The 72,089-nt window shown below is 37.6% G+C and overlaps 2 protein-coding genes across 2 annotated transcripts; one reads left to right on the forward strand and one right to left on the reverse strand.

The window, feature by feature from the left end:
- The first annotated feature begins 6,620 nt into the window (after positions 1-6,620).
- On the forward strand, positions 6,621-56,344 carry LOC113113092 (neuroendocrine convertase 2-like). The gene is made up of 12 exons (XM_026279259.1): positions 6,621-7,228; positions 8,781-8,885; positions 18,966-19,079; positions 19,475-19,583; positions 19,698-19,735; positions 27,097-27,173; positions 33,613-33,701; positions 36,148-36,323; positions 41,727-41,942; positions 46,624-46,724; positions 49,614-49,841; positions 54,773-56,344. Exons 1-12 carry the CDS (start codon positions 7,046-7,048, stop codon positions 55,260-55,262), a joined length of 1,926 nt encoding a protein of 641 aa, XP_026135044.1. The 5' UTR covers positions 6,621-7,045; the 3' UTR covers positions 55,263-56,344.
- A 2,383-nt stretch (positions 56,345-58,727) lies between these two features.
- bfsp1 (beaded filament structural protein 1) lies at positions 58,728-70,871 on the reverse strand. The gene is made up of 8 exons (XM_026279260.1): positions 70,315-70,871; positions 69,173-69,233; positions 68,233-68,328; positions 65,209-65,295; positions 64,040-64,153; positions 63,380-63,600; positions 62,992-63,083; positions 58,728-60,570 (listed from the first exon to the last, which is right to left on the reverse strand). Exons 1-8 carry the CDS (start codon positions 70,701-70,703, stop codon positions 59,660-59,662), a joined length of 1,971 nt encoding a protein of 656 aa, XP_026135045.1. The 5' UTR covers positions 70,704-70,871; the 3' UTR covers positions 58,728-59,659.
- Positions 70,872-72,089: the final 1,218 nt, after the last annotated feature.

Genomic DNA, 72,089 nt, shown 5'->3' on the forward strand with positions numbered 1-72,089 from the left:
CAAAATATGAAAGTGGGTAATTTTTACTGCCACCTATTGATGAACCACTGCAGCAGAAAACACTGATCATTGTTTTTAACATGAAATTTAAAGTTTGTGCAAGTAAAATAAATATATTTCATTTGAAAACATTCCAGAGTAATATTTGTGTTTTGTTAGAAAAAGAATATGTAGGTTTCATAAATCTAGATTTTTCTTGCAGTCATGAGCTCAAAGTGGTTTGATTAAATCCAGTTGATATAATTCTTATATGTTCCGTTTAATGTAAAATACAATTTCTCAATAATATTTGGGAGAAAATAAAATTAATTATAATTTCTTGCATCACAGGGTGATGCTGTAATTTTGCTGTAGTTAGTAAAAGGGTTTGCACTTTATTTTGCAGTACAAGTACTTACATGTACTTATAGTGTACTTACAGTGTATTTATCTAAGAAAGTTCTGGTATAACAAGGTAACTACATGGGGTAGGGTTAGGTTTAGGGGTAGGTTCAGGGGAAGTACCTAGTTATTACATAGTTATTGTAATTACTATAATAAATAAATAGTAGCCTATGTACACAAGGAACATGACTATACAATTAAGTGCTACCATAAAAGCGGTACAGTAATAACATGGTAATAACACTGTAATATCCAAAACGTTTTTGCACAATCATTTATTAATGATAAGTTGTTCATCAGATATAAGATGAGTGTTTTATAAAGATAAAGATGACTCAAAATGCAAGTTGTCTGCTGTTTTTGAATAAAAGAGAAAGTGAGAGACATTAGACCCAAAGAAAGGCAATGACGTGCACACAATCAGCGTGGATGTGATGGCTGCGTGCACACAGAGATCAGTCTGAACCCTCACCTCTCACTCAGTCTACCATTCAGAGTCAAAGAAAGAAGTCGACTCCTCTGAACAAGGGCCTTCTCGCTCCTCTTCTGTCTTTCCAGACGTTAAAGTCCTGCTTGTTTCCCAGGCAACATACAGTGATTATGCTTTCACAAGTTTCTATTTAGATGCTGTTTGGTGATGTTGCTGTACATCTGAAATCGGCCATCTGAGGAAAGATTTATGTGAAACCGCATTCAAAATAAAACAAAGCTACTTAGCTCTGTAGGCTATCAAACGATGGCTGCTCAGTGAAAACATCTGATCAATATGTTGTTATTTTCAAAAGGTCAGAGTGACCAGGTGAATGAATCTGATAAAGAGAAAGGTCAGTGCTCTTCCGCTTCTCTCTCTGTCATACTGCTGGAGGTGTTTTGTGTCATGTGATCATGACTGATTCCTGCAGCCGTCTGCAAGCTTTCCTGCTTCACTTAACTGCCCAAGGGCTTTCTAATGTGAGTTAATAAAAAAATGATGAATGAAAATAAAAAATAAATAAATAAATACAATTTACTTAAATGAGACTACCTGAAGTCTACTTTATGGCGATTAAGAACTTATAATTCCTGGGACCAAGGCATATGCCTTTGTCCTTTGTTCCTCTTACAGGAAAAATAATGTTGCTAGATATATTTCTCATGTCTGTGCGTCAAGTATTCACTGAGATTTGGTTAATTTTTATGCAATGTTCCAATTCAATAAGACAGAGAAAGCAGAAAGCAAATCGAAGAACAACAATTAGTTGACATTGTAAATGTGCACACAAATAAAGGTGGGATCCTTTATAGTTTCAAATGATGTATTACTCTTATCTGTATCAGAAACAATCATGGAACATTTAGTTTCCACTGTTATCAGGGAAAAATACATTTAGTTCCCCCCAAAATTGTATTAAAAAAAGAAAAAAAAAGAAAACAATTTATTGCCTTATAAATGTAAATTATTTTACACACTTCATAATTTTCGTAGCTTCATAATGGTAATAAAATGTACATCAAAGGTGAAGAACCCATAATTATAGACAATTAATCAGAAAACTGAATACTGTCCCTCTACTGCTTTTCTCAGTATATAATAAAATTAACAATAAACAATTAAAAAGATTGTCAGTGATATGACCTGTTGACTAGACAGATTTTTAGCTTGGTGAACTATCCCTTTAAGACATTAACTGATGGACTGGAGTGCTGTGGATTACTTGTGGATTATTGTAATATTTTTATCAGATGTTTAGACTCTCGTTCTGACGGCACCCATTCACTGCCGAACATCCATTGATGAGCAAGTGATGCAATGCTACATTTCTCCAAATCTGATAAAGGAACAAATTCCTCTCGGATGCCCTTAGCATCAACACATTTTCAGCATTTTTATTTTTGTGTAAACTATTCTTTTAATAAATAGTATTCATTATTTATTATTTTATTATTACTAACTAAAGATTAATTTTCTCTTTGAATTCTCATGCTGATGGATTGTTCAACAGAATTCCTGCAAATAGCCCTGATTTTTCAATCTCCTTAAACAAAAACAGAAGAGCCCAAACGGCACAGATGACTGTCTCTCCGCTGTAAATTGCAGGTGTGTGAGTGCAGTCAAACACACTCAATTTTTTTCTTTTATTATAGGTCCGCTAATATTTCCAAGATTTCTTTATGGTGTAATGCTCCACAGGTTAACTGCTGAACACTAGACGCTGCTGCTTGTACCTCTTCTTCCCTGTTAAAAGATGGGGTGATAAAGGCATTGTTCGTTTTTCTGATCTTTTCATTGATAATTATTTTGCTGTTTTCAATGACCTCATGTCCAAAAATAATTTACATACAACAGGCTTGTTCAGGGATTTTCAACTTCATAATTTTGCAAGAACTCATATATCTAGTTTCCCCCAGCTGCCAGAAAAATCATTGCTTGAGAACTCTTTGTTAGCCCCTACAAATGGAAACCTTTGCTCTTCCATCTATTTCATGTTGCTTTCATCTAGAACTTCATCTCTCTCCTGTTTAAAGTCAACATGGGAGAAAGAGTTTGAGGTCAGCTTTTCTGAAAAGCTTTGGTCCGAGGCTCTTATCAGAGTTAATTCTGCCTCTGCATGTGTCCGGATAAGATTGATTCAGTTAAAAGTATCGCACCAAACTCACTTTACTAAAGCTAGACTCCACAAATTGTTCCCAGAAACAGATGATTCTTGTATTAGATGCTCCTTCTCTCTTGCTGACCATGTACTTACATTTTTCAGTAGCCATAAATTCCTTTTTTGACTTTCTTTCAAGGGTTTTACATATTTCTTTCTTTATGTGTCTCTTTTTTCTTCTCTTCTCACTAAACAACATACATTGTTATTGCTTTTGGCTCCCTGGTTGCTAGAAGAAGCATTTTGCTACATTGGAAGTGTCCAACCCCACCCCAGCTACCTCTTGGTTAAAAGATCTTATGTCATGAAAAACTGAAGTACACTTCAACTGATAAATTTGACAAAACTTGGAACCCCATTGTGAATTTCTTTGATTCTCTGACTAGTATGTTCAGTGTGTGAGCATGTTTGTATCTATGCACAGGACAGTATGGTTATTTGTTAGCATGCATGTAGGCATACTTATGTATGCATGGTTATATGTTTTGCATGTATGCACTTTTGTCTATTTTTATTGTTATTGTATGCATTTTAAATATGTATGCATAATATTGTATGCATTTTTTCGTGTAGTTCTTTTCTGAATGAACCTTTTTTTTTTCTCTTTACCTGTACTGTTTTGTTTATCATTCAGAGTCAAATGTGGGGACAATGTGGGTACAAGATAAAAGAATGTGCAGACAATGTTCCCTTCACTGTACTGTCCCATGTTTTTTTTGTCTGTGTAATAAAGCATGAAAAAAAAAAAGATTACAGTCTCCAGAGTGATTTACAATAGCTCTGTTGTTCCTACTGTTATTGTAATACGAGGACACATGCATGATTTACCAACATAATATCTGGAGCAGCGGTGTACGGTAATGAAGCGGAGCTGCATATGGAGTGAGAATGTGAGTGAGATGGGCTCATTAGCAGACAGCCTCCTCGTGCACTAAACAATCAATGAACCACCTTTACAGTCATGCACATCACATGTGTTGAGTTTGAGACTATAAAGTCATTAAAAAGATTGCACTGCTTTGAAACGATTTTCAGTCTTCATGGCATATAAGCACAAGAAGACATTATTTGACATTGTAAGCAAAATGTCTTATTTATTTTCTGTTGGGTCTCCGATTATCGATGTTATAGATCCTCAGGAGAAAGCCTTTAGAAAGGGATTCATCAAATGTAGTAATTGGTCAGAAAATTAGTCATTAATTGCCCAGAATTGTTTTAACAAAATTTTATTTAAAATTTATAACCAGTGAATAGATCATGCAAATATACATACATTAATATTTCCATTAAGCATTGGTGTATTTCTAGTTTTTAGAGAAACTTTTCAATTAAACAATTAGATTGCTAGAAATAATTAAAACACTCAAATATGTATTAGTCTGTCCATACAAATAATTGAAATATAAAGAAGAAACAAAGCTTTGTGTTCTTTCCCTTGAAGACAGTATGATGGTGAGGTTTTGCCAGTACAGTAGTGTTCGGATGAGCAACAGGGGACAGCTCATGTTTGTACATGCTATCCCCTTGACCTTGTGTTTGATTTCTAATTGTTGTTAGTTATGCGTGTTCTGTGAAAAGAAGCCTTCGGCGCTGAATAGATGTCAGTGGAGTCGGTCAGTGAGGATGATGGATGTTTAGCCCTTCATCGCCTTCATGACTCTGAATGAAGCCAAACCAGCATGAAATCTTAAGACATGTTCCTGATTGTTATTCACAATTTATCTGTGCATATTATTCCAAGGCAAACAAATGCTTGTTTTGGAAATCTTTGATCAAAATTGGGCTAATAACTTGCTCCCCTGTCCAATGTACATTTATGAAGACAGTAGACTTATTTTAAGATGCAGTCATATAGCAATATATATGCCACTGCTTGGAAGCATCAATTATTCCTTTTTTATTTTATTATTAAATAGTACTTTTTAAAAATGCAGTTTTAACTGTCTACTTCTAAAGCTTCTGAGTGTGAGAGTAAGGATGCACACTTTAACTCATTACAAAGTGCCTGGTTAAGGCACAGTTATTTAATATATAGTATAGTTTGGATGTAAGGATACACAGTGGTTACACAATAATTCACCTGGCAAGGTAATCAATGTCACACATGACACTCTATTTTGGAAGTATACATGAAAACCACTGACAATCTCAGACATCCCATCCTGCAGAAATGCATTTCCGGGACATGAAATAGATGCACAATCACTCCCCTGCAGTGTAGTGTGACAAAATAATATGAAATCTGAATGCAAGTGGTCACAGGAGACACATTTGAGTTGCATAATAATACCAGATAACAATGATAATGCGTTTTGGCTATTTGTGATCAGATCACAAAAAACACATCTTAATACCAGGTGGAGACAGAGATTCTCACACTCGATTTCTGAGATATTGCATACGATAGTTGGGAGACTCCTGGAATGTCAGGGAGAGGTGGGATTTCTGTTTCCCTCAGATCAAATATGGAATGTTATTAGGAGGCATGTGAGATCCAGTGACATTTGATGTCATAGCTGCAATGTAAGCAATCTAGGCTTTAAAGGCTAAATGACCTGAGAGCTTAAGTGGTGGGCCAGATTTTCAGTGAATAACAATGCATACATATATATATATATATATATATATATATATATATATATTCTCCCCATGTGCTCTTTTTGACCTAGTTTTCCCTTGTTTTTTATTGTGTTTATTGATCTCAGGTGTGTCTCGTTACTTCCCTCATTAAGTTGAGTATTTAGAGTGTGTTTTGCCCCTTTTACCCTGTCTGCTGTTAAATGTCTATTCTAAGTGTTACTGTCATACCATGTCTGATTTATGACAGATAGATTTTTTTTTCTTTTTAATACAAGGTATATCTATTATTTCACAGAAAATACTGATGTGGTGTAAAAATGTGCTTATAGATTGTTAGTTCATTAAAATTAAACTTATGACGTCATAGTGCAATGAAAGACCGCCTCTGCTGAAAATCAACACCTACTTCTACATCACTGCCTCTTTAGCTCCACCCACTTATTATTATTATTATTATTATTATTATTTTTGTCTGTGTGTGAAGCCCCACCTATAAAAACAGAGTGTCAAAAACTAGGGAAAATAGGCTCATTACTTATTAATTATGATGTTTTATGTACACTTGAACATCATTTAAGTTGTATTTTCTAAAATACACATAAACAAGAAAAACGTTATTATTTTGATTATAATTATTATTAACTTGACGGTTTGACTTAATTATGAGAAAAGTAGCAAATTTTTGTAGCTGGGGTAAAGTTAAACTTCGAAAGTTTGGAACTGGTTGACATGTGAAGCTAGATGTCGACCTTATGCAAGTAACTTTAGCGCGATACGTGCAAGGATATTAAAAAGGATTGTTAACATAAAGCAAATAGAGAGAGAGAAAAAAAATACATCGCGAAACTGCAAATTCAAAAGTCTGGATTTTGTAATCACACCCCTAAATGGGCGATTTACAGCTCAGATACACACTTTTCTGCGATGAAATTAGCCAATAAGCACTATAACAAAATTACGAGCTGCATTTGTTTTGAAGCCTCTTTACAAACTGAGGAACGAGAGAAAATTATTTTCCGTGGTAATCAAGCTCATCTGAACTAGTCTGGATCCCTGCGAATCTGAGCAGGGTAAACTAACCGGAGTCGGGTGGAGGAATTCTCCATGGTGCTGAAAGTGCACTACTTCATCCACACTTCTGAGGGAGGGAGAGGGGCCAGCAGCCACACCCGCTTCTGCTTATTGGGCATCTTTCCGAGGAACGTCACATGCAAACGAGCCTCACATTTATGCCGATGAATTATAGATTAAAGGGAGGCTGAAAATGCAGATTCGGTCCAACACACAAACACGGAATCGATCGACGCACGGTCCGAATTCGCGCGCCTCATCCACCGATGACTGAGGAGATGCGTCCTGACGAGCCCTGCTGAAGAGCTCCAGCGTTCACAGTGACCTCCGTTAGACAGCGTTCACTCACAAACAGCACGGCGAAGACAGAAAACAGCACGATGCTTGGATTCTGTAGAGATGGGACAGCGGTGGCTCTCGTCCTGCTCAATGCACTGGTGCTCATAGCTGCTGCAGACGAGGAGGTCATCTTTACCGAGCATTTTCTGGTCCAGTTGCACGAGGGGACGAATGAAGATGCTCATCAACTTGCCCGGGAGCATGGCTTTGGGAGCGCAAGGAAGGTAAGTAGAAGTATGCACAGCAGAACGCCTTCAAAACTGCCACTTTGATGAATGCATGTTTGTTTCAGACTTTTACGATAAAGCAATCACATATATATCAATCATATCAATCTGAGTACAAGGTGTTCTTGTGTACAACTCAAACAAAGCAACTGGAATGAAGTGCCACATTCATTCAGCAAAATAATAGCTCAGAAGTTGGTGAATACAATTGCTCATGTTACCCTATGTCAGTTTACAAAGTCACATTAAATGTTTTTTAAAGGTCAGATAAATCATTAGGCTTTCCATGAGAAAATCTCAAAGGAAAGTGCACATGATTCCTGCTGGGACTGACAAATCCTACAGGGATAAATAAGAGCACTTAATAAATAAATAAATAAATAAATCCTTCTTATTATAATAATACTTGTGAAAACAGGAATGACAGTTTATCCAGTGGGATTTTTGCCCATATTTGACGTGATAAGAATCCATTGGATTGGTTATGATTTCAATAGAAAGCCTGCATCATTTGACTAGTGTGAAACTAGGAGATTGGAGATCTACAGACATTCAGGTAATCATGAAAACAGCATCATCAGTTTGTGGATTTTTAAAAGTCAAATGAATCCCAGATTCTTGTTCGGAGTAAGATAGAAATATTCAATTTAAAAACAAAACCCCCTCAGAATTGCAGAAAATAGCATGGCTTATGCTACTATTATTCTTTTCAGTTGCATAAGTGCTATGAGCAGTAAGAAAATGACTGAGAATGACTGTAGTAAACATATTTTTCATCTGACATCGGCGTATTTATTCATACCATCTCCACGAAGGGCTGTTTATCACCGAACAGAAGACTTGATTAGCCTGACAAATCAGCCTTGTCAAATGTCAAAGCATGGCTGCTCCAGCTCTCGCTGAAGTGGAACAGAGCTGCTTCATGTGTGGCCAACACCTGACTGAATATCATGTGTGTGGCTTATTGACTTTTTATTTTTTTTTATTGTTTTTGGGAGGGATTTTGTTCTCGTAATTCACACACACTTTGTCCGAGCCAGTACATGCTCTCTGTGAATGATGTAATTGTCTGCTTTCTTTACTCAAGAAACCTTAATAAACACTGAACTGAGACGGAGCCTCTGGTAGTTTTCCTGGAGAGTCTGCAGCTCTTCACTTACTTGACTTCAGTTCCTCGATCAGAATTGACTATCAGTGCTTCTTTTTCTTTTCTTGAACATGGCAAGTCTCATAGAACAGGAAATGGCTTTGTCCTCCTGAAGTAGGGGAACGAGTAGAACAAATAAAAATAATTAAAATTCATTACTCCAAAAGGTTAATTAAATATTATATTTAATTAAAACTGCAGAGTTATAGTTTAAACTACAGCAAGACAGAGGTCTTACAGATTTGGAACGACACAAGGGTGAGTAATTAATGACAGAATTTAGGTGAACTAACCCTTCAACATTATCAGTTATATTTGGGGAAAACATTCCATAATCACATTCCACACATTTTAAGAGTCGAACCTCTGCTGCTCTTCTAATCAAGGTGCATTTAATTGCAGCTACCTTTTGGCGAAGGACTATTTCATTTCTACCCAGGGGAAATCCCTAAATCCAGGAGGAAACGCAGCCTTCAGCAGCACCGGCGCCTGGCGAAGGATCACCGGGTAAGACCAGAAACTCACCGTGTGTTTGTTCCCATAGAAACTAGCCCTGGCACTGGAAAACAATGGCCGATCTGATGCCAGAGCCATTGTCTGTAGAAGTTAAAGGCTAACATGTCAGTCACCGGATGACTCTGTTTTGGCTCGTACCTTGCCTTGATGCTTGAGTGGTATTTTATCAGGTATTATGACATTACGCAGTTTGACTGAGGTTACATTGTGAAAAATCTTAGTTGCTGATGGTGCTCTAGGTGCGCTAAAATATAGAATATAGTAACAGAGAGGTATTTGTCTTTATGTTATGATGTGAACAGCTGAACAAAAAGTGTGCAGACTCCATCCAATAAGTGCTGGTTATTTCACATGAAATATTCAGTATTGTGCTAGCTGCACAAAACATCATGGGTTCAATCCCAGGGAACACACATGCTGATAAAAAAGCCTGAATGCACTGTAAGTTGTTCTGGATAAAAGTATTTGATAAATGTAAATGTCACCCACTTAAACACAGTTTTGGTTTCCAATCTGTCTGGAGCTACTGTTTGACTGGAGAGCTATTTGTTCATAAAAATAAATGAACCATGTTTTTTTTTTTTGAGACAGAACATGGGAAGATTTCAGTCTGTAAGATTTAAGGCTAGAATCAACCTCCACTATCCTGTGAGCGGCTACAGCACTGATTTGCACTCACATGAGAGGATCTGTTCACTTTCAGCACTTTTAATAACGAAACAGCTATTAATGTTCAACTGTGGTTTTCAATCGGGCTTGAAGAGTTGAATTATTTATTAGTCTGCTCATCAGGGCTGAGTGTGTTAACTCATCCATTCACATTAAATGGGGGAAAAAAGGCATTATCAAAAGTTTTGGATGAAATCAAGCACCACCTCCAACCACCTGACCAATGGCCTCTCTTAAATATCCACTGATGTCCTGATGGATAAAATCAAGTCTGACCCAGCATTTTCTCCTGATTGATTATCATCTCCCAAAATAAATCACACGATGACAGCGAGATGTCATAAAATCAGTGTTACACAAGAAAGAAAATTGTCTCCACTAACTAATGCCCCTGCATTTATACATGCATTCACTCTAATGCAAAAGAAATCCCATTATTCCATCTATTGCACAGATGATGTCTGATAACTTCCCTAATCTGAGTTTGGATTCAATTAAAGGCTGTTCCAACAACCAGGGTAATAAATTCAGAAGTGACAGACCTATCACATTCAATCCATGCATCATCTTGACAAACGATGCGCGCGTCTCATTAACAGACTGTGATGTGCTTTAGCTCAGCGGTTCTCACTGATGGGCCGAAACCTTAAAATGGATATCAGCTCATGGACAGCAGGAAGATACTTTTGAAAATGCAAATAATAGAACTGTGTGTCCAATCAAACAAACAACAACAAATGACTCAAACACTCAGACATGAACAGACTCAGCCATGAACACAACCACAGAATGTAAAGGAAAATACGACCCAAACTTTTTTCAATATATATTCAAATACAATAGGAATAAACACTTTTGTTGGTTTGTGCATTGACCAAAGAGATGTTCAGAAAGCGAAACAGACAGCTTTGTTTCATTGAGTTTGTATATTGTAGAGCCTATGCATTTAATTGTAAAATAATTACTGACAACATTAAGGACATTTTTGTTTAACTTCGAACAATGCTGGATCGCCACCTAATGACCAATCAGAAATCAGAAACCTGGAGAAGTAGAAACAGTGCTTTAGCCGTCTGTGTTGGGTTTACCTCAACAGGGTGACAGCTTTAGGAGCTCATTCACATTCACACAAAGAGCCTTCGGTTTGACCCTGGAAGGCCCTTCAGTATCAGTGCTTACAGATGAAGGGGAGGTTTCTCCATCACTACAATCATCTCAGCTCAAGTGTTGTCTCAGAGCGCAGTGTATTGATCTGTTTCTTGTTTTTGTGCTCTGCTCATTCACACACTCCTCTCTGGCTCTTTACACTGAGACTCTGCTAATGTTTGCTTTGCTCTTCATTTGGACAGTCTCTCCCTTTCTGTCCAGTTTAGATGTTACATAACAGCGTTCTTCATTATGCTGCTGAATGTCTCTCTGAAGTCAACATGACTGTCTACGATCTCTTTTACTTCTGGATTTCTGAATCAAGTGATGATGAGGATAACGCAGATGTGCACTACTGATCTGTACTGATCTTTAAGACCAGGAATGTGTGTTGAGGGTCATAACATTCACTTTGCCCTCATGTAGAAGTAAGCCATTGGTTTATAGGCAGAGTGTATGTAAAAGGCTGGGCAGGGCTAAGCCTTCTCCTGGCCATGGGGTCTGAAACTAATGGGGGATTTGGACAAAAAATGTCATCAAATTGGACAAATATGACCCTGTACAATTAAACTAAACCTATTAAGGATGAAACTGAAAAGTGTTGATTGCGGGATTACATTTAGATCTGCTAGTGATGCATCAAATTTCTTTTTACTTGTTATTGCAGTGTTGCACATTATAACCAATCACACACATATTTATGTAGCATACACATTAATATTATTATACACTGAAATCCTTTTGTTTTTAATATTTGGCATGTTTGTGTGATGCGCATCCCTGTGTGTAATAAGCAAAGTCAACATGCACTGTGGAGCCACCCAGAGGCACATTTTCTACCAATGCGCTCTTTAAATAAAAATTATTGCGCCATTGACTTTTTGTGACTTTATACTAGGTTTGAGTTGGTCTGTGGCACAGTCTATTTTCAGCTAAACGACTTGGCGCTGGACGGGAAAATGCGAACGGCGCTGGACTGAAACTAGCAAACACACCTGCGCTGCGCCAGTGTATGATAGGGCCCACAAAGTTTTTATTAAATTACGATCATGTTATATACAAATTCATTATTATTAAAAATATTTTATGATTTGACACCCATATCTGGTACTTATGTTAGCCTGTTTCCACCAATGAATAAAAAAAGTAAAAGTGTAGTTGCTTTTTTCCCCTTGCAATTGTGAGTTTACGCCTCACAGTTCTGACTTTCTTTCTCAGAATTTCATGGATGTTCTGACTAATTCTGACTTTTTCTCATAATTGCAAGTATTACAGTCAAAACTATTATAAACTTGCAATTGTAAGATTGTTTTCCCCTCAGGACTGATGGACTGATTAATCATGCTAGTGACATGCTAAACATATTAGAAACATGCTAGTAACTTTACAAATCATGTTAGCAACATGGTAGTAACTTGCTAATCATGCTAACAACATGCTAATAATTTGCTAATCATGCTAGTGATATGCTAATCATGCGAATCGTGCAATCATATTAACAACATGATAGTAGCTTGCCAATCATGCTTGTGACATGCAAGTACAGTAACTTGCTTATCATGCTAAAAACAATGCTAGCAACATGCAAGACATTGTGGACTTACTTTTGCTATCTTGGAAATGCTTGTATTTTCTTTATGGAATGCAAATCTGGTACTTGTTTTTCTATCGTATTTATTTAACTTTTATTATTATTCTTATTTAAATTTGCCTTGGGTGAAACATAACAACATGAAAATCTGGCTGCAAAAGAAAGGGAAGGTACTCATAGTCATGTACATATGAAGAGTAGGGTGCCATTTTGAGAAGCAGCATAATCTGAGTCATGAGTGTGTGAGATGTGAGTATATAAGACGGGCTGTTCTGAGTGCCATCCCACTGGAAACACCAGCACATCCAGAGCACATAGGGTTAACCAGCATATGTCTGAATGTGTCTCTGCTGTTCTGCTCTCTCAATCAAGAAACATCAGAAATCATTGTTAAAATGAGATTTTTTTGGGGGCTCACGGATGGTAAAACACAATGCGACTGATTGCAAAATTGGTAAATGAAAGATAATGTGTACTTCAGTACTGATATACGGTAGTGTAGAAATTGTTCTGCAAAATTGTGAATCTTAATGATAGAGATAACCAACCAATAAACCCATGAAGCCAATTTAATCCAGAGAACAGCACTTGTACCTGTCACTTTCCCTCCTTTCAGCTCAAACTCTTACAACTCAATTATCATGTATTTGAATCCTTGCAGAGCTGGATTTCCTTCTTTTGCACAAAGAAGCACATGCTCTAAATTGGACAGACATTTGCTCAATGACCAAAATCTCATATCACAGTGTGAGTCATTTTTTATCACTGTAATATCATGATATATATTTCTCCAAGATATCTGAGGAAAGCTGGTTTATACCACGGTAATTAAAAATGGTTACTTGAAATATACAACTAAAGCACAAGCGTTAACAATACCTTACAACTGAAGAGTGCAAGACATGAACATAAATACACAGAGAAACAAGGGTAATTAATGATACACCTGAACACCCAACCAATCTGAAACCATGCCAACAAACTCTACTATGAGAACAGTGCAAACTGACCAAACTACTAATACCATGTTGGCAACATGATTTGCAAAATTACTAGCATGTTGTTAGCATGACTAGCAAGCTACTAGCATGTTGCTAGCATGTTTGTAGCATGATTAGCGTGTCACTAGCATGATTAACAAGTCCAATTATGAGGAGAAAAAAAAATACTGTATAACTTGCAATTGAGAGAACAGGTCAGAATTAGTCCGAATTCTGAGAAAAAAGTCAGAACTGTGAGATGTAAACTCACTTTTTTTTTCCATTGGAGGAAAAAGGCTAACATAAGTACCAGATATGGTTATCATGTTACAAAATATTTTTTATATATTAATTAATTTGTATATTATGTGATCATAATTTAATTAAAAAAGCGAGCAAAGAATATTTACATTATCAAAGAACATGAATGACTTCAGTCTAGTGTGAGTTTAAAGGGGAGGACTAAAGTCATTTCATGCATTCTGTATTCAAGTATGGCCTTGTATCACATCATAAAGGCCGAAATTCCTTGTAATAACTAGATTCACAAATCCTAAAGGAAAACAGATCGTAGACAGTCATGTTGACTTCAGAGAGACATTCAGCAGCATAATGAAGAACGCTGTTATGTAACATCTAACCTGGACAGAAAGGGAGAGACTGTCCAAATGAAGAGCAAAGCAAACATCAGCAGAGTCTCAGTGTAAAGAGCCAGAGAGGAGTGTGTGTGTGAGCAGAGCACAAAAACAAGAAACAGATCAATACACTGCGCTCTGAGACAACACTTGAGCTGAGATGATTGTAGTGATGGAGAAACCTCCTGTAACAAACTTTCATAGATTTGGAAGAAGGAGGCAGGAACCAGGCTTAGATGGAGGACGGAAAACTGGGAAAGGAACAAAAAAAGTCCAAGGTGGTGCAGATGGGGAGTAATCTTGAACAGGGAGGGGTAGATGGTTACCCAGTTGCTGGAGGGGGGAGCCATGGAGGAAGAAGACCAGTTGACATCATGGAGACAACGGCAACCTCGGAGATAGAGCCCACTGCGTAGCTGGAGATCTGACGAAGAGGAGAGACATTGAAGACCTAGTGGTTGTGACTGAGCGGCAGTGACGACCCCCTGAGACGGAAGCAGGGATCTGTGGGGGCAGAGGTTGAACTGGAACGACCGAGGGCAGAGTCAGCCGAAGTCGAAGGGGTGGAGGTTCAGGCGAAAGCAGTGCGATGTCGACCCTTGTGGAGCCGAAGTACTGAGTAAGCCCAGAGAGGCTGAATGTCTGATGTTCTCTGATAACATCAAGGGTGGACAAAGAGCAGGCGTAGGAGTCAGGACGAGGGGTCGAGGTGGAAGGGAGCACTCAGAGGCCGAAGGCAGAGCTCAGCAGACCAGAGGTGTTAACACACACTGAGAGGAGGCTGATGGGAGACAGAGATGAGTGCAGGAGGGGTTGAGGGCTGAAGGGGAGACTGAAGGACAATGCCAAAACCATGGTGTTGAGCCCCGTGAAAAATAATGAACAAAACAGTCTGACTGATGGGTGAAGTCAAGGAATTCTTTCAAGTGTTCCTTGAGGGAGCGGTTTTCCCTGCTCAAGGCATATTAGATAAAGTAGGGATGTCCATGATGAAAACAGAGTAAAAAAAAAAAAATATATATATATATATATATATATATATATATATATATATATATATATATATATATATATATATATATATATATATATATATATACATTTAAAAAGTGCTTCAATACCCTCATACTACATGAGGACTCTCACGGTCATGGATTGTGCCGCAGCTCATACACCTGGACACATGGGGTCCCCTCAGGCTGGTGTTAGGCTCAATCCCTTCTCCTGATGTTGGCTCCAACATCGTGGCTGAGGTGCCCTTTCTGCTTGAGGCTCATGCAGTCGCTCCTTGCAGCGGGGCAGTTCTTGGCACTGGGTTGAAGTGGGGCTTGCGTTGTTGTCTGCTGGTGAACATATCAGGTGAACAGCAGGGATGTCCAAGATGAAAACAAAGTAACAAAAAAAAAAAAAAAAGCACACAAAAGAAAAGAAAAAGTCTTCACAACTAACCACTTTCTAGGTTGGGTATTATGTCACAGCTCTGTTTGCACAAAGCATCTGTGTGACGAGGAAGAAGTTAGGTAATCCAAGCAGTCTTTAATAGTACACAGGTAAATTCAGATACAGAGTGACAACCAAAGCACAAGCATTAACAATACACAACATGTGAAGAGAGCAAGACATGAACTTAAATACACTGAGAAAACAAGGGTTATTAATGATACACACCTGAACAAAATGACAACCAATCTGAAACCATGCCAACAAACTCAACTATGAGAACAGTGCAAACTGAAAACAGTCCAAGCACTGTGGAGTGTGACAGTCGCCCAGATTACTGTACTGTGTTTGTAGTTTGGATTATTACTTTAAATAATCTATATTAAGATATGACATACATTCAGCATAATCTTAAATCATATTTATCAGTAATGTATTAGAAATAACTTTTCTATCGCTCATAATTGTTTTACCACATGGTGCTGTATTTGAGAGGTTCTTTCCAATTTGTTTTGATATTTAAAACTAGTTTTCTATTTTTCCCAGTATGCTTTATGTATCTAAGCATGACCCGTACTTGCAGATACATCAGTTATAAGAGACAAGCTGACTGAATGACTGAATCTGAGAGACTCTGAATGAGGATTGCATCTGTTGATTGACTCTCACACTGGATCAATGGGGTCAAATAGTTCTGACCTCTCCTGCGTCTCCTGCTGCTGCCGTTTATTTGCACGACTAAGACTTATGTATGATCTCACAGTCAGCTTTGTGTATTCATTGTTAGGGTTTTGGTTTTATTAATGATATTTGAATGGATGTAAAGGTCCGAAGTAAAAACAATAATTTGCCACATATTGTGCTCAATAAACAGATTTATTCCAACATGAGTTTGGACATGCACACATTTTTTTTGCTATAAAACATTGTTTTATTACACATCAGTTATGAGTATAGAAGAAAATTAAAACATGTTTTATCATTTTGCTAGAAGCATGTAAGTTATCAAAAAAAGCCCACGAACAGGTTATTGCTGACTGGATACAACATTCGGTAAGGCAAATGCACAAATCATCATGTTATTATCTGTTAGAAATATTACCAATGCAATCAAGAACAGTAGCATTTAACACTAGTACACAGATCTGTAGGTCACAGAATGAAATTAAATATGCAAACACTAGCTATCAGTGTTTGAGCATGAAAATATTCTCTAATTAGTTTGTCTTGGAGATGCAACTAAGATCAAAATCTATATTAACAATCAAAATGGCTGTGAAAATAAAGATGAATAAATCAAGTGCAGACTTTGATCTGTCATCTGTGGCGAGCGCACATGCTAATGTGTGAGTGTCAGTGGGGTTTTCTTTGTATGTGAGCAATGGCTGACGTCATGTTTTACAGTGGTGGGCTTCAGTGGCTTCTGCTGCAGCTGAGGTGAAAGGTCACGCTGTGAAGCTGCTTTAAAGGACAACCGTCCAGCCATGAGTAATCCTGCACTCTGAGCCTCTACAGGCTGTGAATATTGTGCTGTGCTCGCCTGATGAGACTTCATGGCTGATCACCAGCAGATGTTGTGTTTTGGATGCTGGTCTTCCCGACCGGCTTTCCAACTAGCTTGGGGACTATATAGGGACTCTACTTAATGAATTTTCTCAATACAAGGAAAGAACAAAAACATTGTTTTTTTCATGTACTGGTCAGTTTTGAGATTGTGGGCTATTTGGCTTTTCATAAAGTGTTGTCAGCCTGGTGGAATGAAAGCATCCAAAATACACTTTTAAGTGTTTATTTTACTGCACTTCTATTGGTGTCTGTAGATTTCAGATACAATACACTTCTTTAAAAGCTGCAAGGTTTTTCCCCCTCCATTTCAGCAGCGCAGACATTCATATACTATATTCAGAAGGCTTTTATTGAGGGGTTTGTTCACATTGTATTTGTCTGGTTATACAGTGGGGATCGAAAGTTTGGGCACCCCTTGCAGAATCTGTGAAAATATGAGTAATTTTCAAAAAATAAGAGAGATCATACTAAATACATGTTATTTTTTATTTAGTACTGTCCTGAGTAAGATATTGTACATAAAATATTTTAACATTTATTCCACAAGACAAACAAATTGCTGAAATTATTAAAATAACCCCACTCAAAAGTTTGGGAACCCTTGGTTCTTAATACTGTGTGCTGTTACCTGATGATCCTCGACTGTCTTTCTGTTTTGTGATGGTTGTGCATGAGTCCCTTGTTTGTTCTGAACAGTTAAACTGAGCAGCGTTCTTCAGAAAAATCTTTAAGGTCCTGCAGATTCTTCAGTTTTCCAACATCTTTGCATATTTGAACCCTTTCCAGCAGTGACTTTATGATTTTGAGATGCATCTTATCACACTGAGGACATTTGAGGCACTCAAACACAACTATTTAAAAAGATTCAAACATTCACTGATGCTCCAGAAGGAAACAAGATGCATTAAGAGCTGGGGGGTGAAAACTTTTGAACACAATGAAGATGGCCAAATTTGTCTTATTTTGTTAAAATATAATTGTTTTCCATTAAGTTCTGCCCTTCGTAAGCAACAGAAGATACTTGTATGTTTCCCGGTACACACATTAAGTACAATTTACCTTGATCTTCAAATTCCAAAAGTTTTCACCCCCCAGCTCTTAATGCATCTTGTTTCCTTCTGGAGCGTCAGTGAATGTTTGAATCTTTTTAAATAGTTGTGTTTGAGTCCCTCAAATGTCCTCAGTGTGATAAGATGCATCTCAAAATCATAAAGTTACTGCTGGAAAGGGTTCAAATATGCAAAGATGTTGGAAAACTGAAGAATCTGCAGGACTTTAAAGATTTTTCTGAAGAACGCTGCTCAGTTAAACTGTTCAGAACAAACTAGGGACTCATGCACAACCATCACAAAACAGAAAGACAGTCGAGGATCATCAGGTAACAGAACACAGTATTAAGAACCAAGGGTTCCCAAACTTTTGAGTGGGGTTATTTTAATAATTTCAGCAATTTGTTTGTCTTGTGGAATAAATGTTAAAATATTTTATGTACAATATCTTACTCAGGACAGTACTAAATAAAAAATAACATGCATTTAGTATGATCTCTCTTATTTTTTGAAAATTACTCATATTTTCACAGATTCTGCAAGGGGTGCCCAAACTTTCGATCCTGTATATAACATTTTATTTATTCCAAAAAAAAACAATGTGAAACTTTTTTTTTTTGTCTGTTGACATCTATTTATCTAATGTTTAGATTTCTAGAATATATGCAAATGTGTGCTTATTTAATAAGATAATACCTAATTTGCAAATCTAAACATAAACAAATATTAATAAAAAAAACTTGGAATACAAAATGTTTGCAATTTGTATAGTATATAGTCAACTAGATAAATATGGTGATATCCATTAGTTATAACTGCCTTATTAAACAAACAAACAAAAAGCACAAAGACACGTGCTCTTATAACTGCACTTTGGTGCATGCTAGCTTATTGCTTGGTACACAATTTGTTGAATGAAATGTGAAATTCAAGCAAAGAAGTGTGAGCCTGGAAGGCTGAAATCCAATGAAAGTCATCTTTGCTTTGTTTTCCAGGTGAAAAATGTGTTTCCTCAGGAGGGTTTTGGCCGTCAAAAGAGGGGCTACAGAGAAATCAGTAACTTTGATGTCAATATGAGTGACCCGCTTTTCACCAAGCAGTGGTATCTTGTAAGTAATTACAGTTCGTAAAGTCTTCATTTGATGTGACCTTCAGCATTGGAACTGATTGCATTGGATTACCCAGGATCCCCGATACTCTTCATTTAAAGCATTTTCCTCATTAGCCATCACCATCAACATTGTTGGATGAGCCAGCATCAAAACACGCTTGATATCTTCCTTATTTCTCCAGGGCTAATCGTGACAGGCATCCCTGTCTGCTTTGCCAGGGAGAACAGTCTTTAATTTTGTTTGTCAGTTATAAACACTGCACAGCAGGGTTTCAGCCAAGTGTAATATCTGTATGACATTTATTTTCCTTCCTGCGCCACCTCCCTCATAACATCTCATTTCCAACGCATTGGGTGCTCTGCTCGTGTGACGGTTTGGTTTTGTTTAATTAGATAAACACAGGCCAAGCGGATGGGACCCCAGGGCTGGATCTCAACGTGGCAGAAGCCTGGACCATGGGCTTCACCGGCAAAGGTGTTACCATCGCCATCATGGACGACGGTGTGTGAAATCTGGCAAACATAGACCAGTTACTTAAAACTTAAAGGCTTGATAATGTGCAATAATGTAAACACTAACTGTCCTGTAATGTACCATTTTGCCATCACCTTGCAGGTATTGATTACTTACATCCAGATCTCGCCTCAAATTACGTAAGTATTTTTTTTCTCCATCATTTGATCCACATGTGATTTGAAGTAACTTATAAAAATCATCTTACTGAAATAACCCGCTGTGCCAGTTTACATGCAAACCCATTCAATTGAACCACCTTTACAAGAATTTATTAATAAATCAGTTTATTTCCCAGTAGAGAAATCAATTGACTGGTTTCACAACAATATCATATAAACAGTTTACATGATATTAGATGACTTATATCATGTGAAACCTCAGTCACGCCACACTCAAGAGTCTTGAGTTGTCTCGGCTCGTGACAGATTTCCCAACTGGCTGTTTAAGGTTAATGTAGAGCACTAAGCAAGAGCAATTTAAAGTGCTATTTTGTGATTTTCAACCTAATTGATGTTTAATATTCATGTGACTTATGATGCAATGCAGTATGTACACAGTGGATTAAATCCAGCGTATGACAATGATCCTCATTCTAATGGGTTGCAAAGACAGGCTTTCTTTTGCTCAAACAGATGACACATTTGCATCCTGTGTGTGATTTAATATGCAGCTAATGGTGGAGTTATCTTCTCCTCTGAAATGGGAGTTTGCGGCACCTCAGCAATTAAGAGATGCTGCCACACACCAAACCATACATACAGCAGATCTCTTTCCATTTTTACTTCACCCTGTGTCTCTGAAAACACACTTCTGTCCACACTCAGTCTTGACTTTTTATTGATGTGGACATGCTGAAATACTTACAGTGTTTCCTGCACTCATGTTGAGGGCAGTGTCATATCAAAAGCAGTGTTTTAGTTATGATGCTTTGAGTTGTGAGCTTGTTAGTCTGATTTGAATGAGATGAGAAAGAGTGATTCTGTGCCACAAAGTCTATGAATAGTTAATGCATGTTTCTTTTGCGTTGTCCTCGCTGGTTACACTCAAGAACAAACATACAGCACAACAAGTGTAGTCCAATTCATGAACAAATGACTATTATGAACTGTTCTCTTATTAAAGAATCTTAAACTTAACTAAAATGTATCCATGAGTTATCGGTTTATACATATCCAAAAATTCAGTCATAATTTACCCATCCTCATATCAGTCCAAGCCAATAAAACTTTTATGTTTGAAACACAAATTAAGCTATTTTTAATTAAACCTGAAAGATGTTTCACCTTTAAGCGGCTGAATCTAAGTCTTCTAAAGAGATATGTCACAGCTAGTGTTGGCAGATTAGATTGATGATTTCTAGCCCCAATGCTCTCCAAAATCTAGTAAAAAAATTCACAGCCGAAGGCATGTATAGAAGGTTTCACCAAACTGCTCCCAAACCAGCCTAAATTTTGTCAAATTCAAAAAAGATTGGTTGGGACTATTTGTTTGTCTGACCAGTGAAATATAGGGAGAGTGTTTGAAAACATTTTTTTTTTTGCAGTTCTGTTTATGTAACAATAAAAGTGTTGTTCTTGTGTCGATTTCTTATTTAGTTTATACAGCATTTACTGGGGAGGTTCTCCTTCCTGACCTGAAAGAAATCACTATGCAATCGAAATAGGAGTTGGAAGCAGAATTGCATCCCTGCAAAGTATTTCACAAATGAAATGTTCTAGATATCTGCCAGTGAAATAGAGACATTATTGTTTTGAGACCCGCTGAGCTCAGTAAGCCACTGGAGCCGTGAATGTGCACCACAGATGAGTTTTAACCCAAAAATAATCTGGCTTTGACTTTAGTGGGGGAAGATGCTGACGTCTCCAGCTGGGCCCAGATGAGGCAGCAACTCAGCATGTCCTCCCCTGCTACTGTTTTATTTAGCACCAATTACTTCCAGACTTTCCTCGCCAGAACTGCTGTTTTTTTTTAGCAGTGCTATTCTCGCTGAAAAAGAGAATGTGTTAGTTTCTAGTGTGTGCATGTGGCTGAAGTGAGTGAGGTTAAAAATAGATTCAGGATAATTGGCCTAATAAGGACTAATGTGGGATGAGGAGTGAATTAGCATAATCGTTTGAAGGATTTTTTTTTGACAGGGGGCTGGATTTAATTCATTGCTTGCTAACTGCAGTCTCCAGGCAGCAGCAAACAGAGACTTGCGGAAGAACAGAGCGCATAATGCTTAGCTGCTTTCCTCGATGGTATCCAGTTTCCATGGTGATTAAAATGTTGTCATACACACATAAGGTCCTCAGAGATATTACCATGGTACAGGAGGGTTTGGGCCCTCTACTTCCCTTTAATTGTGGTGAAATCAAACAGTTTAGCTTTAATACACTTCTTCAGAGTGATATAAGACTGTTTATTGGGTATAATTTTGTAGGAATGACAAGCTGAGTGCACATTATATATTTTCAGTCAAATAACTGCTGAAGGCTGTATGTATGTGAACAGTAGCTTGATGACGTTTGGAAGTGCTGATGTGGTTTCATGTTTTGGTCTTGCTCTCCATTAAAGTGAATGTCATGATTGTGATGTGATGGATTATGGAGGCTGGTGTGTCATTAGTTCCTGTGCTCTCACTGTGTGCAGGGGCACTGAACACAATTTACCTTTGCGGTATGGTTCCTAATAGGGGTTCTTGGTCCCAAATTCATTGAACATGCAAGAGCTTAAACATTAACCCCCGAAACCATCAGCTTGGAAATACATGACAATTAAGACACTTAATAATGTCTTTAAAAGCAAACAGTGGTAATTGCATAGATGTGGCAGTGGGACGTCTATCCTGTAGCTTGGTTATGAAGATGGGTGTCTCTCAGCAGTGAGGTCCATGCCAGCTTAGATTTGAAAGCCTTAGTGTTCTTAAACAAAGAGACAACAACTATTTGAGCCATTTGAGCATACTTACTGAGTAGTGCCACGTATATATGTCCCGTGTCTAATTGGAGAATGGTAGTGATTGGAATGATTTGACAGCTGACCGAATCAGCTGGTCGCAGCCTATGCCTGCGAGGCCTGACTGAACTAACACTGCACTCAATATAACTTACATTTTTAGACCTGTTCAACATTCTTTTTTTCATTGGAACAACAAAGCAGAAACACTGGGGGGAAATCTTAAGTAGTAGTAAAAATTAGAGTATTTACTAGGTTAGAGTTAGGGATGGTACAATAAATTAACATGTAGTTGCAAAGTTACTTGTAGTGAATAGAATGGGAGCATCAAAATGAAGTTTTAAAAAAGCCACAGCAGAACCATGCAGTGGTGTTGTGTTACTGAATGAATTTGCTTTTCTGAACTTAAGGAAAAGCATTGTGAATTGTGAGTTTGTGGTCCAGGACAGGCATTAAACCAGCCACAAAAGCACACTGAGCAAAATACTGTCTAGTAGTGATGCGCGGTTCGGGGTTTTTTCCAACCCGCGGGTCCCGCTTTTATGAAACTATTTGGCCCGCCCCAGCCCGCCCCGCAAATACAGTAACATTTATTGACCCGTCCGGTCCGCCCAGTGCATGGGGGACATCACGGAAGTTACGTTGCTACTTAGACCTTCGTAGCGTAACCTTATCAATATGGGCTATAGGTAATTGGACTATGATGGTTCGTTCGTGAACAAATCTTTTAGATGAACCAATCGTTCTCGTTTACGGAATCCACTGATCATAGACAGTAAAAGACTAATTTCTCGTTCAATGAAGTTCCTCCCACAGCACCGCGCGAGAACAGCGCTATTAGCAGCACATACACAGCTCGTGAACAGCTCTGTGAACTGTTTCATCCTGTCAAAAAGAGTTCCTCAAGATGTGACGGAGCATGTGACTTGTTGAATGTAGTGATGAACGAATACGCCCTTATCGTAGGTGAAAGAGTTGAATGAACTGATACATATCGTTCGTGAATTAAATGAATGAGAGTGTACAGGGTCAGTTGGCCAATCATGTAAATCGGGTGTGGATTTATATATATAAATTTTTTTTTTTTTTTGCAATATTGCACTCTTAAGTTTGATATATGTCAACAGAGATAAACCTGACCCAACAATTCTGATGTGTTTCCAAAGATGAAAAACAAAGATGAATTTAGCTGATGCTCAGGGGTGCGTTTCCCAAAACCATAGTTGCTAACCTGTTAGCAACTTAGTTGGTGGCAACGAGAAATTGCATTGCAACCAACAAAGTTACTAACTAAGTTACTAAAAGTTAGCAACTATGGTTTTGGGAGACGCACCCCAGAACAATAACTCCTTGAAGAAATTGTTGTCACCTTGTCATAAATACATTCGTCATCAATCGTTCCACTAGGTCCATGATCTGCATCATCTTTAGATGGGAGGAATGGAAACCTCCCACAAGCCATTCTGTCCTCCCAGTTACCTGCTCCAAACACGTCATTAACCGGGCCTGGGGAACGAAAGGCCTTCCTTTTGTCTCCCACTGAGTCATCCTGGTAAATGCCAGACTCCTCATCAGCCTGAAGCTACTGACAACCCAAAGTCAAGCATCTTTTCAACTCTGGCCTAACGAAGGCAGCACTCGGGCTCTCCGTGTAATGAATGCTCTGGATAATGAAAGAGCATATGGTGGCCCAGACCGTGCTGAAAAAAAGCTGTTAAAACCAGAGCGACCATTGATGAGTGAGACTGGGGAAGGTTCTCCAGGGGTTTCTGTCTGCTTCTGCTGGATCCGCTCTGAAGATGAGTTCACTGGCTGAATTTATGAGAGATGTTTAAGGCTCCTGCGTCTTTCCTCGTTTTAGGACGGGGTTGTATATTCTGTGTGACAGTAGATAGAGAGATTTCACATCTTTTATACTGTGGTAGGTATGTCTGAATGGCCATCAGGACACAAATTTATTATAATTGAAGTATGTATTATCAATGTCGAAAAAAGGATTCTTTGATACTGAGATAATTTAAGAGATTATTTGATAAGATCAGAATTTATTTATAAGCAGAAATATTTTGAAATATTTTCATACCATTCAAAAGCTTGGGTATAATTTTTCTTGGAAGAACTTTTATGCAGCAAGGAAAAACTTATTATAAAAATGTATTAATTAACACTTACTAAACTTAATATAATAAACACATGTATTGTTAGAAAATAATGGCAGTGTGTGGTGTGTGTGCATGTGTCTTTGTGTACAGTAGGGCTGGGATAAACGATTTTATGGGATTTTTTTAAACGATTAATCTATCGATTATTTTTTCGATGCATCGATTAATCTAACGATTAATTTTTTCAGACCGATTAGATTTCGATTATCTCCCCATTAATTGACTACTAACAATTTATACATGTTGATTTACATATCTGAATGAAAAAAACATGAATTCCTTAAGGGGGGGGGGGTGAAATGCTCGTTTTCACTCAATATCCTGTTAATCTTGAGTACCTATAGAGTAGTACTGCATCCTTCATAACTCCAAAAAGTCTGTAGTTTTATTATATTCATAAGAGAAAGATAGTCTGTACTGATTTTTCCCGGAAAAACACGAGCGCCTAGAGGCGTGACGTGTGGGCGGAGCTAAAGAGTCACGAGCGCCAGTAGGCTTTTGCATTAACAGCGTTTGGCAGCTGTGACAGCTGTGAAGACTGAAACTGATCGAGAGCAGCAGCAGCAACGACTCGCTCCGAACGGGGCTCGAACATGGGTCTCCGCATGGGAGGCGGACGCACTAACAAGGAGGCAGAGATATTTGAAGCAGTTTTACTCACCGCCTGCGGTTCCAACACACGATCGTGACCCTTTTTCGTTGGGACTGCATTATCCTTAAGAAATAAATGATGTGAAATCCGGCGTCAAACTGGGCTTTGTTTGTAAAACAAGCATCTTCGAAATGCAGGGAACAAACAAAAACACTTGCACAACTCCGTTGATGCTCCGTAAAAATAAACTCCATCCACTGGTCCCTTAATGCTGTTTCTCTTTTGGTAATCTGTGCAGGGTTGTCTTGCCCTGGCAACCAAAAACACACTCCTTTTGTGACTTTTCCCGACGCTCTCGCTCTGATCAGTGAAGTCTGTTGTGCTCTCAGTGCTCTGCTATACGGGAGCGCGCGCTCTTCCGGCAGAAGTGCCCTAGGACCCATATGAGGAAATTCAGCTCCATCTAACGTCACACAGACCCATACTCGAAAAAAACTTTCCGAAACTTGTGACAAACCGGACGTACAACGTATACAACGTACAACTTAATTTTTGAAACTTTGTCCATGTTTAGCATGGGAATCCAACTCTTTAACAGTGTAAAAAACTCAGTATGCATGAAATAGCATTTCACCCCCCCTTTAACATTGCAATATATGTTTATTGCTCTTAAAATTACAAAATAAAAGACTGACTAAGAATGCATTACTTTGCACTTGTATAGAGATAGCATTCAATAAAACCTTGAAGCCTTGAAAACACATAGCTTACTGAAACAAGCTTACTGAACACATAGGGCCTAGCTTACTGAAAAAAAAGTTCTTCTTTCAGATTGAAAATAAAAACAACTTGATGTCTAGCATTCAATAAAAATGGTCACCCAAAATACTTGTTTGGAGCAATTGAAAGAATACAGTAACCAATGTAAACTTGAGGGCTTTAAGCTAATACAGAGAGTGCTTTTCCAAAAAAAATAATTAACAGTGGGAGCCAGCAGCCTGTCATGGAGAAAAAAAAAAATCTCCAAATGCTCCACGTAAAACTTTGGCGTTCTGCCCTTTTTATATCATGTCTAATGATTTTGGTTAATATGCACGAGGGAGAGAGAGCGCAATACAGCGCTCGTGTAGTTTGAAGACTTTGAGTGCGCGAGCGCGCGTGAAACTTTGGTGTTTCGTCCTTTTTCTATCGTGTTTAATGATTTTGATTAATATGCATTAATAGGTCGACGAATCGATGTGCTTATTTTGCTTCTACGTATTTTTTGCCTCGACGTCATCGATGACCTTGACGCATTGTCCCAGCCCTAGTATACAGTATATATACATATATGATATAAACAACGTGAACTTTTAGTTTGCTCAAAACAGAATTAAACATTCTTAATTTATTGAATCATATAAAATGAGTCTTAACATTTATTAATTTAATTTTCATGCATATTGTAATACGATTACTGTGACCCAATGACTCACACAGTGGTATTAGATTTATTTAAATCTCAGCCAGATCAGAATAAAGTTCCTCACATAATTCAGGTTTCAGTGTCGTGTTTCCTGCTGTGCTCAAACATATTACTTCTGAGAACGGCTGGATAGTTCATTAATGAATAGCTAGACGAATGCTTGATGAGGGGCAACAGAAACACACAGGGGTGTGAGCACAATGGAAATTCCAGAGTTGGTTTCAAAATAATGAATGACTAATTATTTAAATGAGGCTCATTGTTTGTTCTGACATAATTGGCACTAATTTGTAAGTCTGCAAAGCTTGATGATGGATGTTTTATTTCTTGTCAATGTTTCAGAATGCAGAAGCCAGCTTTGACTTCAGTAGCAACGACCCGTTCCCGTACCCACGCTACACGGACGACTGGTTTAACAGGTAATGAGCTCAGCGTCGTGCCGCTGTTTCCTGCAGGTGGTGGAGCGGGGCAGTGTGACAGCATGGACTGTGTGTGTGTTGGAGTGGATATCAGAGGCCAGGACTATGTGATTTTCATCTGAAAGTATCAAGAACCATGAGGTGATGTCAGAATATGGAGTGGGCACAATACACAGCTTGTATTTATATTTAATATTTTACAGCTTTGAATGTGACTCATCCAAATGGAATTTATTTATTTATTGACCACTAGTTTTAGTCTTTTTTTTTTCAATTTCCAAATTAAATATATAAACTAATAAACTATATATACTGTATACACACACACACACACACACACACACACATTTTTTGTTTTTTTTTGTGAAAAGTGGGGACATCCCATTGGCATAATGGTTTTTATAATGTAGAAATGTCTCGGTTAATTATGGTAACCCTCCAAGCGGAACGTGTACATTTTCCCAGTGTTTTCCAATCTCACCCAGTGAGGTAGTGCTTTGGCAATGCTGAGTGGAACTACTTGTTCCGAGCCCCGGCCTACACCTAATAGGGGCACAGGCGGCTCGCACAGGGCACTGGAAGGGGCAGCACCCATGGCGCTTTGGTAGATCCCATTTTGTGTCTGTCACCACGTCCCGTTGCCATGCTTGCTGTATCGCCGCTGAGCTGCCGGGTCTCCGGCTTGGCTCCTCAGCAAAAACCTGGTATGCATTGCACCTGCTGCCTTCTTTTACTCATGCTGTGATCAGCGGCAGCTGGATGCAATAATTGCATTTTGTAGAAAAAAAAGACAAAAGGGACAATACATATTAATGAACATTTTTCACAAATGTAAATATGCCAGATTATAGCCAAAGGCTAATTTCCATCTGCAGACCCCCAAACAGGTAGATGTTAAACATAAATACACATAACTACATACAGACACACTATGCACAGGCTATATACAGAGAAGCAAGTACAATAACAGTGATCACAACATACATGTCCATAGTACACTATATCCATGCTACACTAACTCAACCCATATCACACTGATAGTTCTATCCCCTTTATTTTTTACAAAACACTAACTCTATTTTACATCTATTATATATATTAATGATTACTAAACATGCTCACATATTTGTGTGTTCCTCAACCATACTTTTAAACGATTCCTAAAAATAGGCAAACCTGTGCTTTCCCTCACTGACTGAGGAATACTATTCCAAAAGCTCACCCCCTGATATGATATATGCCAATGTGCATTGACTTGTTTAGTTTACACTCAAATTAGATTGGTCTATTGAAGCGTAATCCTATTTTGCATCGGTCACCGACGTGGCGTCGAGAGTGACCGACTGAAAGGGAATTGTATATTCTATCGCCCTTCACCAACCCTACCCCTAAACCTAACCCTCACAGGAAACTTTGTGCGTTTTTACTTTCTCAAAAAAACTCATTCTGTATGATTTATAAGCGTTTTGAAAAATGGGGACATGGGTTATGTCCTCATAAGTCACCCACTCCTTGTAATACCTGTGTCATACACATGTCATTATACAGAGTTGTGTCCTGATATGATACACACACACACACACACACACACACACAAACACTATATACTATATACTGATTTGCTGCTCAAGAAACATTTCAGATTTTATTATAAATGCTGAAAATAATTGTGTACTGCCCAATATTTGTGTGGAAACAGTGATGCATTTTATTTTTCTGTATTCTTTGATGAATAGAAAGATCAAAAGAACAATGTTTATTTGGAATATAAATCTTTTGTACGATTTTACATGTCTTTAGTTGCTTTTGATTCATTGAATTCGTTGATAAATAAAACAATTGTTTTTTATAATTTTAATAATAAATATTTTAAAGTATAATGAGAGAGAGAGTTGCATTGACCCCAAACTTTTAAGCAGTAGTTTACACTACTGTATAAGATATAAGATTACCCCTAGCTTGCTGAAGGATTTTGCTGGAGCCGCCCTCACCCCTCGAAGGCAGGCAGTGCACTGACCTGCAACTGTGTTTCTCAGCAGTTTCAATGAAGGACTCCTTGCCTCTCTGTATTGATTTTCCTTACACGTAGCCACATTAAGTCATCTCTGACTGGCTCTCAGCCCAGCTGCATTAACACAGCAGTCGTGGCACAGTGTGCCGAGCCTTTCCTTCTGCACTCTTATCAGAGCAGTGTAGCACTGACCAAAACCACCCAGAGGTGAAGATTAAGAGCAAAACTGTGCCATCATGTCATGTTGTTTCAAATCCAGAGTCAATGCTATCTCTGATTTAGTATTCAGGAGATTTTACTTCAAAATGAATTCTAATTAATGCTTTGTGTGATGCAAATAGTTAAATCAATGCCTTCTATTCTCTCTGAATAAATCATTTGATGCTTTACATGGTGAAATTAAAAACAAAGAACAAAAAAGGAACAAAAATCTCACCATAAATTAAATCCCGTTGATCACACGCTGGACCTCACTGCTCAAGAGTGTGATGATCTTCTCTTTAAATCTCTGAGCCAAACTGCACGTGTTATTATTCAGGTAGCTAGCCATAAACATCTCAACAGTTTAAAGGAATAGTTCACCAATAGAAAAGTGGCTGAAAATGTGCTCACTCTCAGGCCGTTCACGATGTGGATTTAGATAAATTTGTTTCTTCATCAGGTTTGGAGAAATGTAGCATTGCATCACTTGCTCACCAATGGATCATCTGCATTGAATGGGTGCCATCAGAATGATAGTCCAAACAGCTGATAAAAACATCACTATGATGGATTTGTTTCTCACAAACACACAGGTTTTGGCTACTCAGGACATTAACTGATGGACTGGAGTGCTGTGGATTATTTGTAGATTATTTATTGTGTTTATCAGCTGTTAGGACTCTCACTCTGACGGCACCCATTCACTGCAGATGATCCACTGGTGAGCAAGTGATGCAATGCTACATTTCTCCAAACCTGATGAAGAAACAAATTCATCTATATCTCAAACAGTCTGAGGGTGAGGACTTTTCCAGCATTTTCTTTTTCTTTTACAGCTATTCCTGTATCTATTCTCTTTAAACTGTCTGTCATGACTGCAAGAAGGTCTGAAAGAGAACTAACAGTAGATGAAGACGGGTTAAATGCTGATGTCTGTGATACACTTTGATACATTTCCTAACGCAATGGCAAAGATTGCAGCTAGAAGCTTTTGCATTCACATAGGCAAAAATATTAAAAGCATAAAAAACATGAGTAGTAAAAATGCATCACCTTAAGAAACAGTTACATGTATTAAATATTTAAATATATATATAAATATATTAAACATTATGTAAGTTGTTTGTTTGTAGTTCAGTTTCTCATGATTGAGTGTCACATTTGGAGCTTGTCTACAAAAGTGTGTAATTTCTGTGCAACTAGCAACAGTCATGAAAATAATGTTGTTTTCAAACAGACTTCTGGATCCCCTGTTATTGGTTGGACAAATATTTAGTCCCACCCCAAATTCATGCTATTAGCGGATCCAGTGTTTCTGATACTCAAACAATAATAGCCTACCTCAGTAGTGATGCAGATCCAAAAAGGTTCTACTATTTCCAGCTAAAGAAATAAGAAATGAGCCTGGAAAATGACATTTAACTGAGCACAATCCCTTCTGCTCCTGTAAAGGCACATATAATGCTATATTCCACACACTAGCCTGATTAAACCTTGTTAAAAAGCAATATTCACTCAAGAGAGCCACATTTCCCATCTATGAACCTAATCAAAACTGAAATTCATCCAAAACCACAAGGTAGATGTTTTCTTGGCTTGTAGGCAGAGCAGTTTATTGTGGAGGTTTGTGCAGCAGACAGCCTACGCTCTGCGAGATATTTCTCCTGCAGACAGAATGCATGGTGGACAGAAGGTGCCCTACGGGAGGAAGGTCAGTGAAGATTGGCGAGCCTTCTGTCAGCGTGCCGCACTGCTCAAACAGCACACTATCACACCTTCAGAGACGCTCATTGTGCCAAAGACACACTGTAACAAATGCTGATCATTGCTGTTTTTTATGGGAATTTCTTTTAGTAGTGGTTAAAGGACAGTACATGCTTTGATTGAGATGATATCTGAACTTTTCTTGTTTAAAACCTGTACTATTATAAAAACGGTATTTATAATTAAACTTCAGATACATGATGACAAAGAAACAGCATTGTCAGATCGAGGTCAGATGACCATTCTTATTATACAAGGCGTTCTTGCTAAATTGTACACACAATTTATAAATCAAGTGAACTAAATAGTAATCATGTGCACGTTTTAGTACATTGAGGGAATGAATTAGTAAATAGTGCACACAATTTATTTATTTTTTCTTGCATGTCATGTGCGGGGCTCCGTACTGGTTACTCTTTCTCAGAGTAAAAAATAAATAAATAAATGACGTAACCTGCATTGATTTATGAGTTAAAGGGGTCATACAATGCTTTTTTAAAGATCATTATTTTGTGTATTTGGTGTAACAGAATATTTTGACATGCTTTAATGTTCAAAAAACACATTATTGTAGTTCCTCTATGCCCTGCCTCTCTCAAATGCTCTGCTCTGATTGGCCAACTGACTCAGTGCATTGTGATTGGCTGAACACATCAAGCCCTCGTCAGAAATGTAACGCCTCTTTCCATAATCGCGAGCTTCATCTTTCAAAATAAATGTAAAGACAGTTAATAATGTGCTTAGTTTTACCACCAGCCCAAGCTTGACAGATTGTCATAGCAAAGTCAGAATGACCTCCTCTCCTAGGTTCACAGAACGGTCGTCCATAAAATGCACTGCTGTTCTGATTTCCTAAATGCATCTGCTCTGAAGGCCAAATAAAGTGCATTTGCTCTCTATAGATACACACAGCATCTCCCTGACATGATTGCTTCAACACTAACTGTGTTACTGAAACCCAGCCTTCTTTTTTTGCATGAACATTTGGGCAGCATTACGCAAATATTCCCACATAGTGACGTAGACATGTGGGGGTGTGTTTAAACGAGGTGTTTTAGGGGGCGTGGCAGAGTCTTAACTTTGATAAAGAATATCTCTTTGAATTTGAGACTTCAGTCTTTGCAACCTTACAGATCTTCTTCATGCACCAAGAGCTTGTAATACTCCAAAGAGAAAGGAAAAATTTAAATCACATTATATGACCGCTTTAAGGTCTGAATTCTGCTGCATGATACTAGAGCTAAACATTGGCATAATTGATATTATGTACAGTGCACACCAAGGACAGACACAATCTAATAGAAGGAAGACAAGTGGCTCTTGTGTTTTTCGGGAGTGAAGCATGCTGGGGTGTGTGCTGAGAGCAGCAGTAATATCATCCGAGCTGCAGACTCACAGCATAACCAGATGCTTATATATAAATAGAAACGCTGTCTGTCTGAGTGCAGGGGAGGAGGACGCATTGATGTGGCTCTTCCTGAGGACTCTCTGTTCTCCAGATCATCTTAGCAGCTCCTCTTGTGCATTTGCAGGTTGTTATTTAGGTAATGAAAGGGTCAAAATCAATCATTTAATTTACATGCACATGAATTCAGATTAAAATTGGAATATCATCATATTCTGATTGCCAAAGTGTCGTAAAAAAATGACCTTATTACTATTCCCCAGTTAAGCCAATTTAAAAATGTAACTGTTGGTGAAAAGATAAACATCTTATTGCCAGTGTATTATTGAATTATGTATCGATACAAAAGCCTTGCTACATGATGCAGGCAATTTCTGACAGACAGATTTGGACTATGCACATTTAAAGAAATATTTATTACAATGGAGAAAGTAAGCATATATATCTGAATAATGGCATTAATGAACAAATAAATTAATAGTTTCTTACTAATCTGTTTTGCCAAGCCCTCCATAAAATAAAAATAAAAACAATCACTGAATTGAAAAAATGACATATGTAGACAATTCATATTATAATGGTATTTCATTATTTGTTGAGTGTGTTTAATAAATTAATCTTGTAATCAAATATTTTCTATTGGGTTGTAAAAGTTTTTTTTTTTTTTTTTTTTTTTTTTTTTTACCAGCAGTCATGAAACGTGACGTTTTAGAATAGTGAAATATTTTGCAAAGGAATTGGTTCAATGAATTGAAAGTTTAGAATAGGTTTGTTTCTCCCATCTCTTAATATCAGGCATAGGGCTTGTATGTTTTTTTTTATAATAACAAAATGCTTATTTCACAAACCCAACTTATCTAACTTACTGTAACGAATGGCGGATGCAGATGTTACACTTAGCAGTTTTCTTTTTTTATTTTCCCATGGTTTTGAATGGTCCTGCACCATCTTTCGAATGTTTGAACTTTTTTATATTTAGCTGTTCTATATTTTATATTGAATTGCTCTATCACGTGAAACCCTTGTGAAAGCTGTGGTCTCTGGATGGTGTTTTTCAGTCATGGAACCAGGTGTGCTGGAGAAGTGTCTGCGGTTTCAAACAACAACATCTGTGGGGTGGGCGTGGCCTACAACTCCAAGGTAGCAGGTATGTTTCTGATGACCTCATAAAAACTTTAATGTTCATAACAACAGCGTCTCATTTGAGATGTCAAGCGACTCGTCTTGAGTAGGCGTCACAGTCAAGTGAGGAACCAGAAAAGTGCTGTCAAGTTGAAAAAGTGCTGCATTGATTTGAAGATTAATTTAGAAGTAATCCAATGTTCTTATCATTTAATTTCCAAAAAAAATCCATCCTGATCGTTTTTTCATAGATTTTAGATTTCAGATTTAGATTTTTGCTGTAAAGGTATTCTGTGTCGTCTTTGTCGTTTTGTAATGTGGACTTGTAGTTTGTAATCATGTTTCAGTTTCCTGTTCCCCTTGTTAACCCCTGTTAAAGACGTTGCAGTCGGCTGCTTCAGAACATATATTCCATTGCACATGAACTAAGGCAGATTCAGCATGCAGTTCAATTCGTGTTCATTGATATCATGCTTTTTTTAGATGCATAATGTAAGCTTTACAGAAATGTTTACAATATTCAGAAACCATATTCACCTTAACATGTTTGGTGCTATTAAGAAAGGGTTTTGTTTATAATACTTCTATGCTTTATCAGGTTTGTTCTGCAGTCAGTAAATATGATGAATGACTTGTCTCCTTTTGAGACATTGATTTGTTTCTTAGCCTAATGCAATATCAGTTAAATTCCCACCCTTCCCCTCTTCCACAACATCCAGCAGCCTGCACCAACAGCAGCATCAATAAAAACATTATTTGTGCTCTGCAGCACATTGATTTTTTTTCTTTTCTTTTCAAAAGGCCACAAAAGAAAAGGAGAGTAACTGATAGCCAGTGAATGTCTTTTGTCCCTCACAAAGGGACACACATGACTCTAGCTTTACTCCTTCAACTATTCTTCCAGGAAGAGGTCAGTATGATGAGTCTCAGTCTAACAGCCACCGGTGTGTCTCATGACAGACAGCAGGGATGTTCCTGGAGTGCCTTCATACATGCATTTAAGCTTAGACGTGCAGTATACTGATACGTGTATATAGAAAAGAGTGAATGCAGGTAAACAGAAAAGTCTTAAGTATATTTAGCCTATACTAGTATTCAAACTTTTGATCAAGATTACATTTCTGTATGCTTGCAGTATAAAAACTACTGAACTACTTTGTACCAATAAGTTTACTTGAAATACACTTTCAGGAGTAAACTAGTTAAGTGACGTATATGCATTCATTTGGGACATATCTTTGAACTTTACTTAGGTTTTCTTATTAAAATGAACTTAAACTTTTTTATTCCACTTTGAAGCTGACTTGAACCTTGAAGTTACTCTGAACTTGAACACAGTGGTTTATCAGATAGATCTCAAATAAGCTAATATGTATGAACAAATAGGCTACTCTATTAAAAATATTAACTACACGCCAAGTATACTCAGAATACTAAATTATATTTTAAGTATATGCCAATCAATAGATTAATACAAATTTAGGCCAAGTTTGTGTAGACTTTTATGTATACTTGATAGCATTAAGACAAGTATATTGAGAAAATTATACTTTTATAAACCAAAGAGTGAGCCAGTTGAGTCCCAAGATACACATACAAATATAATAAAAGTAAAATTATATTAGTACACTATTTAAATAAAGTTTACTTTACAGTTGGTCCATGTATCATCCTGTCACGATCATCAGCTGGAGTGCCCATGAACTCCACTCAGGACACTTGCATCTTGTATTTCCATTCCCAACTCCATTTCCCATAATCCCGTTCTTAGGGCTAATAACCACCAGGTGTTCCCCATTACCACTCCCCTATATAAACTGTGTTTGGACTCTCCTAAAGTGCAAAGTCTTGTTTAGTTCTGTCTGGCATTTCAGAGCGTTTTCTTAGTGTTTGTTCGTTCCGTGTTTGACTTGGATTTTTTATACCGACTGTGATTCTCTGCTGCCTGCCCCGACCTCTGCTTGTGTCTGATTTCAATTTTGGATATCCCTTGACATACCTGACGCATTCCCTGTTTAACCATTCTGATAATAATACACTGCATATGGATCCGAACATCTCTGATAAAAACTTGTGAATATTTCATTATGAACCAAGTTGCTGTTACATGGAGGAATATACTCCAGAAATCGAAAGATGGCTCATTATGTTTAAAAACAAATGTATTTTTTATTTGTCTGTGGTCTACTAATAGGTTAATGGCTTCAATATTTAATTTGAGCAGATGTGCAGAATTAGAACATTCTGCGCACGTGCATCCATTCTTATACATAGAATTAAAATTCCATCTTAGAAGCTCCACAAGAAAAGGCAACTCTTTGACACATTTCGTAGCAAAAAATGACAGACAAATATAGGACCTGCATTCAAAATATTGAATTTAAATATTTTAAAAATGGAATAATTGATACACAGACCAATAGGAGGGTTTTTACTGCTGTTGGCATGTTCTCAAACCTTCCATTCCACAGGCATTCGTATGCTGGACCAGCCCTTCATGACGGACATCATCGAGGCCTCCTCCATCAGCCACATGCCGCAGGTTATTGACATCTACAGTGCCAGCTGGGGTCCCACCGATGACGGGAAGACAGTGGACGGCCCACGTGAGCTCACCCTGCAGGCCATGGCTGATGGAGTCAATAAGGTACCTCATGTTCTAAAGCCACATAGGTTTTTTTTTTTTTTTTGGAGGATAATTGTAGCTAAACTGATTCCCTTGTGAATCACCTGAGAGAAAAAAAAGGTACAAGATAGTAACATCTGGTCCAATCAGATTAAACCCGGAGTTTAGAGTCTTCCTGGTCTCTCTGCCATTTTAGATCAACTTTAACACCAGACAATTGGACAAATAATGCTATGCTTCAGAAAATATGAATGTAGAGATTCAGATTCAAAATAAAACCAGTTTCACAATTTTCATTTTCATAAGGAAATCTATGTACAGTATATTCTCAAAATTCTCCAGACAAATCACAGTTCAGTATTTAGATATTACAGCGATGTTATCAATGTTGACTCTGTTTTTTTTTTAACTGCAAATATCAGTGTAAATATATATATATATATATATATATATATATATATATATATATATATATATATATATATATATATATATATATATATATATATATACAAATAGTAAACACCATCATGCTAGTAAACGTGCCACTAAAATGAATAAAATTAAATGCTTTGACTCCCAGAGACGCTCTAGGAGTTCTCCAACATATGTCAAGTCTCATCGCTTCACACTAAACGTGTCATTTAGTTGCACATTCCCTGTCCGTGTCTGCTTCCTTCACAAATTGCCTTGGCTAATGGGTATAAATGGTGCTGAGTGCTCCTCTGCTGAGCAGGATTTATGAGGGTGCTCCACTTGTCAAGCCGAGGCACAAAGTAATCGCTGTGTGTTTTGAGCAGCCCTTTGCAATTGAAATCAGATTGGACAAGAATAGCAGTGATGGGTGAAGACTCCCTCTCTCTCCGTCTGTCCCTCAGGCTTCCTCACTGCATTTCGAGAGGGCTGAGGTTGAGCCTGGGAGGAATACTGAGCGTTGTTTAATCATTATGAGTGTTAGATGGCAAACACTTCTCGTATGCTTCATTTATTTATTTGTAGTATGCCACACAGAGTACTAATGAAATGGCAGATACAGTTCAGCATTGTGGTTTGTATGCTGGTGACAGCATGTTTGGCATAATGTCACTTCCCACAGAAAATCATCTCGGCTTGTTAGTCAAAATTTGTGGCTACTGTACAGTCCCAATGATTTTCTGTGGTGATAAAATTTTGCTGCCACAATTGCTGTCAATAAAACCAAAGAGAAAATAAAGCAAGAACATTACTTTGACCAGCTGACCTTTGATTGACGGGTTTAGCTGATGAACACCATGCCAATGCTGGACCACCACTACCAAATAATTTAAATAATAAAATACTTAACCAGGATTACACATTTTTTGTAAGTAGATGTAACACATATCCAATTTTTAAACCTTGTGCTGTGCCGAAAATCCTTTACCTATTGATCCGGCTGAAAATTACATTTTGAAAATTGCTTGTTAGGCTCTCATTATGATATATAATCACTCAGCCTTTTATCAACTTGTTTTCTTTTAATTGGAACAGGTTTGTATTACTTGAACTAGTTGATCTGAGCACCTTAGATTATTTATGAAAAAAAGCAATACTTGAAAATAATTCTATCAATATTCACTCAAAAATATGGAGCATAATCTTATATCAATATGGCCAATATGATCAGTATAATCAAATCAGTTCCAAAAAGAAATAGAAAACTGTGCTGAAGTTGATAAAAAAGAACAGAATTTGGTAATACCAGCATAACTAGATGAGTAAAGTTTGCAAACAAGCTTTGAAGTTGGCTTGAGAAAGCCTTGTCTAAAAGATTTAACTAACTGTTAGTAACCTGTTTCTAAAATGATCTAGCATGTTATTAGCATGTTTTAAACTGTTTTACATGCTGCAAGCAAGTTTTTAGCATGATAAGCATTTTGATATTATGTTTCTACCATGATTATCATGTTGCTAGTATATGACTTGTGACATGATAAACATGTTGGTAGCATGTTGTTAGCATGTTTCTAGCCTGATTAACAAGTTACAAGCATGTTGCTAACATGTTTTAGTAATATTAACATTTTGCTAATATGTTGTTAGCATGCTTATAGCATGATTAACAAGTTACTAACTAGTTGCTAGCATGATTAGCAAGTTACTAGCATGTGGCTATCATGTTTCGAACATTATCGTTATATTAGCATGATTAACACGTCACTAGCATGTTGGTAGCACGTTTTTAGCATTATCACAATTTTTCTAGCTTGTTTCTAGCATGATTTGCATGTTACAAGCATGTTGTTAACATGGATATCATTTTACAACCATGCATCTGGTTTGATTAACATGTCACAAGTATGTCAATTACACGATTAGCAAGTTACTAGCATGTTTTAACATGATCAACATGTTAGTAGTATTGTTTCTAGCATGATTTGCATTTTACTAACATTTTGCTAGCATGTTTAGTGTGTTACAAACATGCTATTACCATGATTAGCAAGTTACTTACATGGTGCTAACATGGTAAAAACAAGTTAAAACAGCTGACTTAGAAAAGAAAATACTAAAATCAGTTAAAATAAAAATAAGTTAGCAAAAACAGTTAAAAAATAAAATAAAATATAGACCCACTAAAAGATAGACCCATTAAACCCAGTTGATTTAGGAAAAACTCAGCTGTGTCTCAATCAGCTCCCTAGTTCAGTAGTCAGGCCACTAAGCAGGGAGTTGTCCATTTTAAGGGCTGTCTCAATCGTGAAATCCTTCCAGTGCAAATGAACATTTGCTCACTGAAAAATCCTACAATGCACAGCATAAACTGCTGTTTAATGTTACTAGTGCTACTATTACCATAATTTACATCACATTTCTGCATCGTGGAACATAAACCACATGACTCATACAACTCGATAAATAAAATGACATGCGATAGAAGATTTGAAAAGACAAAACATTTTAGTATAGAATATTACAACATAAACACACTTAGCTAGACAGGTAATGAACACATCTAATTAATATTTTTAATTAAAATTCGGCTAAAATACTGTTATAAAATGTAAAAGAACAAGGTCCTGCCTGTTGTTGATTAATAGCAAAGGTGATGTTCTGCAGTGTTTGTCGTTGACATCGTACATTGTTCATGTCATCACTGTCCCAATGTGAATTGAGTACCAGTGACCGAATGTGTGTACACAATAAACTGATTCACAAGCTCGAGAGCTAGGGAGCTGATTGAGACGCACCCACAGTTAAAACATGAACATAAAAATACTTTTCAGACTTTCGACTGGCCTCAAATAATGCAGCTCATGCAATCATTTGTTTGTTGATGAGTCTCCATTCATAAAGAGCAAGGGAGGAAGAGAAACAGTGGGAGATGGAGAGGCTATGTTGATGTTGTTTGTGGTCTATTATGTTAGATTTTTACTTTAACAGGAACCAGAATATTAATTTAATCAGTCAAGTGAAATGTAAAAAAGGTTGAATCATGGTCTAGGGCCAATGGGGCCAGTAGAGGTTGACACCCAAAAACAAGTCACTGCAATGTCAAATTTATATTGATAGACAATCAACACTGGAACAGGTGCCTCTAAATGTTGGCACAAGGTGAAATAAACTAAGAAATGCAACATAGGCTGATTGGAAATGTTGCTTTGAATTACATTTTCACTGATGTTTGTTTACAGCAGAAATAAAACGTAAATTACTTTTTAACATAAATTTTATTAATTTTCATACAAATTATGTTTACAGGAGCAGATGATGTGTTGAAAACCCTATTGAACCTTGTGGTGTTCCCAATCAAAAATGACCAGCCTTTCTCGTTATGCTATATTTGTCACAGTTGTGGTTGTCCACTGGTCTTCTTGTCAGTTTTTCACTCCTTCCTGGGTTTTTCTGTGTGTCTCTGTGGGCAATTATTGCTCAGCTCACAGGCTGATTGCACTCACCTGTTCCTCATTATCAGCTCCCTATATATGCTCCCTTTTTTGTCTTGTGCCTTGCTAGATTGTTCTTTATGATCTTAGTGTGTTGCAGCTTCTGTCTGCCCTTTTGGTGTTTAGCTCCAGTTCTTTTCTATAATGTATTCCTGGTTAGTGTTTATTTGGGTTTTAGATTACATTGTTTTTGGAGTTGTTATACCCAGTTTAAGCAAATTCAGTAAGTTTTAGCCCAATCCGATAACATTAACATTTTCTGGGAAAATAAATTCCAGTCACACTTTATGTTAAGTTACAATTCTCACTGTTAACTATTTATTAACTACAAATTTTGCCTCATTAAACTGCTGATTGCTGTTAGCGAGGTAGCTGTTAAGTTTAGGTATAGGTTAGGATTAAGGATGTAGTATATGGTCATGTAGAATATGTTGGTTAGGTTTAGTGTAGATCGTAAATACGTGATAAATAGTCACTCACCGGGTCCTAACTGCTGTGATACGTACAACAACCAGCGTAATAAAACATAATCAGATTAACATTAATTTGTTTATGATAAACTGAATACATTTTAAGGCCGCTCACTGGACATTTTAACGTCGTAAAACACGCAAGAAGCAATGTAATATAATTTTGCAGAAGTTTCGTTACAGGCATGTTTTTCCAATAATCCGGGGGTTGAAGAAATGAGACGTATTATTGGTCCCTGGTACTCCCCCAGCCCTAATAATAGCTTCTGAACATCTTAGCATAGCTTTGATGTTGATGAAGTCTAAATTGTTTTCACCCTTGCAATGTATTAAACACTTGGTGTGTAATTGTGACTTTATTTTATTAACACAGTTGAGACTTTATTCCTCATATTAGCAGATAAACATTAGTAGGTTTTATTAGCCCCTTGACAAGTCACATTTGCCAAACATAACATTAGGGTTATTAGATGCTGAATGAATCATTTTGATAAATCCAAATGATAAGTCATAAACTTTCTGTAGCCATTGCAGATGTAAAGACAGCATCTTATTTTCTTATTTGTTTACTCCAAAGAGGCTGATGCCCTGGGTCTGGAAGCACCATAATCGCTCCTCGATGTATTAGCATGGTAAATCACCATGTACTGTTCAAATAACAATAATCATGCACCCTTTTAAGATCACAATTGCACTGTACAAATTTCCTCCTGTCAGGTGCCTGCCACTATAAAACACAAAGCCTAAAGAAAAGAGTGCTCTTGCATTCATCTAAAAGCATCAAAATTACATGTTCAGACAAGAACCTTAAACACAGTGCCTGAATCATCGACACTCAAAGGAGAGCATGTAGTCTTTAAAAGGTCTTGAAACGCCTCTCTCATGTCTCTGTTGAATTACTGATGGTTATGTGAGTATAATTTGTCTGATAAATGGAGTAAATCTCAATGGCTCTTAAAGAGAAATATCAAAGAGACACAACTGCTCCTTATTGAGCTGAAGCGGGCATGAGTGCTGGCTGTAATCGTGCTGCTTTGCGTGTCCAACAGGGTCGAGGTGGGAAAGGCAGCATCTATGTGTGGGCCTCTGGAGATGGTGGTAGCTATGACGACTGTAACTGCGACGGATACGCCTCCAGCATGTGGACCATCTCTATTAACTCGGCCATCAATGACGGACGCACTGCGCTCTATGATGAAAGCTGCTCCTCCACCCTCGCCTCCACCTTCAGCAACGGCCGTAAACGAAACCCTGAAGCAGGCGTGGTGAGTGTGTGTGTGTGTTCTGGCGGTATGACATTGAGTCTAGAAAGATTCAGTTTGGTGTGCAAGAGTGTGCATGTCATAGGTGCTTTAAAACATTGATTTGAAACGCAATCCCTTATTCCGTAAAGTGATAATATAGAGTATGACAGTGATAAAATGACGAGGAGAGTTAATTGTTTCATCCATTTTGTGTCTGAACAATAACTCTCAGATGGCATTGGAGGGATGTGCTCAGCTAGGAACTTAATCAGAGAGACTAAATTAATCTAAGTTAGACTAAGTTAGACTTTCTTAATCCAGACTCAAAGAAAGCCTATGAGATGAAGACTGTGGTTAGTCTGTCAGAGATCATCATGTCAATGGAGAGGCAGGAACTGCCTTGTGTCAGTCTGGATTCTCTCAGGGCTGCTTTGGTTTAGTGTTGTGACATCAGTTTATAGCTTTTCTCTGATTGTGCACTGAATGGTAGAAATGAAACCAAAAATACATGATGCACATGATTACCCCTTACTTCTTTAAAAAAATTATCAGTGAGTAATTGACTTATATTCATCAGTTCTTTACAGAAAGCTGTTGTTAATGTGGAAATTAACTATTTTAATGTTCATTCATTGGTGTATTTTTGGGACTTGAGAAACTATTAAAATAATTAAAATAATATCAATAATGAATATGAAATACAGCAGGCAGGTTTGTAACAAGGTGACGGTGAATAAATAAAGCATTTTAATTTTTTGGGTGAATAATTTCTTTAAACAGAAAATAAAATATGTCTTGTTTTTAATATTTAGTGTTAGTATTTTACTTAAAGGTGATTTTTCATACTTACTCATACTCAATATTTATTAACTGATAGTTTTCACAGACAATGATATTCAATTAAATATATTTACACAGATTAGACCTACATCAAATAAAACTAAGCACTTTATTCATTTGCACTATATTCATGTTATGATTTGTGGTAGCAGGAAAGCGCACGTCGAAGAAGCATGAATCAAAGGAGCTTCTTTAATAAGCAAAAACCACATACACCATTGTATTAACATAAGAGTAATGTTAATTCAGGCCAACGAACAGAAATAACCTGAAGCCTTTTAATAAAAGTGAAAAGAGGGAGCAAACAAGATGATTCATATAACACAGGTGGAAACTAATGAATGCAGATTAACTAATCATGGCAACTAAGGAACACTAGGTCACAGGTGAACTGAACACAATGAAAATCGAAAAAAAATATATATATATATATATTTATTTATTATTATTTTTTTTTTCTTATGAGATTTGCCTACATCAATCAAAATTAGTCACAAGTACAAACGTCCATCTCTGGAGGGTAAATCCCCCGCCTTTGATAGATCATGAAATGCAGAGCAACTCTAAAATCGACATTACCTCAAAGTGTTGTTGTGATGAACAAAGATTTTGGATTTAATAGGGTTCTCCTTATTTGCGCTCAACTGAACCAAATGCTTCAATACAAGTTCTGTTAATGATCAACAAAGTAAAAAATGTTAAAGGGGGGGTGAAATGCTCGTTTTCACTCAATATCCTGTTAATCTTGAGTACATATAGAGTAGTACTGCATCCTTCATAAATCCAAAAAGTCTGTAGTTTTATTATATTCATAAGAGAAAGATAGTCTGTACCGATTTTTCCCGGAAAAACACGACCGACTGTAGGCGTGACGTGTGGGCGGAGCTAAAGAATCATGAGCGCGAATAGGCTTTTGCGTTGAGAGCATGTGGAAGCTGTGACATTACCGTGAGGGAAAACTGAAACTGAACGAGAGCAGCAGCAGCAACTACTCGCTCCGAGCGGGGCTCGAACCCGGGTCTCTGGCATGGGAGGCGGACGCACTAACAAGGAGGCAGAGATATTTGAAGCAGTTTTACTCACCGCATGCGGTTCCAACACACGATCCTGACCCTTTTTCCTTGGGATTGCATCATCCTTAAGAAATAAACGATACGCAAATCCGTCGTCAAACTGGGCCTTGTGAACAAGCATCTTCGAAATGCAGGGAACAAACAAAAACACTTGCACAACTCCGTTGATGCTCTGTAAAAATAAACTCCATCCACTGGTCCCTTAATGCTGTTTTTTTTGGTAATCTGTGCAGGGTTGTCTTGCCCTGGCAACCAAAAACACACTTCTTTTGTGACTTTTCGCGACGCTCTCGCTCTGATCAGTGAATGTCTGTGCTCTCAGTGCTCTGCTATATGGGAGCGCGCGCTCTTCCGGCAGAAGTGCCTTAGGACCAATATAAGGAAATTCCGCTCCATCTAACATCACACAGAGCCATACTCGAAAAAAACTTTCCGAAACTTGTGACAAACCGGAAGGAGTATTTTGGGAACAAAAATACTCCTTCAAATGTACAACTTAATTTTTGAAACTTTGTCCATGTTTAGCATGGGAATCCATCTCTTTAACAGTGTAAAAAACTCAGTATGCATGAAATAGCATTTCACCCCCCCTTTAATGTATTACAGGTGCTGGTCATATAATTAGAGTATCATCAAAATGTTGATTTATTTCACTAATTCCATTCAAAAAGTGAAACTTTTTTTAAATATTATATTCATTCATTACAAACTGACTAATATATTTCAAATGGTTTTTCTTTTGATTTTAATGATTATAACTGACAACTAAGGAAAATCCCAAATTCAGTATCTCAGAAAATTAGAATATTGTGAAAAGGTTCAATATTGAAGACACCTGGTGCCACTCTCTAATCAGCTAATTAACTCAAAACACCAGCAAAGGCCTTTAAATGGTCTCTCAGTCTAGTTCTGTAGGCTACACAATCATGGGGAAGACTGCTGACTTGACAGTTGTCCAAAAGACGACCATTTACACCTTGCACAAGGAGGGCAAGACACAAAAGGACTTTGCAAAAGAGGCTGGCTGTTCACAGAGCTCTGTGTCCAAGCACATTAATAGAGAGGCGAAGGGAAGGAAAAGATGTGGTAGAAAAATGTGTACAGGCAATAGGGATAACCACACCCTGGAGATGATTGTAAAACAAAACCCATTCAAAAATGTGGGGGAGATTCACAAAGAGTGGACTGCAGCTGGAGTCAGTGCTTCAAGAACCACTACACACAGACGTATGCAAGACATGGGTTTCAGCACATTCCTTGTGTCAAACCACTCTTGAACAACAGACAGCGTCAGAAGCGTCTCGCTTCAAAAGGGACTGGACTGCTGCTGAGTGGTCCACATTTATGTTCTGTCAGTGATGGTTTGGGGTGCCATGTCTTCTGCTGGTGTTGGTCCACTGTGTTTTCTGAGGTCCAAGGTCAACACAGCCGTATACCAGAAAGTTTTAGAGCACTTCATGCTTCCTGCTGCTTACCAACTTTTTGGAGATGTAGATTTCAAACTCACCTGAGCTTAACATCATAGAAAATCTATGGGTATTGTGAAGAGGAAGATGCAATATGCCAGACCCAAGAATGCAGAAGAGCTGAAGGCCACTATCAGAGCAACCTGGGCTCTCATAACACCTGAGCAGTGCCACAGACGGATCGACTCCATGCCACGCCGCATTGCTGCAGGAATTCAAGCAAAAGGAGCCCCAACCAAGTATTGAGTGCTGTACATGCTGATACTTTTCATGTTCATACTTTTTAGTTGGCCAATATTTCTAAAAATCCTTTATTTGTATTGGTCTAAAGTTATATTCCAATTTTCTGAGATACTGAATTTGGGATTTTTCTTAGTTGTCAGTTATAATCATCAAAATTAAAAGAAATAAACATTTGAAATATATCAGTCTTTTTGTAATGAATGAATATAATATACACATTTCACTTTTTGAATGGAATTAATGAAATAAATCAACTTTTTGATGATATTCTAATTATATGACCAGCACCTGTAGAATTAAATGCATTTGGAGATTGCTCATACATTTTTATATATTGTGCTGTGTATATGATAAAATGATTTCTGGGCAATTTATATCTCAAAATGTAATTCTTATTAAATATTTATTTTTTACTTTTCTTAGAACAGCAACTAATCTCTTTGAATTTCATACATTTTTACTTTTTAAATTTAACATAAAATTCTGCATCCTCTTTGTTGCCTCTGAAATCAGTTCAAAAGTCAAGTGTAGCATTAGTTCTGGCAGGTCACGTGAGAAAAGCTTGCATTAGCTGACGCTCAGGTGATCCATGTCTACCTATAGGAATCACATATCTATATCATAACATTCCTATTAGGGTCTATTCAATATTATTCAGCTTTAATGCTTGCTCAGGAGCAAATTACCCTTCTCCATCCCCAGCTCCTCCTGGACTTTGCCTTTCTATATTCCTTGTTTAATCAGACTCATTTTATCTTTATTAATGTTTGTACATTAAAATATAATTAAGAAGATTAATGATATCTGCATTTGGTTCTGCTCTGTTTACCCTTGGGGGGTTAATGCTGCTCTCCCTGCTCAGTCATAAATCATGACTGGCTACATGGATGAGCGGAGAAGTTTTACTCAGAACAGAACCATAAAGCCAATACAAACTGTATGCAAAATGCCAGTCATTTTGACGTGATGACTGTAGTCCTGACAGAACTGAATTGCAATTTTAAAGACATTTTTTACATGGTGTTTACATTGGCATGAATGTTTAATTAAGGCTTTCTCTTTGTCTATTTCTGTCTCTAGGCCACCACGGATCTGTATGGAAACTGCACACTGCGTCATTCGGGCACATCTGCCGCCGCCCCTGAGGCTGCTGGCGTGTTTGCTCTGGCGTTGGAGGCCAAGTATGTACACTTTTGTTTTCCAGTGCTCAGCGCTGATGAATAGTGAGCCTCTATCAAAGATTTATGAAACAATAAGACAGCAGCGCTGGCATACGGCAACTGAGATCGTAGATTACTGCTGATGAGGGTTGTGTCAGAGCGTAGCAGCACAAGCACAACTCCTGCTCTAAAAAGCCTCCCTCATGTATGATTGATACTCTTTAACACTGAAACGGTGCTGATGCCAGAGCCAAAGCTGCCTTCCCAGTGATTTGAGATTTGAATGATGATGTTACTGCATGACCTGCCAACAAATAAACATGCCGTTTCAAGCCCCTTTACTTATAACTCTTACTACTCGATTTGAAAACTTATCTGCCACCCAAAGTCATTGGATTTTGTATCTTAATTCCTCAATAAGCATCCATTCATTATCCAAACTCGATGAACAGATGGCCAGTCTATCACAGTCAGAAGTTCAGTAAATAAGTTCATTTTGAAATGAACAGAAAAAGTATTAAGCATGACAAAGATGATAAAAGTGTGAATCAGGGCTGAGATTGGGCTCGGGCAGCAGCAGTGTTACCCTGCTGGAGGAAAGGAGGGTATCACTGGGAGACACTTCATATTCACATACTTTCAGCTGTTGGTGAGGGATCAAACTGGTGCATACGTTGCTAATCACTTCATGAAAATGAAATTGAAAGTCGCTTTTGGTTCAAGCTAACAATTACCCCATGTTTCTCTGAATGCCAAGAAACAAATCATATTTGGCTGCATCTGGTACTTTAGACTCATTAGAAGAGTGTGAAGCTCAAGACTCAATACTTCATGTCAAGAGGAACCATACTGACTGAGATCAACTACAAAGAGCTATTACTTTTTTCTTCTAAAAGGGACATATCTTATTGTTTTCTTAATATCATTTTATTATAAATGTGCCACATAAACAGACACCAACACTGTCACTTTTGTAAATGAACTTGAACAGTCCTTACTAGCAATGTTTCATATCAAATCTATGCAGGGATGCAGCTTTCTGAAGCCAGGAATAGTGCTGATTGGCAAGATTCCCTGACTTTTATTGATTTTTATTCGTTGTCTCTAAAACCTTAAAAAAGGTGTAAAGTCACAGCACTTTCTCTATACACTCTCCCTCATATTATCAGTTTTATAAATTCAAATAAGTTTGATTCACATAGCCAGAAGATTATGATCTCATGGTGGAAAGTGATTTCACCAGCAACACTTGGTTCATTACACTTGATTGTGAAAGCTTTGTCAGGATCTACTGGTGGGGAAATGACAGTTTCACCACATCATTTCTGCCTCCATTCACACATTTCAGTAGGATGTTACGGTGTCAGGACTGGTGCTAATAGCTGTTGACACGGCCTTCCCTGTGTAAAGTCTTTGTGTTTGCTCAGTACTAAATAATGATGTAGGTGGCAAGAGAGCAGGTCTCTCTTTGTTCAGCCAAATGTAAATACAAATCATAAACTGCAGCTTATTTGCATGTATTTGTATATTTGGGCAGTACTTAGAAGAGTGTAGTGCAGTACAACTCAGGGCTGGACTGGGACTAAAAATCAGCCCTGGAATTTTGGGACCAGTCAGACCATTCCATATATATATATATATATATATATATATATATATATATATATATATATATATACGTGCTCTTGCTTTTGTGACATATCAGGACACAACTCTGTATAATGACATGGGTATGACACAGGTATTACAAGGAGTTTCCTGTGAGGGTTAGGGTTAGGTGTAGGGTTGGTGTAGGGCCATAGAATATACAGTTTGTACAGTATAAAAACCATTACACCTATGGGATGGACACACTTTTCACTAAAACAAATGTGTGCGTGTGTGTGTATACACACACAAACACACACACACACACACACACACACTCATATCTTTATGTTTGTATACCTACAGTGTATACGAGTCCAATTTTGAAACCTGACTTGAATTGTCCCTTGTTCATTTGGCATCCAATGTCCCCTTTAATCACAATCCAACCAAATATGCATGAGCAGTTATTTTTATTTATTTAAATTAGATTGTGTAAGTAAAAAATTGTATGCTAAAAATGCTAATTCAGTCTCTGACAGCAGGTGGCAATTGAGTAACAGCTAATAAAACAATCCATTACCACACAGAAATCACTTAACCTAACAACTAGATCCAAACTACATGCATGTTTCTTTTTTTATATCATGACGTCATAACTGGATCTTTCAGTGAATTGAGAGACTTCTCTTCAGTGACTCAAGCAGGACTTCTCCAGTCATTTAGTGCTCTTAAACTCTGCCTCCATTGTTGAAAGCCACACCCACATCTTAATGTCCAATCAGAAAATGATGCTCAGAATCAATCCACAATTTTTCAATCATCTGTTACTCTCAGACTATATGAAATATAGCCATTTATGCATCTTGATCCAGCTTTTCTTATTCTTCTGAGCTTCCTGTTTAGCTGCTGAATGCTGTGATTGAACATAATGAAGTATTCCAGAGAGCCTTGTATTGATAAATAAACCTCATGCCTCATATGTAAGTTTAGTCTTACTGCCAATATCTAGGATTAATAATGAGAGTGTGGTCAAAAAAAAAAAAAAAAAAATCCATAAATAAACAAATTCAGTATACAGTCAACATCCGCTTCCTCTTGCGCTCTGCAAATTGCTCTTCATCTCGAGTCGAGCGCTGTAAGGGTTTTGTTGTTCTGTTGCTATGTGCTCTTAGCAGGAAGTCAATCACTCAATAGATCACATTTTATATTGAATTGATATGGTAACTATTAGGATCAGAAGCTTGAAGGAGGCTTGAATGCTTCATGTTTATTTTTTTATCCTAGGCTTGACATTATTTCCTTCATTATGTTTGTCTGCAGTCCGAACCTGACGTGGAGGGACCTGCAGCACCTGACGGTCCTCACCTCTAAGAGGAACAAGCTGCACGACGAGGTGCACCAGTGGAGGAGGAACGGTGTGGGCCTGGAGTTCAACCATCTGTTCGGATACGGCGTGCTGGATGCCGGAGGGATGGTCAAACTGGCCCGGGAGTGGAAGACCGTCCCGGAACGATTCCACTGTGTGGCGGGATCCGTGCAGGAGACACAGTGAGTACAGAAAACATGCCACTACAACTGCAGCTGTGAGGTTAACATAATGCCATTTCACTGCAGCAGCCAACAGTTATATCTGCAAGTGAACAGGATGCTGGAGACAAATGTAGAATATAGATATCAGAAATTTACTCATTATTGCATAATTCTTTTCTTATAGCTCCACCAATCTCTGCCTTTTGTGCAACAGCAGCATGATCTAAAGCTCAAATCTAATTGGACAGCCTGTTTCATCACGAGGCGATGACGAAAAAATCAATTCATCGCATCTGGGTTGAATGGCTCCATTGGGATTCATTGTTTCGATTCAAGAATGTTAAGGAGTTGTACATTCACGTCACTAAACCACATTTAGTGTGAAAGGCCCTGGAGTGCCTAAAACCCTTTTAAACCACATGACACAAGCTACAGCCATCATTCACACGTGTGATGCATATTTAAACAGAGGGAAAAAATAATGCTTAAGACATTTGATTTCTGAAATAACTGTGTTGTTAAATATTATTTTCCTTCTGTTTTGATCTGCATTACCTGTGTGTGATTGTGGTTTTTTCCCGGGCCGCTCTGACCCCCTCTGTGCTCTGTGTGAAGGCATATTGCATGTGTCGCCTTCCTGACTCTCCACACTCAATCAGCTGCTCTCGGCCACTCGTTCTCACATCTGCTATAATTAGTCCTCTCCCACTCACTGCTGGGCACTGCATGCTATGGCTACAGCTGCAATTACACTGAGACTGTGTGTGTGTGTGTGTGTGTGTGTGTGTGCATGCACTCTTGTTTGTGTAGGTGTCCTTGTCAAAACCTCCATTGACAAAGGGCCACCCCTCGTATCAAACCTTACACAGGGTTTGTGGGAGTTATGGCGAGGCACAATTTAAGAACAGCAGTGAAGCAGTGGAAGAGGAAAGATGTGAGTGAAGTGTAATGAGTGGAAGCAGGCAGAGCGTTTGCCGTGTGATAAGACTCCTATCCACACTGACTAATGAATGCCTACTCGTGTACCACTAACTACAGAACACATCACAAGTGTCACTGGAGGCAGGAACAATCAGGGTTTAATTGATTTCACAGGAGTTCCCCGAAACTTTTAATTTCTGAGTGATTACAGGATTTAACCATACTTTCTTATCAACATGTGAAAAAGAATACATGACAATTTCTCTAATTTAATAAATTTAACCAATTTATTTATTTTATTTTATTTACTTAAAATTATGCTTTTTTGTTTACTTTTCTGAACTTTTAGGGATATGCTATGGTCAAGCTCAAGCACTTCCAAAATGTCTCAAAGCAGAAAAAAAAAAAAAAGATATTCACAGGTGGCAAATAACATACAGTGGCACACCTTTTGTTCCAGAACAGTAATTAAATCAAAAGCATGAGCTCACATTCCTCCTTGTTTCAGGTCAGGGCTTAGTTTGTTTCTCAGAGTTCCCCGTTCAATGATGTGTTATAAGCAAAGCTGGTAATTACATTTGCATAATATCAGATCACTGTAGTTCAGGTACTCTACATTTTCATGAATCAATCCAGATTTGGTACTCGCACTCTATTCGTAATTTGCCTGAGCTTCATAGACCGCAATGTACCCTGTCCGGTGTTCTGTCTGTACATTTTTGCATATAAATTGTTATGAATTAAAATATTCTGAATGATACTGATTCTTCCTACGTTTTACAAATGATACCCAATACTATCGAGGCCATGGAATGAAAAATAAATAAGTTAGTAAACTTCTGAGATATAAACTCAGAATTGTGAGATATAAACCCAGAATTGTGAGATAAACTCAGAATTGCGGTTTTAAAAAAGTCTGTATGAGTTTATATCTCAATTGTGTCATTTTGCGCTGTTTTTATCATCTCACAATTTAGACTTAGAATTGCAAGAAAAAAGTCAGAATTGTGAGATATAAACTCAGAATTCAGCGGTAAAAAGACAGAAATTGAGCATCGCGTTAGTTCAGTCAGGCCACGTTAGTCACACTTGCATCAGCTGTTCCTGACGTGTACCAATCCAGTCTTGACACCCATCACCTGCGGTCTATTTAACTTCCCATTATTCAGCATCTCTTCCATCGCATTGCTGCTTGCAATTAACTCCCTCCTCCAACCCCAACTCCACCCACTGAACCTGTAATCCGATCTAACTTGTTCTTTTTCACTGTGTCTTCATTGGAAGCAGTCTCTATCACATTTTTGTTTACAACTCATGTAACTGTGAATTGTAATTATTTATGCTTATAATGGTTCTGTTCTGTACCCCAGGGGGGTTAGTCTTGCTTCTCTCCCCGCTCTGTCCAAGCATGGCTGCATGGACAGAACAGAACCATACAACCAACACTAACTGTGCAATATAATTGTCATAAACATACTTGACGGAAGTGGTCCTGATTGAATTGAGATATAAACTTGTAGACTTTTTTTTTTAAAATAAATTCTGTCTTATTTTCTGAATTCTGAGCTTATCTCACAATTCTGGGATATATTTCACAACTACCTTGTACAACTACTAGCTTTTGTCATCTATGTGCTGTGTAGGTTTTCGCAAACACACAGCAAACAGATCTTACATGTTCTTCGTTGTTTCACATGGCTCTTTTAATAGCTGTTGTTCTCGTCTACGAGCACCAAACACATCCACACCCTTGTGTCCTCTTGTGTGGCCTTTGGATATTTCTATCAACTAGTTTCCTGGGAAACACTAGCCTCTCAAAGACTGATGCGCACACAAACACACCCACTAATGTGAGTCGTAATGGGCCAGGCTGGGAGACCTGCCTCTGATAATGCCATTACATCCACTTTACACTCACTCACTCAAGTCCTGCGCTGTTATCATCGGAGGAGCACAAAACAGCCAGTCAGCAGCGGCGGGCCTTTGTGCTCACGCCACAACAAAGCAGCCTTCTGTAGGGGAAAAACCCATCATCTGGCCAAAGCAATTGTTGGCAGCAGGATGGTGCGTCACTGAAAATAGAGGAACATATAATCTTTTTTTTTTTTTTCATGGCCCAGTTTCGCTGCTTGTTTTGAAATGGCAGTAGCTCAGAATGGCAGAAGTGTTGGGCTATTTCTGAAATGAAAACACGGCTTTGCATTAGAGCTCCAGCTCTTGCACACATACTCATTTTGGTAATTATTTATTTGACATTTCTGTAGTTGTAGTGAAACGCATTTGAGCCTGATGCCTGTACATTGGTCAGAGAGGTCTTCACACATTCATACTGGTTTATTAGCTAATGTCACTGAATTAATGTGAACTCTGTAAATGTCACCGGGAACAGATTTATCCGATCTAATCTTCAAGCCCACATAGGCTATTTTTTCTGAACTAATTTAAGTCTGCAGAAGGGTTTAAAATCAGTGTGAATATTAATTGACAATATCTTTCTTAACCTTTGTCAAAAAGAAGTACACTTTAGCATCTTTATAAAAAGAGCATTTACTACAGATGTAATGAAGAATATATTTTAACATGAAGTGCATTCAATTTACAATTACGTGAAAATGTATTGTAATATACTTTATATTAAATGCTATTAGGGGAGCATAAGAGTGCCTTTTGACCCAATTAAGACTTAAGTATATGGTTTACAATTACAAGTACAAATAACTCTTGAAATGTGGTTAAAATTCATTGCTGAATGTACTGAAAGCATTTATGATAAATTAAAATATATTTAAATACATGACATAGATTTAAATAGATATTACATTATTTATTTACAATTGCACATTTGTGATTAGGTTCAGGTTAGGTCTTTATTATCATTGCAAATGTTTATACAATATAATTCTGTTTCAATCCGATTTGCAGCATTAAAAATAATATAGATATTTTGTTTTTACATTTTACATTAAAATACATTTTACCTGTAATATATGTATAAAAATCTAAAAATATAGGAGGGCAATGAAGCAAAAGCTTTTGCACAATGGAGATATAGTACATTTAAACCATATTGATTTTCAATGTATTATCAAATATCCTTGATTAAACATGATTTAATATATACTTTGAGGTAAAACTTTTAATTTCAAGGACACTTAAATGCCATTTTTTTTAGTATCATCTGCAAGTACGGCTTTTTAAAATATAGTTTTAAACATCTTTCTCATAAGGGAATGCATAGTGTTATTGTGAGCAATCTTTTTAAAATGTTGTCTTTGTATTGTAATTATTATTATAAGTAAATAGTGTGCTCTGCATATTTCCTCTCCTTTTTAAACCCTTCTATTACTGTTTGTAACAACAGCCTTTCAGCAAAAAATTCCCAGTGGATACAAACATCTATTCCACATTTTTACTCATTCCATTATACGGTATCCATTTATACTCTGAAATATATCAGTTTCACATTTCACCAAGAGCACGCTACGGATATCTGAAAGCATCAACTCAAAACTAAATCTGTTTATATATATATATATATATATATATATATATATATATATATATATATATATATATATATATATATAATACATAACATAGATGTATTGAAATTAGACGTTATAAATGACTCCTGTCTGATGCCTACAAAACATCTGCAGAACTTCCCCACATGGCCTTTTTCCTCCTCACAAAAACATATTGATCTGGATGTTGTGTATATCTCAAATGCTCCAGAGAGGTGATTATGGAAGAACATGACATTTGTCAGGGTTTAGATGCTTAAAGCTCCCCTAAGGCTCATCCAAGGCACTTTAGCATCCATGTCAACCCCATAGCTGGAGACACAACCATGGTTAACTAAGTGCACCTAATAAAATGCCATCTGTTGTCAGTATATTAACCAGTTAGACAGTATCTTCCATCATCAGTCACACTTTAAAATGTTCCTTTTGTCCTTGACTCTTCTGCAGATTTCAATGCAAGTTTTATAAAAAAAACTCATTGTCTTGCTCTCTTTCTTTGCACAGAAAAATACAGTCGGGCAACAAACTGGTGCTGAGCATCACGACCGATGCCTGCCAGGGCAAAGACAACTTTGTGCGCTACCTGGAGCATGTGCAGGCCGTCATCACTATCAATGCCAGCCGCCGCGGGGACCTCAACGTCAACATGACTTCACCGATGGGGACCAAGTCCATCCTGCTGAGCCGCCGACCCAGGGACGATGACGCCAAGGTGGGCTTCGATAAGTGGCCCTTCATGACCACCCACACATGGGGCGAGGACCCTCGAGGAACCTGGCTGCTGGAGGTGGGTTTCCAGGGCGAAGCCCCACAGAGCGGTGTGCTGAAAGAGTGGACCCTCATGCTACACGGAACACAAAGTGCCCCTTACATAGACCAAGTGGTGCGGGATTACCAGTCCAAACTGGCCATGTCCAAAAAAGAAGAGCTTGAGGAGGAATTAGATGAAGCTGTGGAGAGAAGCTTGAAAAGCCTTTTGAGTAAAAATAACTAGCCATGTGCATGATAATATCCTCTCTGTATTAGCATATATTCCTAGCCTGTTCTCTCTCAGCTTTCTCTTTTTTTCTCTTGTGATTATTTGATGAATGTTTGACATGAATCTCTCATATTAAAGTGTATACTCTGAATTATACAGCGGCCACAAAACCATTTCAACACTTAAAACACACTTAGAAATATTTGAATATCATTGTGCCAAATATCAAAGCAAGTGGCATTTACATTAATGAAAGACAGTACAAGCACATTTTACAAGCAAAACACTTCACAAAAAGACCTTTGCGTAATGGACAAGCGTGGCAATGGAGTTGGATATCTAAATGCAGGCTTTATTTGAAAGAGCGTGATCAAAACAGGAATGGTCAAACACCAGCTAACAACAATGTCCAAGAGCAAGGCAAAAAAAAGAGTAATCTAGATAACAGGACAGGGTCAGGGCAGGCAGTAAATCATCAAAAACCAGAAAAAAGTCAAAAAACACAGGCTAGGCAAGTGAAAGACTAGAATAACAGGATACCAGGAAACACTTAGCTAATACAAACAATACTTTGCAATCTGTGTGTCAATGAGAGCAGGTCTTATAGTTCTACTGATAGGGTACAGAGTGAGTGATCAGATACTATGCATGGGATTATGGGAAATGGAGTCAGGTGATGGAGACCTTGTGAGTGGGAGGAACAGAAGGGACCAGAATTGTGACACTTTGTCAGGTTTCAAATAAATATACTGAGTTTACACATCTACAAAAAATCATCTGGACAGCAGCTGGTTAAAAGTCATTACAACAGTACCTCAGAAAGTAACATCATTTTTTAAATGCAGTGACATTCAGACAATAAAGTGTGACTTGAGTGTCCAAATGTGTATTTTGGCACCGCTGTATGTGCCATCGAGAAAATAGTACATCTTCCTTTTGATGTTCCTTTTTTTAGTCTTTACAGAAATGTATATAAACCAAATATATCTATACTTTATTATGCTCTTGCTTACCTGATGTGTCCACCTCTACTGTACAGTTTGTGATTGTAAATCATTTTGTGTGATTCTCCTTTAAAGTTTAGTATCTTGCAAACAGAGCGGTGATATTTCTTTCTGTTTTTATTTTTATTATTATTTATTTTTTTATGAAGAGATGAAATGTGCGTCATTCTATGACTTATGGCAAAACAGAGAACATTTCATAGCATTGTCTATATATAATAAATCTATTTAGCAGTTTGTTAAAGCACCTGACTGATTAAGACAGTAATTTCCCCAGCGGGTTGGGTGATGTGGGGTACAGTGGTTTAGAATTAAAGTCTAACTTGCTATGATACATCAATTTACGGTTACCAAGAAGCTTAGCAACTATCAATTTTACAGCTTTGAACCCAGTTTTTGGTTGCAAGTATAGCAACTTGCTGTGTTAATAGTCATAGTTTCAAGAGTGTTTATAGGCATTTTAGAGCTGGACGTTGTACCTGGCTTATCTTTATTTAAATATTTTTATTTATTTATTATTAATATAAACAAATGCATTTCAAAAAGTGCATTGTGCCCAATTCAGAATCCTTAACTTAATTCTGAACATGATATTTCAGTATTTTCCCTTCGCGTTGGACCTTGCAATTATGTAAATTAAGAATCTACATACCTCAATTATGTAGGTTACATCTGTATCCAGCCAGGTCAGTTTCGTGAAAAAATAATAATAGGTAATTGTTAATAGATTACATCAGTGATATTTAAGGTTCTGATTTAACATATTTCATATGTTTAAAGCTACATTTTTATTTTTTACTGCCTCTTGGTCATCTTTATAATTAATCAATACAATAGTGATATTGGACTTTATACTGCCATCTATTGGTGTGGATGCTCTGCCATGCAAAGTTATCCAGTCCCTCCAGAAAAGCGCAGATTTTTTTTGTGATTGTTGCAGGCAAAAATCCTTGATTTTGCGGCAAATTTTCTTAAAAAATGCGATGGAATATGCGGGATATTTTTGCAATTTTATGCGATGAAATTTCTTGGACTTGCAAAAACTGCGGTTTGATGAAAAAGAGAAAAAAAGGTGATTCCCCCAACACCTTTTTCTCACTAGGCTACTTCCTTGATGTAAAGAGTAATTTCTTATTACTTCCTATGATAAGTGAGCATACTAAATCACAGAATATTTAAGTTGCAATCTCTTACTGCAACATAAATTATTTTACATACTACTAATATAATTACAACTGTAAGTTTTTGGTACTGTTCTGTAACAAAAAAAGTGCAATCTTACAACTGTAAAGTTGCATCAACTTCTGAATGAAACTACAACAGATTTAGTAGCCTAGTGAGAAGGGGGTGTTGGGGGAATCACCTTTTTTTCTCTATTTCATCAAACCAAAGTTTTCGCAAGTTCTCGCAATATCATTTGGCTCCACTGTCATGTAACAAATCGGGAAACTGATTCGCGCGTTCTTTTGGGCTTATTTTTGTTGGCAAATAAGAATGATTTGCGCACTTCAAGTTTCACCCTGGTTTCACTGCGGGGTTTGCAGATGATGTTCACGTCATGTAATTACGTCACTTCATAAGGTTCCCATGGCAATAGGGGAAAATGGCGCTTTACTTGTGTTAAGTAAACGCAACATTTTTCAACTTTCTGCTAATATATATATGTGAGTTTTTTGCAATGAAAATACAGGGATTATGAAATCATGCTAGCCCCGCTTATTTTGCTTTCTGAGATCAGCAATATATGCGGCAAAAAATGTGACCCCCGCATAAATATGCGGCCTTTGGCTGATTATGCATTAAATCAGGCGATCGCATAATCACGTTTTTCTGGAGGGACTGATTATCAGTGGCACTGGAGAAATACCATTATCACAGACTAAAGCAAGGTTACTGAGTTACTGAGAGTGAGTAGAATGCAGCTGGTCATGTGATCTCAACATGGCAGCCGCCATTTAGAATAAAGCATCTCACTCTTGTGAGAGTGAACATCATGTTTAAACTTTTCTCTTCCGGCTTGTTCCCATCAGGGGTCACCAAACCAATTTAGCACATCATACACTGGATGTCCTTCCTGGTACATCCCAGCACTGAGAATGCAACTCATGCAATCCCAGTGCTAGGAAACACTCACTCACACCTACATATGGTTCATGTCTTTGGACTGTGGGTAAATCAGAACACCTGGAGGAAACCCATGCAGACGTTGGCAGAACACGCAAGAAACAAACAGGACACCTCCTTGGCCAAGACTTGAACCAGGGATCTAATTGCAGCGAGGCAACAGTGCTACCCACTGAGCGAGCATGCTACACAATGAGCATTTTAAACAAAAGTGCCCCCCCCCCCCGCCAGAAAAAGCTTTTCATTTATTTTGATGCAAAATTTAAAACATTAATATCAAATTCTGTCTAAAAACATGCACTGATTGGAATGAGAGTGACAGCTAATGTGACAACACACAGACAACACAAACTGAGATTTTACTGATTTTTATTTGTTGTGCAGTTAATACACATCAAGTCTTTGGTGAGCAATGCTGATGTCTTAAATTGAACAAAATAATAGCAAATAAAACTCTAAACATTTGCTTTGGTTTGACCTGAGGGTAAGGGCGAGAGACAGTGATATTGTACAACTTTACTGGGGTAGCTTTATGGCTCTATTCCACAACCTAGGGAACTGCCTACCTAGGCAGCATTTTAAGTAATCATAGGTGTACTTCCGATGATAAGGCTGTTCCAAAAGGTAGGCATATTTTTGTCCACTGCCTTCTATGATACTGAGATGTGGAAAAAAATCTAAGACAGCACTGCAAGTATCTTTTGCAGAGAAGGCAATCCCAGAGTAAAATACCCATCCAAGATGGCAGATAAAGCAAAAGAAAATGCATAATATATAATACAGAAAACTGAAAATGTACCCTTTTGTATGCCCTGTTTTTATGATTATAAATTTATGAGCATACTTTAACTTAGTAACAATGTAACACCAAACTCTTTTGAAATCATTTGTTGATTAGAGATCCCCCGTGCACTTTGTAAGTAGCTCTAGGTAGAACTACTTACCAAATCAATCGCTCAGGAAGTTCAGTTTCAGTACGTATGGTGCCCTAGAAGGCTCACTGGGTTTTGGAATAGAGCCTTTGAATCCTATTGAGACTGGCAATTAATATTTTCTTTGTCAAGGTTCTCAGTTTCCAAATTAACTTTTGTGTGGGGGGAATATGGGGCTTTTTTTTTTTTTTGGATTCCCAAGTTTTCAGACAGTAAAGGCCAAAGGCAATGGTGCAGTGCTGCAGGATGTTAACAGTGCAGCACTAGGAATCTTCTCGACAGCAGGCAGGAGGCAAAACTGGAGAAGGTCCGAGGCAAGAATGGATAGAACATGTGGAATGTTTGAGTGGTATCAAGAAGATCTATCGGCGTGTTTCTTTCTGCTGGTCTTCTCGATCATGGTCTCAACCACTGTGGTTGTCTCCTTATAGCCCTTAACTTTTTTGTCAGGTGAGAGCTTCTCCACTGACTCCACTACTTCTACCTTCTCATAAGTCATGGAGTTAGGGGGTATGGATCTAGGCGATGGCATGGGTGGAGGGCCTCGAAAGCTGCCAGGATCGTCCAAGGTCTTGCTTTTGCCACCACGTTGGGGTGAGGGATGCCTGGGGCCTGGAGGAGGTCTGGGGCCTTTGTCGTCATGAGGGCCTGGTGGTGGACCGGGGCTCGGTTCTGGTCCATTTTTGTATTTTTCCCTCTCTCCATTTCCACCCCCCTTCCTATGTCGATCATCTTGTCCAGTTTCTGGTTCTGAAGGTGTGGTAGGGGTTAAGGGTGTAGGTCCAGATATGGGGCTTGGGATAGGTGAGGGTGTACCTCTCCAGTACGGATCATAAGGCATCATGCCATCTTGGATTGTAACATAGACGTGACTGGCAGAAGGGGTAGTCGAAAAGAAGCAGGGGTCAAGGTAGTTAGAGTCGCCCGTAACTAGTACATAGCGTCCCTTGGTGAAGAAGTCAGCAATTGGTTCTGGTCTCCTTACACGTCTCATGCGGTCACGTATGAGGTTACAGAGAGTGTCAAAGGCTTTGCTGATCTGGGCTCCATCAGGCACATCTTCACGAGAAACCTGCTCTTCACTTCCCACTCCCTGCTCCTCCATCAACTGTTCTTTCTCTTCCTCCTCCAGTTCTTCTGCTGGCTTCACCTCAAGTCCACTAGCTCCTTTGGATGCAATCTCTTTCTTTTTAAACACTTTCTTAGCCAAGCACTTCTGACGAGGCTTTACATTGGTGATGTCTTGGATGACTTGGGTGATATCTAAAAAGCAGATTCAGACATGATTTTAAATAAATTTGAATATAATCTTAGGATCAGGCCTGTGAACAATGCAAAAATTACTATGGTTGTGTTGTAATAAAAGAAAGTATTTCAGTAAATGCAAGACTTTCAAAAATATGCTCTGGACAAGCTGAGGCATGAAACATACTCTACAATTATTATAACTACACATAATTTTTGCAGCATAAAAATATGCATTGTATTCTCAGTTGCCTAAATGGGCAATTATAGTGGGCATTCATGTGAACTTCTATGGCCAGTTTTCAGCACAGATATTTGTAGATAATTCCATAGGTTTGTTTAACACTGCAGCACAGAGTGTGCTCAATAAGACTATATGTGCATGCAATGCATTGGTGAAATGTCACTTCCTGGAACTGGCTTTTGTTAGTCAAGGGGTGGTCTCAGCCTCAGATGTCACCCACTCTCCTATCTCTGAATGTCGTGCCCTGTCCCAAACGGCACACTTTATGTGAATGGTCACCATGTGTTAATGGTAAATACACGTCCATTAAATTCACAAGACCAGGGTGTTCCATTCATCATTTTAGGATTCTGAAAGGTGATTCATCAATAAAGTGTGATATTTTAATATCACTTTTTTAAAGTTAGGCCTACATTAAGTTTTTTCACATTAAACATTTTAGAATGTCCCGCTGATTTTAGTTTAAATATTGCTTTATTTGGATTGCTAATGGCCAAAACTTGCATTTTGTTTACATATCTTTGTTTTATTCTTTTGGGGGGTGATCTAAATATTTTTGGATTATAACAGATAGAAAACTGATGGGCTTGTGCTGCAGTTCTATGGGTGTTTTGCCCAGCAGGTCTTTGAGCCAGTAATGTGACTGAAAATTATGTACAGCAATGAGTTTTGTGCTTTTGGTACTTTTAATATAAAACAAAGTGTCAGATTTCAAATTCTGTCAGTTTTATAGTGAAATACAAACAATATGTCTTACAATAATGTGTTTTTCACTCTCTTTAATGTGGCATAACAGATCACCCCAGTTTAAGCACATCAGCATTCAATCATCTATTTGATTACGAGACATTCGTTTCATTAAAGGTGCAATGTGTAACATTTACAACAATCTATTAACAGAAATGCAATTTAATATACATAACTATGTTTTCAGAGATGCATAAAGACCTTATTTAATGAGCTGTTATGTTTTTATTTTATATATATATATATATATATATATATATATATATATAGTGTTTCTGTAGCTCAATTGGTAGAGCACTGCGTTCGATTCGATTCCCCGGGAACGCATGATATGTAAAATTGATAGCCTGAATGCACTGTAAGTCGCTTTGGATAAAAGCGTCCGCTAAATGCATAAATTTAATTTAAATATATATATATATAATATATATATATATATATATATATATATATATATATATATATATATATATATATATATATATATATATATATAATTATATGATGAATGCATTCGAGATGTGAATAACTATTTCAAAACATACTATCCCTGTGTGCATATGACACGTTATGATTTCTGCTAATAATCCCACATATATTCACATGAGTTGTCAAGCCACCAGAATTTCTCCTGATGCTCCAAATCTGGGCCATTTGCCTGTGTAATACAGTATAAGCTACAAAATTGCTATGATTTAATTCTCATAATTTTGACTTAATTCTCAAAATATTTTGACTTTATTCCCGTATTGCTACAACTTTATTCTTGTAATTTTTTTGTTTGTTTTAGAAATATTTTGACTTTGTTCTCGTAATTTCAACTTTATTCTCAAAACATTTCGAATATATTATTGTAATTTGTACTATTTTCTCAATTTATTATAACTTTAATTGTTTAATCTTAGATTTTTTCTCTACATGGCACTAAAACATTGCCATAATAACGCCAATATACCATATAATATGTAGCATGGCAGTCTATAATTTTTTATTTTTTATTTTTATGTCAACAGACAAGGTCTGGCTACATTCGTCCGTTACAGTGAGCTCACAGGACGCAACTGATATTGATGACATAGGGCACTGATGACATATATTTAAGGACATATATTCAACATTAAAAGACAAATGTACTTGATAAAGTGTAACCCTAATCATTGTCTTTCTTCTGTGGCTCTCAACAAACAGCAGTTACTCTCTACAGTTCCATGACCGCAGACATAAAGGCCATAGTCATATATCGTTGTTAACAGGGCCAACGCATGGATCTTAAAGGCAATTTTATTATGCTTCTACATTCAAGTAGCTGGAGAGGGACTAAGCAAGACAAAGAGGGCGTAAATCTTCATTCTGGCGAGCAGATGCTCGCTGCTGATTTGTTGCCTGTTAAGACTATCACAAAGATGCAGTCATGTTACATAACAGCCCTCCCCAGCCCAGACGCTCACCTTTTCCTTTCCTGCTCACGCTAGGACTATGGCTGTATTTATAGTTGGTTGTGAACAGAGTAATGGGTGTCCCAATTATTGCTGAGTTCAATCTGTGATAGTGAAAGGGAGAAAGCAAAAGAAAAAAGTATAGAAATAAAAGTAAGAACCAATTAGGCTGGGTTTATTGGGTAAGATGACAATGTAGTTATACTGCCACTGTGTGGCAGCGAGAGTGCTATACCAAACACAAATCTGAATGTATTTGTACAAAAAAATATAAAATAACAATAATAATAATAATAATAATAATAATAATAATAAATAACATGACGATGACTTTGTAAGTGAATAAAAAGCAGATAACAACTGAGGTTTAGAAGACCACCCACTGGTCCCACTGTCTCACCTGTTGTCTTCATTCTCGATGATTCTCTTGTAGCGCTCAAGCTCGTTGTCCAGAGAGCTCTGGTACATGGCCAGCTGTCGACACTTATCAGTGTATTTCTCCAGTGACCTCTCGGCCTCCTCCATCTCCTTCCTGAGGGTCTCGATCTGTTCGTTGTACTGCTGGATCTCGTCGTCGTAGCTCTCTTGTGTGGTCTTGATGGTTTGTTCCAGCACAGAGGTCTAGAATAACAGATACATTACATCAGAGGTGTTCATTATAGATCAGTAAAATGTTGTGTAAATCGATTTTTTTTTTCCGCTTTTACAGAGATAACTGTCTTTAGGGTTTTTATATTCAGTGTACTATGGGTAATAATTGCGTATTGTTTGGCCTATGGCATTAGTAGTAATATTAACGAATGCTAATGTTACACTGTAAGAACACTGGTTATGCAGTTATACTGTGTTGGGTCTCAACCTGTGTAATGAAGCAAAACCAGCGTATTTGCTCTCATCTATGACTGAGGTGAAAATGAAAACCAGGGTTTCAAATTCTGTCCATCATTCTTTTGGTGATTTTGGCTATTATCTCACAGGCTAGTGACACTTTGCTAGGTTCAGGACACTCTGAGCTGATGGTGTGGAGAGTGATCTGTGTCTGAGTTTAGGAGATCCACACCTCTGTCTGCAGCCGCTGTTTCTGCGCCTGGAGCTGGCAGATGGCGCTCTTGTACTCCTCCAGCTGACTGCGCAGCGCTGGAGCGCGCCTCTGGGCCATCAACCTCTCCTGATCCTGCACAAGAAGAGCAGGTGAGACTCCTGAGCAGTTATGATCAGAGATGGCTTGTGCTCTGGTCACACTGAGGTCGAACGTCTTTCACTTTGACTCACGTCACTGTACACCTTTCAAATCCAGGCAATGTCTTTTCTAAAAGGTCAAACATGCCCGAGAGTCTTTATTAAGAGAAAACGTCCAAAAGCAAGGACTCTTTTTATTGCTCCTACATATAATAAAATACAGGTATAGGTTAATTCCCAAGTAGCTTAACACTGCAGAATCCAGATTGAATTTTCCGTCTAAAGCTATCACAGGTTTTACTGGTTGTGTGTATTATTTAAAGGCAAAGAAAATGTCATTGAAAGATTGAATTTGATAGTTTGTCACCTTCAGCTCTAATTGCCATGAACACTAAGCTTGAACAAGACATTACCTTAGAGATTAAATGTTAGTATGTTTGCTATTACTATCTGTTAGTAATTTTGAACACACACCTAAATATAAGTATCAAGGCCTATTCACAGCAAGGACAACAACTAGCCTATAAAGGTAACAATATAATGATTATTATATTTTTTTAATTGTTCTATATTTATATAAATTGTATCACGTGATGTGTTGGCCACACATTAGCCCTCATTAATTGTATTGTATTATTATCAGCCCTTTGTATTCCATATCTTCAGACCACTAGTAGTGACTGCTGCAAACGTTTGCCTTTCCTTTACTAAAATATGACCAAACACAACAAATGAAGTAAAAATCCAACCCAAAAAGCAAAGCATACATGTGTCTTTCCTCCAGGTCCCTGCAGTATCAAAGTGAAACATGCACGTCATACAGTGTGTGTGTGTGTGTGTGTGTGAGGAAGAGTGTGAGAATCCCTGCTGCTGGAGAGCGGTGATACAGGAAGATAAAGAGTGTCATCGCTCAGAGAGACTGATCACTCAGGGCACATTCAGAGCGCCGCGCTAATTTCACTGGCACCAACGGCGCACAATTCTTATTGCATGTGACACCCAGAGAGTCAGCAAGGGCCCGAGGCGCTGAGAGCCACAAGGTCACCCTACCTCTGAGACAGACGTGCTCGCCATGAGGGGAATAGTCTGCTTGATCTGGTGCAGGATGTTTAGATACGTCTGGATTTCAGCAAGGTTCTGTGGAGGAAACAGACATAAGAGACAGGAATCAGTGGAGGTGGACATGATGAGCGCCGGAGACTGTTGAAAGGTCAATTTCATTACAGAGGAGACCCGCACACCAGGAGGATGCTTCCCTTGCTTCACTGCAACTTAAGAAAACCCTATTTAACAAGTTGTGCCCTAATAGATGATTATATATAGATATCTATTAAATGACATTTCATTGAAGTGTTATCTACAAAGTAATGATCCAAGTTCAGTGATCCTGTCCTTCACCTTTTTAATCATATGCAGGTAATTAATATATGAAGTCAGATTAACCACACAGCAGAGGAACCATGGGAATAATTGTACTAATTCATGCAAATTAACCACTCATTTTAACAAAACGTGAAACAGCAACATATATATATATATATATATATATATATATATATATATATATATATATATATATATATATATATATATACTTTTTATTGATTATTTGATTAAATATTATTCACACAATAGAAATAAATGATTCATAATTTATTGATTCTCCCTAATTCTTCTTTTCATATTTTTAATGATCCTTTCTAAAATATCCTACCACTTTTTTACATTTACAGAGTCAGCTGGCTATAATAACACAGAAATTTGAGAGGCTACACAGCATTGGACCGCTGGATTTACACACTTCAATTTCAAGAAGTGTTTTCTCAACATTTCAACACTGCATCAATTACTGATGAACACATTCATTTTTAATTTTATAATCATTCAGTGGGTTATTTAACCATTAGGCTATGTCTTTGAAAGGTTTATTTTTGCTTTTTTTTTTTTTTGTTTTTTTTTTTTTTTACACATTCAAGTGCACAAATCAGTTTTTCTTATTTACATGTCATACAGGGATTCCTAAACTTTTTTTTTGTTAGCTGAACATATATTTACTTGAATTAAAGGCCCTTTAAGGAAATAAGTTGCATGTTCACAGTTCTCTGTCATTAGTTAATGGTCACATGGCATGCAAACAAATAAAATATTTCATCTTATTTAGCACATTTTTTTTTATGATTTATTTTAATTTTACATTTTAAATAAATGTAGGAAAACCTCAAAATAATGTGATGTTTAATGCACCTCACGTTGGTAACAACGAATGGAATATATTTTCTTTCTCTTTGTATTTTTATATGAATATATTTATATTAATATATGGTATCTTCTTTAAACCAGAGTGATAAATTAGTTAGGTCAAAATTAATCAACTAATCAAAAAGGAGTCCCATTATATTCCCTAAAATCTGTAATGTAATTGTATGTATTGTATGTCTGTAATGGATTATGTTACAAACTACAATTTTGTCACATAATTTGTAATCTCTAATGGACACTCAGCTCTGCTTGTCCTTATGTACTAATACATTATTGCAGCACTGGAGCCCCAACACTACGCTTTTTGCATATCTTGTTAAATCAAGCTCACCTGATTTATCGCATCACCTCAATAAGACTTCAAGACCAGAAATAAGTGTGTCAGAGAAAGGAGTCAAAATCTGTAGTGTCGCTCGCTACACTCCGGAAACAGGGTTGGGAATCACTGCTTTAAGGTACCAATTGGCATGCTTCAGGGCAAAATAAGGTACAAAGCTGTACCTTTTGAAACGATACCACCCTAGTGAAAGTTTTTCTACCTTTTATTCCTGAGAGTACACAATTAAAGTTGAATATTTTACTATTGATCTTAGTTTGAATGCTCAGATCAGAAGTAGTTGTTTTCGTTGTTGGGGATGTGATGCTCATGTAACAGAACATAAAGTTTGCAATATTGTCTTTTTCTGCATCCAAACACACGTGCACATTTAATTTACTTATTTCATTAATTTACACTTCATTTAGTCATATATGTCAAATGCACATGCTGTGAACCGCGAATGATTAACTGAGCCAGCGCCTTTAGACACGGTATATGCATGACTGCGTAGAAAGCATCTGCTCTCTGAAGCGCCTCATGAGATGTGTTAGACATGAGCACAAGAACAGCTTCAGTTTTCAATATATATATATATACATATATTGTACTTCCAACTAGCATTAGCACTGCTATGTTCCACCAACAACAATACCAGTAGGATATCAATCAGTGCTTCAAATGTAAGTGCCAATATTTTGGCTGCTGTGTCATATATCTATGTTTGTGTGTTGGGGAATGTGTGTATGTGTTTTTGGGCTTCCAGCTTCTGTTCTAGCTTCTGAAATCATGTACATGTTGATTAGACACTTCTGGCATTCAGATGCTGAATGTGATGCACCGCAGTGCTGATTAAACATGATGCAGGACCACACAAGAGCCTGTCACTCTATACGGCTCAGAAAAACACTGCTGACATCACATTTAAACACAGTTCTGTCCTCTGAGAACATATGTAAGCTCAGCAAAAAGAAAGCACACCTCTCAACAAAATGGCTTTTGCTTCAATAAACTGCTTATTTTCTACTTATTAATAGTTAGTTGTTAAGTTTAGGTATGGTGTAGAATTAAGGGATGTAGAACAAAGTCATGCAGAATAAAGCATTAATATGTGCTTCATAAGTAGGCCTACTAATACAAAGGCAATATGCTAGTAATATACTCTCACTCAATCTCACTCAAACTCGCAGTGCTGTTCAGTAGGATCACACTATAAATCTGTTATTGAAAGTTTCGTTTAATTAGGGTTAAATAGGGCCATGTTTAACTTTATATTGTCTCAAATTGTGCAAGGTGTGATCTTTTGTAAAAGTGTAATTGCTCTCCTTTCAATTTGATGTCCTATAAAGAAGAAGCCACAAGTGTACGCTGTTAAACATCATTAAAATTGGATTGGTTTGTCATTCACATCTGCTGCCAACTGACAATTTCACAGAAGTGCTTTTGAGAAGCTACTCGAAAAGATAGAAGTGCAAATAGGAGTTGTGATCGCCTCCTACCTTCTTGTGCCTCTCTCTGGTGGCGTTGACGTCATCTTGCAGGAACTGCAGCTGGATTTGGTACTCAAGGTTTCTCAATAGAACCGTGTCGGCTTCCTGAAAACACAAGAGCAAATAGACTCATAATCATTTTGCTGTTAGAGACTTTATCTGGAAAAACGAACAGTGGTGGTGCATTTTCTTTTTAAGGACTGCTGTTAAGACTGTTACATTGCACTCGAGCAGATAAACAGAAGTGGGGTTTTAAAGCAATGAATGCATAAGAGACTTTACCACAGGTACGTGCTGATTTTAAACCAGAAACATTTAGCATGTGACACAAACTCAAATGCCTGGTCGGAACATTTGTAAGCTTTCGGTCAAATATAAGTGGTCATGCATTTCTGATCATGCTAGAAATCCCCAAAAACTCAAGGGAGTGACAGTTTTACCTTTAAATATCTGTGCCAATTAAACATATTATTATCTGGGTGTGTAGCTACAATTTTCACTAATACAATACTTCCATTACAATATTTGACCTGAAACCAAAAAAATAAACAAATAAAGAAATAATAATAAAAAGGGGTGTCTACTATAGCAACTCTTTAGATTTAGCTGAAAATGTGATGTTCTACAAAACAAACTGTACCAACACAGATTTAAGCTTAGCAAATTTGCAAGTTCTTGCATATAGTATGTTTCTGGCCTTAGTCTTCATGCAAAAGTTATATTTTACAGTACAAAAGGCCTCAAGTAGTGTTGCATTTATAAAAGAATGGTAATTCACCTGAGTCTGTTATGGTGATTTTAGCACTGCTAAGGGTTTGAGCTGAGGTGCTGAGCTTAAGAGCAGCCCTGGCCCGTGGTTTTGTAACTGAAAAGCATCATCTCTTGTGGATTATTGCTTTTTAATATCCTGAGAAATTGCAGGTCAGAGAAAGGTACAGTTTATTTGTACCTTATTGAGCTGTTCCAGCGTGTGCCGTAGCTGCTCTTGATATTCACATTCATTTCTGTATCTGTGGACAACAGAGAGTGTTTCAAGCATAGTTCATCAGATGTTCATGGTTTTCATTTCAAAGCTGTTTCTATCTGTAACCTTGGTGAACTACAACATTCAACAAATCAATATTTGTTGCACATGTTCTTCATGAAGCAGGTTTGAAACATTTTTAAGAGATTTTTCTAGTTGATCCAGCTGTTGAAATGTATTGTGTGTCTTAAACTCTTAGTACCATCACCTAATCTTTAATCAGAGACAAATGAGAGCTGTTAGGAATATTGTAAATCCCAAACCTCAACCATGATCCAAATTTTTGGATGATGGGGATGTTTTTCTAGGACTAAAATGGTGTTGTCATAAATATCACATTTCCTCCATGGAATAAGTAGTTATGACACTTTATCTCATAATTCAGACTTTATCACAATTTAAAAAAAAGAGATGTTAACTAGTGATTATAAGTTGTGAGTTTATCTTGTTCAATTCAATTAAGAGAGTTAACTGAAATTTGAAATTATAATGCAAGAGATGTAAACAGTTAATTTTGACAGGAAAAGTCTGAATTGGGAGACCAAAAAAAAAAAAAAAAAAAAAATCAGCCCATGATAAAAAATTAATAAAATGTAACATTACATTTTCTTGTCCATTTGATATGACACATACATTTTCAGTGCTCTGGCTGACTGACTTTACATAACTTCAGTTTAATTGGTCCATCTGAAAAAGATTTCTCAATGCCTGTAAGACAGAAGCGTTCTCATTTTTTCACTGAGCACCTTTGAGGAAGAACTAATTACAGGATTTTCCAAAGTTTACCAGGGTAGTGGCATCAGATCTTAGAAATTCACAGTTTTAAAGCAATCAGTAGCGAGTAAACTACAGTACCACAAGCAGAAAAGTTTTACATTCTATGTCAGTGTCTGTTAAATCATCTATATTTTTATACAGTACTTAAAACCTCTTTACATGTACATGTCATGTCATCAGATTCATGTTTGAATATTGTCTGCTTTAATTACATTTTCTTGTGTTAATCTATTAGTAAGTCGTTAGCAATTAACCACATCCTTATACTTCTGTTAAGGCCGTTTTCTAACCTGCTGTTGTACTCATCCAGCATGCGTTCGGCGTCTTTGAGCTCCCTCTCCAGCTTAGTTCGGTCCGACAGCAGTTCTCGGATGCGCTGTCTGTTGACGCTGATCTGCTCGCTGAAGGCCTCCTCCAGCCCTGGCGCCTCCTCCATGCGCTGAAGAGTCTCTAGCTGTTTGCGGAACACAGCGTTACGCTGCTCCAGCACGCGTGCACGGTTGATGTAACACGCAAAGCGGCTGTTCAGTTCCTGTAGGCTGTCCCAGCCCTGGACGGTTGCTGTCGAAGGCCCGCCGGCTGGAGCCGACTCTGTCTCTGGGCTGCTGGGCTCCTCGAAGACATCAGTGCGCTCGTACTTCTGCTTGCGCACCTCATGCCGGTAGCTGGTCTTAAACATACTGCGTGTGTGATGGTTTCCACCTCCGCAATCTTTGGCTTAGTGCTTTACTGGCCCCCAGCACCTTTAGTGTGTGAAAACTAGGGTGCTCACCCTCTGCTGTCTCATGCTAGACTAAACTCTGCCCATTTGGGCAACGGGGACAAATAGCTGAAAAACTTTTCATCCTGATGTTTCACATGATATCTTCTATGGATTCTTCCAGTGGAGTCCTGTGCACAAGGCCACCATTGTCAAGGGCTTTGCTGTGTTGAATGATCTTTTGAGATCTGCTTTTGTTTCCATATCAGCAGGTCTGTCTGTGATCACAATGATGCGCTTCCATGGCTTTCTGTTCGACAATGAAAAATTGCAGGGCTTGCTGTTTCAGAACACTTCTCGACTGCAGTCTGGCAAAGGCATACACACTGCCAATACTACTGTTAAGTGCAAGAAAACACATCCACTGATGCACCTATATTGATAAACCTCTTTATGTGGCTATCATGGAATATCACACATTGCGCATGGATACAGGATTGTAATTCTTATTAAAAAAATATTTTGTTTCAAGAAATCTGTATGGTCACACTTTATATTAGATGGCCTTAACTACTATGTACTAACTGGAAAATTCCCACATCTGATGCTAATGGGATTAAGAAAGTGGTTTTCTGAAATGAGCAGATTTATACATTAACAATGTAATGAAAATTCTATTTATTAAAGCCATGTATGAATCTCGTCAAGTTAGTGTTTTTACATATTTTAAATTTTTTCCAAAATAATAACTAAACAATAACATATTTTATTTGTTAACTTATGTTCAGCTATTGTTTTTAATGATTAACTTTTAGCTATATTTAAATTTTTTGGATCATCAGTCCTCAAAGCTTGGTAGGGTGAAGTCAGGTAAAGTGGGACACTTTTTGATATATTGCATTTTAAACAAACTAAATCAGTTAGAATGTATTGATATTATATGTGTTTTGTTTAAATAGATTGTAATAAAGGCCACTATGATTACATTTTCCCAACTTATGTATTTATTAACAAACTGTTCATCTTTAATCACCATCTGACACCCTCTTCAGAAAACTCGAAGCAATAAGGTTGAGTGGGACACTTTTTTAGGGAAAGTGGGACACTATTTTATGGTTAAAATGAACATGATACAACCCAAATTCCAATGAAGTTTGGGACATTGAAAATGTGTGGAGCTGTCAGGATAATAAAGGAGGATTCAGTAGTGAATGTAAATCCCAATTCTTTATTAGGAAAACAAGAAGAATTGAAGCGATGGGTCAGATGGGAGCAAGCACACAAGGGTCCTCTCCTGGCAACACAGGGATGCAGATGGGCAACCAGTGTTCCGTGGAACATGAGGAATGGAACGACCATGAAGAC

The sequence above is a fragment of the Carassius auratus genome, chromosome 13 (genome assembly GCF_003368295.1).
Source record: "Carassius auratus strain Wakin chromosome 13, ASM336829v1, whole genome shotgun sequence".
Taxonomy (NCBI): Eukaryota; Metazoa; Chordata; class Actinopteri; order Cypriniformes; family Cyprinidae; genus Carassius; species Carassius auratus.

Coding starts and splice junctions, on each gene's coding strand:
- LOC113113092 (XM_026279259.1), top strand. CDS start 7,046: ATGCTTGGATTCTGTAGAGATGGGACAGCGGTGGCTCTCGTCCTGCTC. Junction 27,174..33,612: donor ACGGACGACTGGTTTAACAG/GTAATGAGCTCA, acceptor GGTGTTTTTCAG/TCATGGAACCAGGTGTGCTG. Junction 36,324..41,726: donor TGGCTGATGGAGTCAATAAG/GTACCTCATGTT, acceptor CGTGTCCAACAG/GGTCGAGGTGGGAAAGGCAG.
- bfsp1 (XM_026279260.1), bottom strand. CDS start 70,703: ATGTTTAAGACCAGCTACCGGCATGAGGTGCGCAAGCAGAAGTACGAG. Junction 68,329..69,172: donor CGCTGGAACAGCTCAATAAG/GTACAAATAAAC, acceptor TTGTGTTTTCAG/GAAGCCGACACGGTTCTATT. Junction 64,154..65,208: donor CGAGCACGTCTGTCTCAGAG/GTAGGGTGACCT, acceptor CTTCTTGTGCAG/GATCAGGAGAGGTTGATGGC.